Raw genomic sequence first — 72,089 nt, 5'->3', positions numbered from 1 at the left:
TTGCGTTCTTTATTTAGTCAAATCGCCTTAACTATATAAACAATTTTTTTAAAAACGATTTTTGTATACGACAGAATAAGAAGAAAATACGATCGTCGTATACTCTCCCTACATGGAGATCGACAAACGTTCGAAGTGTTACTAAACATGCGGCCAGCAAAAGATTTTTCATGCTGCTCCCAAAGCCAGATAGCTGGCTGGCTGTCACCACTACACATGCAGGCGAGCATGATGTTTGTTGCACACTGCCATAGAGATGATTTGCCACGGCACGATCTCCAACGCCACGAAATGCAAATGAGAAACGAGTGCACTCACACAGAGATAAGTACCCATACATTCTCATCATCTGGGCATTTTGTGAGCGCAACTGATAATGCTGCTTTGGGTGTGTTGGTGCGCCTTAGAGGTTTTGTATTGGATGTGACTGATTTCCCGGCCCCGTTGTTTTAAACGTAGCTCTTCACAATATACTTTTTTTTGATTCCTTCGTTTTGTTGTTACTGCTGATATTCAGTTTTTTTTTTTTCAATTTTATTTTAGAATGATGATGAAGTCAGTGAATGAATGGATGGATGTGAGGATCTAGATTTGATGAAAGAATAGAATAATAGAAATTGTGATGGGATGGGATGAAAGGAGATACAATTTTAGTAGGCTTGTGGAAGGAAGGGTCCTGAACTCAATGATGCCGTTAAAAATAGAATGTGTTTAATAAAATAATACAAAAACAAAAATGTGTGAAACTTGAACTCAATGCTATTGTCGATCTAAGCAAGACATACATACTTATGGGTTATGCCACAAGGACAATGCTTAACGTATTTAATATCCAAATATCCGATTCGGTTTCTATATGACAGCAAAAGTTTTGAAACTTGTTTCTAATTACGTGATATATAAATACATGTATCCTTGTTGGAAATAATTGTTGTGTTCTCACACATAAAAACTAATACAATTTTTTTTTTATAAAATTAAAAAAAAAAATCGGAAATAGTTGATTTTTGCCATTTCTAGAACAGACCCATAATTTTATAGAAAAAAAAATAAATAAAAATAAAGTTTATAAATTACATATTTTAATAACAGGGACGGGTAGGTAGTATCGTATATAACATTATCATAATCAGAAATCTAATAATCAGAAATAATTGTTTTAGACCCCACATATGTTAAGACGAAATTTATTTCAGAACTAGCAGACCACGGTCCGCGTTGCTGACCCGTCGTAATGAGTTTTAATGAAAACTTTTTATGGACTTTATGCTTGACAATTAACAAATAGATATTTTCTACTTCACTTCTTCGGTCCATTGTCAAACCGAGGAGAATTTTAAATACCTATACAGATCTGTAACCTTTCTTTTTTCTTACGGATTTTGTCGGACTTTTCGCCCATTGATGTTGTTTATTATCGTCCATGCCTCCTGTCTTTATCCTAAAGCGATCGAATTATAAAAGTTAACAAGTAAGAACGGCGTTAAGTTCGGCCGGGCCGAACTTGTTATACCCTCCACCACAAGTTGTATTGAAGTAAAATGGAATAATTAGTTTCCTTTCGTGTATGAAGAAGACTTAATACTAAATTTCAGCAATTTCGGTAAAACAATGTGAGGCACCATTCTATGGGGGCTACTTCAAAACGTCGATCTATACCGACAAATTTCTGACGAAAAGTTTTTATGCTCAAAGAAGACTAAATACCAAATTTCCTATATTTCGGTAAGAGAATGTGGCTAAAACTAAAAAAATACCGAAAATCAAGAAGTAAGCTTCTATGGGGATATAGGAAGACGTGGACCTATACTGATAATACTCTTCTGGAATATTTTATAACTCTTGAAAGACGAAATAACGAATTTCAGCCTTTTCGGTTGGATATTGACGTCACAATCTTCAGTATTACGAAAATCGGGAGGTATCGTTCTAAGGGGGCTATATCGAAACGTGGACCTATACCGACGAATTTTAGTCAGAAATGGGGCAATATGAAAGCGTGGACCTGTACATACATATTTCTGGCGAACAGTTTTATGTCACATTGAAGACTAAATACCAAATTTCAGCCATTTTGGTGAAATTTTGAAGACACAACCTTCAAAATACGAAAAATCGGGAGGTACTTTTCCATGGGGGCTATATGAAGGCGTGCACCAATACCGACAAATTTAAAGGGGAAGTTTGAGTACCCCCAACGAAGTCTAAATACCAAATTTCAGCCATTTCGTCCACAACGTTTAAAATACCGAAAATCGGGAGGTACCGTTCTATGGGGGCTATATGAAGGTGTGGACCGATACCGACAAAATTCTGGGGGAAAGTTTTGTACCCCTAAAGAAGACTGCGTACCAAATGTCAGCTATTTTGGTAGGATAATCAAGCTAAAACCTTAAATATACCGAAAATCGGGAGGTACCGTTCTATGGGGGCTATATGAAGGTGTGGACCGATACCGACAAAATTCTAGGGGAAAGTTTCATACCCCTAAAGAAGACTACGTACCAAATTTCAGCCATTTTGGTAGGATAATGAAGCTAAAACCTTAAAAATACCGAAAATCGGGAGGTACCGTTCTATGGGGGCTATATGAAGGTGTGGACCGATACCGAAAAAATTCTGGGGGAAAGTTTTATACCCCTAAAGAAGACTACGTACCAAATTTCAGCCATTTTGGTAGGATAATGAAGCTAAAACCTTAAAAATACCGAAAATCGGGAGGTACCGTTCTATGGGGGCTATATGAAGGTGTGGACCGATACCGACAAAATTCTGGGGGAAAGTTTTATACCCGTAAGGAAGACTACGTACCAAATTTCAGCCATTTTGGTAAGATAATGAAGCTAAAACCTTAAAAATACCGAAAATCGGGAGGTATCGTTCTATGGGGGCTATATGAAGGTGTGGACCGATACCGACAAAATTCTGGGGGAAAGTTTTATACCCCTAAGGAAGACTACCTACCAAATTGTAGCCTTTTTGGTAGGATAATGAAGCTAAAACCTTAAAAATACCGAAAATCGGGAGGTACCGTTGCGAGCTATATCTTGATTTCAACAGACAGACGGACGGACGGACATGGTCAAATCGACATAGAATTTTATGCTGATCAATAATATATATACTTTATAGGGTATCCGACGAATATTTCGATGTGTTACAAACGGAATGACAAATTTAATTATACCCTCCATATGGTGGAGGGTATAAAAAAACATATCTGCCGTATCGCACCCCTACACAGCTACCATATTTTTTATTTCGGATTTCCAAAACTACGACCTCATATCACAGACATACACCAACAGCGACTCGTATTGCAAATTTCAGACTTGACTTCTGGTTTTACTCCTTCACTTACACAGCATTCCCTCCCAATACGAATTTCCAAACACTAAACTTTATCTCACCGGGTGCCACCGTGGTACAATGGTATGCATGCCCGCCTTGCACGCAGAAGGTCGGGGGTTCGATTCCCCGGTCAGGCAACATCAAACATTTTTCAACGGTGGCAAAACACCCCTCAGTAATGTTGGCGACATTTCCTGAGTATTTCAGCCTTGAAAAACTTCTCCACAAGTGATGTCTTAAGACACGCCGTTCGGACTCGGCGATAAACAGTAGGTCCCATATCATTGAGCTAAATATGAATCGGGGTGTACTCATTGATATGAGAGAAGTCTCGCTTGTCCCGTACGGGATGTTGTGGAACAATTTTTTTTTTTTTTTGATTGCTTGAGTGGAGTATTCCCCCATTGGCTCAACTTCATTTATTATCCTCTATTACAGAGAGTAATGTTTTTCAAAACGAACTGACAGTGTTGCAAAATTTTTATTGATCGCTACCAATATCATGATTTCATCCCGGCGAAGGGAATTATCAATTGGCTTCTCAGTTTTTGAAATTATGCCTTTTTAGTGAAAAAACCGAACTCTTTAAGTGTCTAGTATTCCCAAATGAATGAGAATCACACTCACTTTTCGGCTTTTCCAAAGAAACACCAAAATCAAAATATTTTTGTTTTTTTGTTTAAACTTTATCTCATCCCTTCACAACAACAATAACGCACATTCACAATTCAAGGTTCTAGCTTCAGTGGTTTCGCCAAGAACCCGAATAGGTTCGTAAAATTTTCGTAATATTATGGGGATACCCCACGACTTAGTGTATTTAAAAATTAGAACAAATCTATACTTTCCAATTTTCTTTACATTTGGACCTTGAATACTCAGAGGATATAAAATCTTAATTTAAAAAATTTCTACTTCAATCCACTTTTATTAGAAGAGGTATTTTGAAGACTTAGAGTATTTTGAAGATTTTATGCACATTTTCCATCCGAACTCCAAACTTTATCTTAAAGTTCAGAGTCATCTTCATAACAAATAATTTTCCATTTCGTATTTTTTGTCCAAATATAATCCAAGCTTTGTTCCTACACCCACCAACAAATTTGGTACCATTTATTTTCGTTCCCTATATATTTTTCACTTTAACCGTTTACACAATACCAAAATGGTTTTGGTACCAACATGTCACCAAAATTTTGGTACACATAATTAAACGTTTTAAAACTTACTTTCTTATATTCAACATATATCCCAACCGCAATTCACGTTTTCAGCTTTATGTTCCCCTGAAACCAACTATAGTACTATTTAGAACATTTTGTATAAATAAGTACGAATTTTCAAAACCTCCTCCCTACCTCCACTCTAAACAACAAATGCTAATCTAATACCGAATCAAATTTAAAATTTCCAGTTCTGCCCCTTTACAAAATCACAAATTGTACAAAATTCGTACACTTTTAGTTCGAATTTCCAAAAACCTCTCCACCAGTGACCCTAATTTAAAATTCTAGGATTCTAGCTCCATCCGTTCACCCAAATCCAAATTGTACTAAATTTAGTATCATTTAGTACTTTTCGTACCCTTAAAGTTCGATTTTCCAAAAACCTTTCATTGTTACTCTTCATCAGTGACCCTCATTTCAAATGTCTGTATTCCAGCTCAATCCGTTCACCCAAATCAAAATTGTACTAAATTTAGTACCATTTAGTACTTTTCGTAGCCTTGTAATTCGAATTTCCAAAAATCTTTCTTTTTTACTCTTCATCAGTGACCTTCATTCCAAATTTCAGGATTCCAGCTCTATTCGTTCACCCAAACCCAAATTGTACTAAATTTAGTACCATTTATTACTTTTCGTATACTTATAGTTCGAATTCCAAAAACCTTCCATTTTTACTCTTCATCAGTGATCCTCATTCCAAAGTTCAGGATTCCAGCTCTATTTGTTCACCCAAATCCGAATTGTACTAAAATTTAGTACCATTTAATACTTTGCGTGCACTTACGGTTCGAATTTCCAAAAACCTTTCTCTTTTACTCTCCATCAGTGACCTTCATTCCAAATTTCAGGATTCCAGCTCTATTCGTTCACCCAAACCCAAATTGTACTTAATTTAGTACCATTTAGTACTTTTCGTACCTTTATAGTTCGAATTTACAAAAACCTTTCATTGTTACTCTTCATCAGTGACCCGCATTCCAAATGTCTGTATTACAGCTCAATCCGTTCACCCAAATCAAAATTGTACTAAATTTAGTACCATTTAGTACTTTTCGTACCCTTACAGTTCGAATTTCCAAAAACCTTTCATTATTACTCTTCATCAGTGACCCTCATTCCAAATGCCTGTATTCCACCTCTATCCGTTCACACAAATCCAAATTGTGCTAAATTTAGTACCATTTAGTACTTTTCGTACCCTTGTAGTTCGAATTTCCAAAAACCCGTTGGTACATCTTTCTAGCTCTCCATCAGTTACCCTCATTCCAAATTTCAAAATTCTAGCTATTACCGTTTGCCAAATACAAAGGGTACCATATTTAGTACCTTTTAGTACTTTTCGTACACTTCTAGGTCGAATTTCCAAAAACGCAGCCTTATCTCACGCCTACACACCAAAAGCAACCTACAACTTTCTAGCTTCAGCGGTTTCGTCTGGGCGCTGATGAATCAGTCAGTCAGTCAGTCACTCACCTCACTACTCTTTTATATATAAGAAGATAATGAAAAAGGTCCCGCACAAACCAAGTTCAATTGATATGATATAAGAAATAAAATTATATTATGATAAATTTTGTGAGAAACAAAAGTAATGCCATATTGGCTCCATCTTCTGGGATTGGATCTGTGGTATCTTCGACGACTTCGCTACTATTGGATACCAACAGTTTCGAAAAAAGCTCTTTCCGTATTCTTAGCACACTATCTGTATCAGTTACCAAATAACTTTGCTGGTATCTACATTAGGATTTGCCTGTACCAAAGCCGTCAGTTTGATGTTACACTCTTTGGTAGAACTTTCGAACTTCATTCTGGCTACTGTACATCTCGATTTTTTCACGCTCCCGTCTTTCCATTTCTCTCTTTTTCCTGCGGAAAGACGTTTCTCCTCTCTCCTTTTCTCCCGATAAATCTCTCGTGCGCTACGCGTTTCTACTGATTGTAGAGTAGCCCTATATGCCGCATTTTTCTCTTCGGTAGCAGCACGACACCCCTGGTCATACCATGGATTCCTTGGTGGAGGTCTCTGATATCCAAGTATGGATTTTGCAGCTTTTTGCATGGGGTGGGCAATATTTTGCCATTGTGCTGATATGTTATCGGGACGAGAAGTGCTTTCATTAAAGCAATTGGGCTAATTGAGTGGAATATGCTGTGGCTATCTGTTGTGCCAGGTGCCCTTATGGATATCGAGATGCTGCTAACTACCATATTTTTTGCCGCTGCAAAGTCTATCAGCCTCATACCATTGTCAGATGTTTCACTGTGGATACTGAATTTCTCGACTGTTGGGCCAAAGATATCTTCCTTTCCGATTTTGGTATTAAAATCGCCTAGAATAATTTTAATGTCATGGGCAGAGCAACGGTCACAAGTTTCTTCCTTGTTTTCAGTGGGAGCATGAGCGCAAATAAAGCTGATGTTGAATAATTTTGCTTTTAATCGAATTGCAGTGAGTCTTTCATTCACTGGAGTGAAGCTGGAGACCCGATGTTCTAACCTCCGACCAACTACAAATCCGCAACCAAACTCATGCTTTGTGTCATGGCAGCTATAATACAGTGCGTCACCTTTAGGTCTTGTTGTGACGCCTTTCCCAATCCATCGTATTCCTGTATGGCAGTAATGTCGGCCTTGTTCTTTTCAAGTACATCTGCCAATGCGTAAACTGAACCTTCTCATCATGGTCCTTAAAACACATGTTACCTCACTACCTTTAACGGGTGTTAAAGGCCGCTCCCCAGGTGACACCACGGGGAGGTCAGTGTCCACTTGAGATGAAAGAAGGCTTTGCCGGGTCGGGACCGTTCCTTGGTATCTTCCATCCCCTACGTCACCCACCTTAAACTTAAACATACATATCTAAAAATGGTACAACCGAGAAAAAATTACAAAAGTCAATCTTGTATAGAATTTTTACAGCTATAAGATATTCTCTAGTCCCATTTCGATAAGACTTACCGTTTTCAAGCAACTCGTTAAAACCTAACAAAAAAACTAAAAATGTGACCTGAACTTCTATACTTCAAAAATGGCTAAACCTATGAAAATATCATAAAGGTCAATCTTGTATAGAATTTTCACAGCTACAATATTTTTTCAAATCCCATTTCGATAGGACTTGGGGTTTCAATTAAAATCGTGAAGACCTAAAATAAACCCTAAAATGTGAACTTTGACCGCGATTTATTTAAAAATCCCTCCAGCGATTTTTTGCTGTTTTTGGTTTTTTTTCATCTATGAACATTGCTGTTTCAAAATCCGCAAAAACTTTCCAGGTGTAAGCGGTAGAGTTGGGTAATCTAGTTCCTTGTACTAGTTCCAAAACATATGAGTAACATCATGAAATGTAACGTGTAATATTAAGTATACGCAATTTGTTCAAAGAAAAAATATGGGCCATTGGAACTGCGAAGTGAACTAGATAGTTCCATATAATTCCTTTGGCACAACTCTTAGTAAGCGGTTTTCATTTAAGGTAGGTTGGGGTAGTGCGCACCGTGCACGACATTGTTTTATAAGGAAGCGATACAGCCAGTGCATTGTCCCAATTTGAACTTCTAGTATATCTCAAAAATGGTGAAACCGTCGAAAATATCAAAAATGTCAATCTTATAGAGAATTTTCACAGCTACAATATTTTCTCTAATTCCATTTCGATAGGACTTGCGGTTTCCAAACAAAATTGTAAAAACCTAAAAAACCCTAAAAATGTGAAATTTTGATCGCACTTTATTTAAAAAGCGCTCATCTTTGAACATTGTAGTTTCCGAATCCGCAAAAACTTCCCAGGTGTAAGAACCTTTCATTTAAAATTGGTTCAAGAACACCGTGACTAATATTCATATTATGAAATATGTAGGTAGGGGGTGCGTCGCCTACGACATGATAGGGGTGTGCTAGGTCAATGTGAGAAATTTGTCAGGTATAACTTGATTTTTTTTGTTTTATACCATATACCACACTATGAACGTAAGTTAAAATAAAATATTATGCTAAACGTATCGTATTTTATTAATATTATTTTTTACCTAAATTCAAGGTACCTACTTTAGTTAAGTGCTAGAAAACTGTTTTTATACCCTACACCACACTGTGGTAAGGGGTATTATGTCTTTGTGCATTTGTATGTAACATACAAAAGGAAACGAAATAGTCCCATATTTCCTTTTGGGGATATGCATAGAATCACTTTCTGAGTTATGCATGTCCGTCCAGTTTTTTACAGTTTTTTAGCCATAGGAAGAACGTTATTGCTTTTGGTGAAAATCGGTTCAGATTTGGATATAGCTCCCATATATATTTTCGCCCGATTTCACGTATTTGCCGCACCAAACACGCTATATACGTCCGATTTTGATGAAATGTGGAATGTGTGACTGAATTCGGTCTAGAAATAAATATGCCAAATTATATCGAAATCGGTTCAGATCTGGATATAGCTCCCATATATATTTTCGGATATATTTTTTGGAATGTTTAACTGAATTCGGTCTAAAAGTAAGTGTGCCAAATTATATCAAAATCGGTTCAAAGTTAGATATAGCTCCCATATATATTTTCGGCCGATTTCGCGTATTTGCTGCACCAAACACGCTATATAAGTCGGATTTCAATGATATTTGGAATGTGTGACTGAATTCGGTCTGGAAATAAATGTGCCAAATTATATCGAAATCGGTTAAGATCTGGATATAGCTCCGATTTATATTTTACATATTCACAGTGGTGTAGGGTATCATATAGTCGGCGCCGTCCGACTTTGATCCTGTCCTTACTGTTTTTTTTTTTTTTTTTTGCAAATTTTAGAATCATTTTTGATTATTCAATAGAAAACATGTTCCTTTCATTTCCATTTCTTAGACATTCCATAAATTCTAAAATAATATTTAACAAGTAAAAAAGTGTCAGTCGGCTTTGTCGACAGAGGTATACCCTCAGCCAATGTGAATTGAAACTTTCATCCACGGACAGATAGAATGTATTTAGCGTCTCTTCAGAATTTTGTGGCCCTTTTTCAACATTTGAACTTGCCGACAAAAATGTGGATTAGGAATTAACAGAAATGTTGAATTTTTGTGGGGGAGGTACCCTTAGGGAGGAGCGATATGGGTCATTTTAGAAGTTAAACTAAATTTTGACAAAATATTAGGAGATCCAAAGTTTGGAGCAAATTGGTTGCACCATTCAAGTGATATCGTCCTAAAATTTTAGTGAAATTTTTTAAATATTGGGGAGAAGTACCGGATGTTGGGGACCGGTATTGCCCCATGAAACTAAGTTTGGATAAAATATGATGAAGATCAAATGTTGCACCAAACCGGTAGAACAGTTCGAGAGACACATATGGTGACATAGCGTTTTTTACACCTTTCGGGATGTTTTTCCAAGAAATATGGACCTGCCCCTGAAAAAACTTTTACCATCGTAATGGAGGTAGCGAATGCAAATCGCTTCAACAAAAATCAAAGTGATTCGAGAGCAGGTCTTAAAGTGAACTTATCTGAAATTTTGTGTGGGAGGTACCCGAAGGAGTGGACAAATATAGTCGATATTCAAACCTGATGTATATCCCGTAAATAAATTAAGATGTGTAAAGTATGGACCAAATCGGTCACTCCCTTCAAGATTTATCGTGGCCACAATTTTTCCGAACATTTTGTGGGGGAGGTACCTGAAGGAGTGAACCGATATGGCTTATCTTCGAACTTAAACTTATTTTTGAACAAAATATTACGAAGGCCAAATTTCTGACCGAATCGGCAAAACCGTTTGCGCTCCAACCCTACACACGGTGTCACAGGGGCTTTTTGCACCTTTCAGGCTATTTTCTCAGGAAGTATGGACTTGTCCCTGATGAAACTTGTACCTTCGTATGGGGGACAGTGAATACAAGCTTCCACAACAAAAATCAAAGCGATTTGGGAGCTGGTCCTAAACTGAACTTTTCCGAAATTTTGTGTGGGAGGTACCCGAAGGAGTGGTCCCATTGAGTCCATAGTAGAACCTCATCTAAGTCTGGTAGAAGTTTCACGATGTGCACGATCGTCATACGCGATTCAAACATACTTGGGGTCTAAAACCATTATTTCGATGAGACACATTTTGCCCGTATGAAAGTGTGTATACCCTCGTTAGCATAAATGCTGAGGGTATAAAAAGGTGAATAGAAGATGTTCTTCTGCCTGTAGAAGACTTTAAGATGGTCTTCTTTCTATAGATGACTTAAAGAAGGTGTTCTAAAGAAAATCTTAAGATAGTTCTATAAACGACCTTAAGATGGTTTTCTGAAGACCTAAAGAAGGTCTTCTGTATATAGAATCCCTGAAGATAGTCTATAGAAGACTTGGCTTAAAATAATAATTCCTTAAAATAATATTCTATGGAAGACCCTAATCAGATATTTTGTCTTTAGTAGATTTTTGATGTAAGACCCAAAGAAGGTATATAGAAGACCTAAAGAAGGTCTTCTGTCTATTGAAGATGATCTATAGAAGACTTTAAGATGGTGTTCTGTCTATACAAGACCTTAAATGACATTATGCCCATAGAAGACCTTGAATGGTATTCTGTCTATAAAAGACCTTAAAATGGTTATTTTTTCTTTGGAAGACCTTAAAAAGATATTTTGTCTTTAGAGGATTTTAAAAGGGTCTCCTCTCTACAGAGGACCTTAACATGGTATTCTGTCTATAGAAGACCTTAGGAGAATCTGCTGCCTATAGATGATCTTAAGATGGTATTCTGCCTATAAACGACCCAAAGTAGTCTTAAGATGGTATATAGAAGACCTTCAGAAGGTCTTCATGCTATTGGAGACCTTAAGATGGCCTTCTGTATATAGAAGACCTTGAAATGGTCTTCTGTCTATGGAAGACCTTAAGAAAATATCTTGTCTTTAAAAGGTTTTAAAAGAATCTGCTGTCTATACAGGACAACTAAAAGAGGGATTAGTCATAAAGTTACCCAAAAAAGGCGATCTTCAAAACGTTAGCAACTGGAGAGGAATAACGTTGCTAAATATGTTAAATAAAATCATTGCACTTATTCTTCATAAGCGCATATCAACAATTATTGAACCCCAACTAAGACTAGAGCAAGCAGGTTTCAGACCAAACAAGTCATGTGTAGACCACATTAACAGCATCCGAGTGATCGTGGAGTAGTCTGCTGAATGGCGTTCTCCACTGTATCTAATATTTGTGGACTTTAAACGAGCGTTCGACACAATCCACCACAATGCTATTTGGAATGCATTGGAATGTAAAGGTGTACCCCGTAAAATAATTAACCTGATCAAAGAGCTATATAAAGATGCACATTGCCGTATATCTCACGAAGGCCTTGTAAGTGAAGAAATAAAGGTTAATGTTGGAGTGAGACAAGGTTGCGTCCTATCGCCGCTTCTATTTAACATTGTTCTTGATTTTATTATGAGAAGAGCTATGGCAGAACAATGTGGAGTGACAATAGGCCTACATGGAAATTTAGATGATCTTGAATACGCAGATGACATTTGCCTCCTGTCACACCGTTTCTCCGACATGTCTTCAAAACTTACAAATCTTACGGACAGAGCTGTTAGAGCTGGACTTCACATCAATATAGCAAAAACCAAATCAATGAGAATACATAGCGGAAACACCAACCACTTCCAAGTGATGAACCAGCCAATTGAAGATGTATCCTCATTCAATTATCTCGGCAGCATTATAACTACAAATGGCGGTAGCGACAAAGACATACAATGTAGACTCAACAAAGCTAAAACTGCATTTGGAATGCTTAATAAACTATGGAGAGATAGGACTATATCCTCGGGAACCAAACTAAAAGTATTTAACAGCAATGTAAAATCTGTTATGTTATATGGATGTGAAACCTGGATGATTCCAAAGAACCTAATGCGCTCCATGCAAGCATTCACGAATAGGTGCCTGCGTCGCATATATGGTATTTACTGGCCCAACACCATAACCAACAATGCTCTGTGGAATATGTCGAATCAACAACCACTGGAAGATGAAATTAAAGGAAAGAAATACAGATGGCTTGGTCATACCATGAGGAAAGCGTCGACTGACGTAACCAAACAACTAATCGAGTACAATCCCCAAGGTTCGAGACGTATTGGTCGACCGAAAAACACCTGGAGGCGCCAAGTAGAATCTGAATTAAAAGAGAGCCGAATAACATGGAGTGAAATGAAAAACCTTGCCATGGATAGAGATAGATGGAAAACATTTGTGACGGCCCTATGTTCCAGTCGGAATTAAAAGGACTATATATATACAGGACATTAATATGGCTTTTTGTCTGTAGAAAACTCTAGGATGGTCTTCTTACCTTAAGATGGTCTTCTGTTCATAGAAAACCTTTAGATGGTCTTCTGTCTATAGAAGACCTTAAGATTGTCCCCTGTCTTTAGAAGACTTTAATATATTCTCCTGTCTATAGAAGACCTTTAGATGGTTATCCGTCCACAGAAAATTTTAAGATTGTCTTTCTTCCATCTACAGAAGACCTTAAGATGGTCTTCTGTCTATAAAAAATAAAAACAAGGTTTTCTGTGTAAAGAAGGCCTAAAGGAAGTACTCAGTCTATAGGAAACCTTAAGATAGCACTGTGCAACACGAAAATTATTAACCATATTCTGACACCGCAGTGTGATAGAACACCAAAAATGAGAAGACACGTGTCTCGCCGTTTTTCCCTATCTCATCAACTTTCGCGGTAATAGGCCTCCAAAGGCTTTAGGCTTTGATGTAGAAAGGGTAATTTAGTCAGGAATATATCTTCCAAACCGTTAGGAAATTTGAATTTATCTCAGAGGCAAAGTTGTAGCTCTTGTCCTAAAGAACAGAAATTGTGAACACATATAACCCATCAGACTTCATCTGCAAGATCAAAATCGCCATGGTCAAGTTTCTTTTAAAATGTTTTCTCAAATTTTGTTATACAGCTTTCAAACCGATTAAAATTGAAGCAAACAACCAACTAAAAAAATTACCTCAGATCTTAGTAAACAACTTTCTAGAACATACGAACTCTGTAGAAACGGATCTTAATGGTCAAAATAGCAAAACAATTGCGATTTTTTTCCTCTTTTCTAGTACTCTGCTCGATAGATATTAAACCGTTCAAAATTCAAGAAAACAATCAACCACAATAGTGTAGCAAAGGCATCAATAAACAACTTTCTGGAACATGCGAAATGTCTATGAAGGGTTCTTAATTGTAAAAACAGCAAACATGTTTTGAAAATATCCAATTTTTATACTTCTTTCTCCGACTCTGGTCCAAACCGCCCAAAAATTAAGGATACCGTCAACCACAAAAATGTACCTAAGATTTCAATAAACAACTTTTTAGAATATATGAAGATTCTAGGAATGATTCTTAGGGCTGAAATTTACGAACAACTAAATTTTTTTAACATTCCCCCTGCTCAGGTTTGGAAATAACAAACTGTTAAAAACTCAAGGAAATTTGAAAGGTTTGTTATTTACGGACCTAAACAGGAAAGAATGATCTAATATAATCTAATTTTGAGCTTGAAGAATCTTTCCTAGAATCTTCATTTGTTCTAGAAACTTGTTTGTTGAAAACTAAGGTACATTTTTGTAGTTGACTGTATACTTAATTTTTGGGCGGTTGCGTATCTTTGGACCAGAGTCGGAGAAAAAAGTATAAAAATTGGATATTTTAAAAAGATTTTTGCTATCTTTACCATTAAGAACCCTTCATAGACATTTCGCATGTTCCAGAAAGTTGTTTATTGATGCCTTTGCTACACTATTGTGGTTGATTGTTTTCTTGATTTTTGAACGGTTTAATACCTGCGGAGCAGAATCCTAGAAAAGACGATAAAAATCGCAATTGTTTTGCTATTTTGACCAATAAGATCCGTTTTTACAGAGTTCGTATGTTCTAAAAAGTTGTTTACTAAGATCTGAGGTAAATTTTTCTAATTGGTTGTTTGCTTCAATTTTGATCGGTTTGAAAGCTGTATAACAAAACTTGAGAAAGAAATGTAAAAGAAACTTGACCATGGCGATTTTGATCTTGCAGATGAAGTTTGATGGGTTATATGTGTTCACAATTTTTGTTCTTTAGGACAAGAGCTACAACTTTGCCTCCGAGATAAATTCAAATTTCCTAATGGTTTGGAAGATATAGTCCTGACTAAATTACCCTTTCTACATCAAAGCCTAAAGCCTTTGGAGGCCTATAACCGCGAAAGTTGATGAGATAGGGAAAAACGGCGAGACACGTGTCTTCTTTTTTATCGGTCCTCTTTAATAATCTGGCCAGGTTATCTTGTAATTATTTTTTGTGTTGTACAGTATAATCATTTATATATCAAAACTCCCCTTGCCCCTTCAAGAGTCTTCGTTGAAAATATGTAATATCCTCCATGTACATATCTGCAATTTTGTTCTAAATATGTCCATAGGTATTTCTAAACGATATAACACTGTTAGCAGCAGCAAAATTAGAACATTGCCTTGATGTGAGGAAATAACATAGTCGGGGAAAAAGAGATTTTACATTTTCTTGTTTCATCGTCGTGAGTTCCGTTTACGACTGCCACAGAAACAAAGAACACGATGAAGAAATAACGGCAACAGAATGTTTGAACAATTGTCAAAACATTGTCGACGGCATTATCATATTTCTTTTCTAGCTTGGCATCCTAGCTACTAGACTGAGTAGAGAAATCCAAGCCCGTGCTTATGATGACGATGATGCTGATAATTATTAATAATAATATTCGGTTCACAAAGATTAGTTGAAGGTTCTTTTGGAAAATATTGAAATCCATTATTATTGTTGTGGTTGTTGTATTGAAATTAAAAAAATGATTCGAAATAGAATGAAAAACACATTAAGCTTACACACTTGCGACAGTCTATGAAACTGATAAGAGGGACACTGTTGCGTATTTCCGTTTAATTAATTTCAAATACGCATATGTGTCTGTGTGCACACACACACACATGCACACATTGAAGTGCTATAAATTATGTTTTGTTTCGTTTTTTTTTTTAATTGATTAGAGCCTCAACGACGAAAAGCTAAGAAGTCATTGAAAAATACTAAGGAAAATAAAGATCATTCACCAGCTAACCAAACGATTAGATGATTGGTTTTAAAGTTAGAATCAAAGCAAAGCTAAGCTTAAAACATTAGATAGAGGTTGATGCCATTTTAGGTCAATTTTGAAATGAATGTTCCATTAATGTCAGCCAACGCTTGCTGTTGTTGTTGTGACCATGTCGATCTTCCGCAACAAAACCTTGATGTCATGTTGCGGATGGGTGTATTGGTTTTTTAACCCAGATTTCTATTTTCCTTCGGATGAGAATCGACGGACCCTGTTGTCGTTATCAGTAGTAGCCTCTTTCGATTCATAGTTTTGAAATACACATTTCATAATATGCTACGAAGACTCGGAAATTCTGAGAAATGATAATTGAAATGAAGGGAAGGGCTTGGAATGGAGGGAAATTGTAAGTGTAAAAAAGATGAGTTCATTGTTTATTTTCTCTCCTCCGCGTTCCCCCATTTTAACCACAAACCGGCTAATTGGGGGGTAGAAGATTTTTCTTTTAGTATTTTTTTATTTGCACATGGAACCAAGTGCATATTTACATACATGTTTACATATATGCATTTTTTGCAAAGAAGTATCAGGCAGAGAGGAACCAAAATACCGAATTAATACACAACCACTTGAGTAACATTTTAAAAATATTTCCAAACGTACTATACAACAGTACCAATAGGCGTTCTACAAAACGTAACCCCTCTGAGAACCAATTCGGAAGGAAATTTCCGAAATTCTAATAACTGTCCATTCAGGGGGAAATATTTGAAATCTGCAGATATCTTTATAATATTTTATATGTATATAGAGTCCTTTCTGTCGAACAGAATCTAAAATATCGAACTCCTTCAGATGCACTGCGAGTGCATTTCCTTCAACATATCATGCCCAATCACTGAAATTTTCCCATATACACTATACATATATTCTAAATATATGTACTTTGTACTGAAATGTACAAACCTACATACATACCTATATCACAAGTGCACTTGTCCATACTCAGTGTGTTTTAATTTTTAATTTAGAATACAAAAAACACACATCTGAAACGACGAATAGACAAAAAAATATGTCGCCTCTCTTGAATGATAACCTTTGACTGAAGACATAATTTTTATTTGTGACTGTTCAAGTAATGTGACACAAAAAAACAACCTCTCATTAGATTAGAAATAATTTTAGATTTGCTGCGGCTATGATAAATCTATGATTATATTCCTATATTAATCCCTTGAGATGTGACCAAGAAGTTATCACTACTTTTTCCGGTTTTGTTGATCAAGAATAGAACACTGAGTGACCATGGAGACTTGTTTGTTGTTTCAGATGATGATAATGCAGTTTTATGAAGCATTTGAAAGAGATATCTCAAATTGTTTAATATTCATTATTAAAAGCTCTACTAGAACTTCAGCATAAAAATTCACGTTTTTAGCATTGATAAACCCTACTGGAAAAAATCGTATCCTTTAGACAAAATTTGTAAAAATCCAAGATTAAATATATTAAGGCCACCAGAAAAATCTATAGCTATCCTGCTTTTATTGGCTATAACAGCGACTCAGAAAAAAAAAACAAAATTTTAAGGATAATTGGATTAAACATTACAATTTTTTTTAAATCCGCCCTTTTACCCACAGAAAAAGTTTAGAAATCTTGCGAAAAAGTCCTTAATGTTCTTAGAAAAATATTTAAAATTTCACGATTATTGGTTCCGAATGTCCATCAGAAAAATCTTCGAAAATCCACGATTATTGGCTCTGAAAGTGCATCAGAAAAAATATTAAATAATGCTTATTTTTTTTGAAAATTTTTCCACCAGAAGAAAAAAATTTAAAATCCTGAGGAAAGTGCCTTTAAAACTCTTAGAAAAAATTATATTCCTGAGGAAAGTGCCATAAAAATGCTTAGAAAAAATTTAAAATCCTGAGGAAAGTGTCCTAAAATGATCAAAAATTGCACGATTATTGGCTACAATAGTCCATCAGAATAAAAAAATCATTGAAACCCCATTTTTTCCTACAGAAGAAAAATCTACAAAAACCTTAGAAAAAATCTTTAAATATCCTTAGAAAAAAAAAAATAAAAAATCCTTTAAAAAATTAAAACATCATCCCACCAAAAAAATTTTAAATTTTGAACTCAAAAAGTCATACTAATTCATAGTTTTTCCCACACAAAATAAAGATTTCCTCAAAAAAAAATCTTCGATAACCCACGAAAACCCATTTTTCCTACAGAAGAAAAAATTTAAAAATCCTTAGAAAAAATCTTTAAAAATCCTCAGGAAAAAAATTAAAATATCATCCCACCAACAAATTTTTAAATTTTGAAAATTCCTTAAAAAATTGTTTAGAATTTTTTTTATCCAAGATTATTTACTCAAATAGTTCTACTAATTCATAATTCTTCCCAAAGAAAATAAAGATTTCTTCGAAAACCCACGATTACTGACTGGCTCAAACAATCCTTCTGAAGAAAATCATTTGAAATACATTTTTCCCACAAAAGAAAAATTTAAAAACTCCTAAGAAAATATATTTAGAAATTCTCAGAAAAAATCTTCAAAAGCCCACGATTATTGACTTCAACAGTCCATCAGAACAAATCCTATAAATATTAAATTCACCATTATTTCCAAAAAAAAAAAACAATTTTAAAAATCCTAAGAAAAGGCCTTTAAAAATTGTTTAAAAATCCACGATTATTGGAATATTTATTAGAAAAAAGTTTTAAAAAAAATCATGGAAAAATCTTCAAAAAAATTCATTAAAAATAAAACTCCACGGTTTTTGGCTCCAAAAGTCCTTCAGAAAAAATATTTAAAAATCCTTAGAAAAACAAGTAAAAAAAGTATCAGTCGGCTTTGCCGACAGAGATATACCCTCAGCCTGTGAAAATTGAAACACTTTTTTCACAAAAAACCTATGTATTTAGGGGGTTTCAAAATTTTAGTCGCATGAACCGACAAAAATGTTGATTAGGATTAAAGTTCAAAAATTTTGCGGAAAAGGTACTTAAAGGAATGGACCGACATGGAACATGTGGATGCCATAGGGGGTTTTTACACCCTTCGGGCTGTTTTCTCAAGAAGTATGGACTTGCCCCTGAAACAACTTTTACCATCGTAATTGAGGCAGCGAATGTAAGTTGCTTCAACAAAAATCAAAGTGATTTAATAGCAGGTCTTAAAGTGAACTTATCCAAAATTTTGTGTGGGAGGTACGGGATGGAGTGGACAAATATAGTCCATATTCGAACCTGATCTATATCTGGTAGATATTATAAGAATGTGTAAAGTATGGCCCAAATCGGCCACTCCCATCAAGAGTTATCGTGCGCACAAATTTTCCGAATATTTGTGAACTTTTATGGGGTAGGTACCTGAAGGAGTGGACCGATGTAGCTTATCTACGAACTTAAACTAAGTTTGGAAACAATATTACGAAGGCCAAATTTTAGCCGGAATCGGCATATCCGTTCGAGAATTATCTTGCGCTTCCACCCATACATGGTGTCATAGGGTTTGCTTTTCAAATTGCCGGCTATTTTTTCAGGAAGTAGGGACTGGCCCCTAAGGAAACTTGTTCCTTCGTATAGGGGACAGTGAATACAAGATGTTACAACAAAAACCAAGGCGATTCGTGAGCAGATCCTAAACTGAACTTTTCCGAAATTTTGTGTGGGAGGTACTCGAAGGAGTTTACCGATTGAGTCCATATTGGAACCTCATCTAGGTCTGGTAGAAATTTCATAATGTGCAAAGTATGGACCAAATCGGTTACTCCCTTCAAGAGTTATCGTACGCACAAATTTTCCGAACATTTTCGAACTTTTGTGGGGGAGGTACCGGAAGGAGTCGACCGATATAATCCATCTTTGAACTTGAATTAAGTTTTGTCAAAATATTACGAAAGCCAAATTTAGGACCGAATCGGCAGATCCGTTCGAGAGTTATCTTGCGCTCCAACCACTGCACACAGTGTCATAGGGTTTTTTTGTAACTTTCAGGCTATTTTCGCAGGAAGTATGGACTTGACCCTAATGAAACTTACAGCGTCGTATAGAGGACAGCGAACACAACTTGCGTAAACAAAAATCAAAGCGATTCGAGACCAGGTCCTAAACTGAACTTTTCCGAAATTTCGTGTGGGAGGTACCCGGAGGAGTGGACCGATTGAGTCCATATTGGAGCCTCATCTAAGTTTGGTAGAAATTACACGATGTGCAAAGTATGGACCAAATCGGTTATTCCCTACAAGAGTTATCGTGCGCACAAGTTTTGCGACAATTTTTGAACATTTGTGGGGGAGTTACCTGAAGGAGTGGACCTATATGGCCCATCTTCGAACTTAAATCGAATCTGGACAAAATATTTCGATACGCAAAATTTGAACGGAATCGATTGATACGTTCGAGAGTTATCGTGCGCACCAGCCAGCCAGACAGACGGACAGACAGACAGACAGACGGACGGACATTGCTAGATCTACTCAAAATTGTCTGAAACGGATATCGTACAAACATACTTGGGGTCTAAAACCATTATTTCGATGAGGCACATTTTTGGTCGTATCAAAGTGTAAACACCCTCTTTAGCCTAAAGGCTGAGGGTATAAAAAACCCACCATTTTTTCCACAGAAGAAAATATTAAAAATCCTGGGGAGAGTTCCTTAAAAATGTTTAGAAACAAATTTTAAAATCCTGAGAAAATGCCTTTAAAATACTTAGAAAAAATGTATAATTCTGAGGAAAGTCTCTTAAAAATGCTTACAAATTCACGATTAATTTCTACAACAGTCCATCAGAATGAAAAAAATCATTGAAATCTCATTTTTTCCTCAGAAGAAAAATCTTAAAACCCCCTAGAAAAAATCTTTAAAAATCCTAAGAAAAAAATTGAAAAATATACCAAAAAATTTTTAAATTTTTAAAATGTCTTTAAAGTTTTTTTTAATCCAAGATGTTTTACTCAAATAGTCCTACAAATTCATAGTTTTTTCCCACAGAAAATAAAGATTTCCTTCAGAAAAATCTTCGAAAACCCACGATTACTGACTGGCTCAAACAGTACTTCAGAAAAAAATCTTTTGAAATACAATTTTTCCCACAAAAGAAAAATTTTAAAAATACTAAGAAAAGACCTTTAAAAGTTCTCAGAAAAAAATCTTCAAAAACCCACGATTATTGACTTCAACATTCCATCAGAACAAATATTAAATTCACCATTTTAAAAATTAAAAATTCTAAGAAAAGGTCTTTAACAATTGTATAAAAATCCAAGATTATTGGAATATTTATTAGAAAAAAGTTTTAAAAAAATTCATGGAAAAATCTTCAAAAAAATTCGTTAAAAATAAAACTTCACGATTTTTGGCTCCAAAGGTCCTTCAAAAAAATAATAAAAAATCCTGAGGAAAGTGTCTTAAAAATGCTTACAAAAAATTCACGATTATTGGCTACAACAGTCCATCAGAATAAAAAATTCATTGAAACCCCATTTTTTCCCACAGAAGAAAACTCTTAAAAATCCTCAGAAAAAAACTTAAAAAATCCTTTAAAAAATTAAAATATCATCCCACCAAAAAATTTTTAAATTTTGAAAATGCCTTTAAAAATTGTTTAGAAGTTTTTTAATCCAAGATTATTTACTCAAAAAGTCCTACTAATTCATCCTTTTTTTTTACAAAAATAAAGATTTCCTCGAAAAATATCTTCGAAAACCCATTTATTCCTATAGAAGAAAAATTTTAAAAATCCTTAGAAAAAATCTTTAAAAATACAAAAATTGCTATAAAAAATTAAAAAAATCATCCCACCAACAAATTTTTAAATTTTGATTGTTGTTTAGAAGTTTTTTTTTTTTAATACAAGATTATTTACTCAAATAGTCCTACTAATTCATAATTTTTCCCACAGAAAATAAAGATTTCCTCGAAAAAAAATCTTCGAAAACTGACGATTACTGACTGGCTCAAACAGTCCTTCAGAGAAAAAGCAATTTGAAATACATTTTTCCCACAAAAGAAAAATGTTAAAAATCCTAAAAAAGATCTTTAAAAATTCCCAGAAAAAATCTTCAAAAGCTCACGATTATAGAATTCAACAGACCATCAGAACAAATCCTATAAATATAAAATTCACCATTTTTCCACAGAAAAAATTTTAAAAATCGCAATAAATGTTCTTTAAAAATTTTTTAAAAATCCACGATTTATTAGAAAAAAGTTTTAAAAAATTTCATGGAAAACCTTCAAAAAATCGATAAAAAATAAAACTCCACGGGTTTTGACTCCAAAGGTCCTTTAGAAAAAATATTTAAATCCTAAGGAAAGTGCCTTAAAAATGCTTAGAAAAAATTTAAAATCCTGAGAAAAGTGTCTTAAGAATGCTTACAAAAAATACACGCTTATTGGCTACAATAGTCCATCAGAATAAAAAAATCATTCAAAACCCATTTTTCCCCACAGAAGAAAAATCTTAAAAATCCTTAGAAAAAATCTTTAAAAATCCTCAGAAAAAAAATTAAAAAAATCCTTTAAAAAATTAAAACATCATCCCACCAACAAATTTTTAAATTTTTAAAATGTCTTTAAAAATTGTTTAGATGTTTTTTTAATCCAAGATTATTTACTCAAATAGTCCGACAAATTCATAATTTTTTTCCCACAGAAAAAAAAAATTTCTTCGAAAAAAAATCTTCGAAAACCCACAATTACTGACTGGCTCAAACAGTTCTTCAGAAAAAAATCATTTGAAATACATTTTATCCCACAAAAGAAACATTAATTAACATTAAACTACAAATCCTAAGAAAAGATTTTTAAAAATTCTCAAAAAAAATCTTTAAAAGCCCACGATTATTGACTTAAACAGTCCATCAGAACAAATATTAAATTCACCATTATTTCCACAGAAAAAAAAATTTAAAAATCCTAAGAAAAGGTCTTTAAAAATTGTTTAAAAATCCATGATTGTTGGAATATTTATTAGAAAACAGTTTTAAAAAAATCCACGGTTTTTGGCTACAAACGTCCTTCAGAAAAATATTTAAAAATCCTTAGAAAAAAATTAAAAATCCTAAAAATTTTAGAAATCCAAACATTTTTCCAAATAAAAAAATTTAAAAATTATGAGAAAAGTTCGTTAAAAGTTCGTAGAAAAAAAAATCAAAAAATCCGTGATTTTGGCTTCAACAGAAAAAAATCATAAATATATTAAAAAAAACGCAATTTTCGCACACAAAATGTGTTAAATGTCCTGAGAAAAGGACTTCAAATCTTTAAACCTTAACGATTATTGCCTCTAACATTCTCTCAGAAAAAATTGTAATAATTCTACATTATTTCTAAATTTCCACTTTTTTTCTAAATCATGTGTTGATTTTAGAAAAAATTAATAATCCACAGTTATTTGCAATATCGGCCTCTCAGAAAAAAATTTTAATAATTCTTAAATTTTTTTTCTATTTAGAAACATTTTGAAGAAAACTTTGGCAACGGTTGCTCAACTTAATAAGTTCCAAATCTAAAAATGTATGGTTTTTAACCTAACCTTTGGTACCTACAATATGTTTTTTGGGTCTCTGCACACTGGTCCAAAACTGATCTAGCGGCACGAAAGTCAAAAAATCAAAGTATAAAATTGCGAAATGTTTTCCATTGTATCGATTACAGCCACTCTGCTGACTAATTTTTTTTTTACTTTTTTTGTTGTTGTAAATATTCACTCAGTTATTCACTGTCAAGTGCAAGAAATTTTGATGCATCAGATTTTAACAAAATTGTTACTAAAAACCTGCTGTCACATTTGTTTAATTGTTAAATAAATTCGTAATAAAACTAAACAAAGTTTATTTTTTATTGATAGAGGAGGGTGTAAGTTAAATTTAAAAAAAATGTTTGTGGCCTGAAGTTACATAGTTTTATAGAAATAAATTTTCAAAAATTATTATTTTTTTATGTTTTTAGAGCAATATACTTTTGTTGAATGGAGCGTAACTACAAAGTCCAGTCCAATTTTGGTTTTACTAATTAATTTGGACTTTCTAGATTCCGAATGACCCCAATTTAGCTGCAAATAGCTGCAAATCTTGCTGATAAATGGTCTTGAAAAATAGCCTAAATCCTCAAAATAGCCTAAATCTGTCGGTACAGTTATATGGGGACTATATCAAAATGTAGACCTATGCTCACAATTTTTGGTGGAGAAGATGTATAACCAACGAGGACCTCCTATGTCAAAATTCAGCTTATTTGGTCTGAAAATGTAGAAAAGATCCTAACAATACCGAATATTGGGAGGTACCGTTATATGGGGACAATATCAAAAAGTAGACCTATGTCCGCAATTTTTGCTGGAGAATGTTTGTGTCCACTGGGAACCCCAAATACCAAATTACACCTAATTTAGTCGGAAAATGTAGCTTTAAACCCCCAAAATACTGAAAATCGGAGGTACCTTAAAAGGGGCCTATATTCAAACGTGGACTTATGTCTACAATTTTTAGGTGAAAGGTTTAGTGATCACTAGAAACTCTAAGTACCAAATTACAACTAATTTGGAAGGAAAGGGTGGCTTAAATCCTCAAAATACTGAATATCAAGAGGTACCGTTATATGGAGGCTATACCAAAATATTAGCCGATGTTGTTCATATTTAGTATATTATTACCCACGGACACAGACTGAGTTTGTGCAAAATTTCAGAAAGATATCTCCATACGTTTCCAAGTTATTAATTTCGCGCCGCTTGATCAGTGATTTCGACCACTGTGCGCTGGTTTCATTTTTCATTTGATTTAACCCTCTTATGCGGGCTATTAAAGGGGTCTTTTGGTCCCTTCTCCTATAAAATTTTATCGTGTCAGATCAAAATATTCTACAAATGTATATGCCATAAAATTTTACTATAATCTTAAAAATTCTTAGACAATTTTAATTTTAAGACTTTTCAAAAACATTGAATTTGTTAGGTGGAAAAATCGTGGAATCTCGTGGATTTCTGTTGGAGAAATTATGGATTAAAACAAATTCTAAAGATTTTTAATGATATTTTCTGATGGTCTTTCAATAATCTTTAAAACTACTTTCTCAGAATTTTTATTTTTTTCCTGTGGGGAAAGAGTCCTCATATATTTTTAAATCCAATATTTTTCTCACAGAAAAAACTTTAAAAATCCTGTGAAAAAATCTTTAAGAAAACTTCAAAAATCCAAGATTTGTGGCTCGGAAAGTCCCTCAGGAAAAAGGTTCGAAAATCCAACTGTGCTTCGAAAAACAAATTCTATAAAAAACCTTAGAAAGATTTTTTTAAATCCACTATTCCTCCCAAAGACAAAAAATCCAGAGGAAAAGGCTTATACCAATTCTTAGAAAATATCCTCAAAAAACTCGAATACTGGTTCCGAAAGTCTCTCAGAAAAATCTTCAGTCCTCAACAGTCTTTCAGAAAATAAGACTTTTAAAACCCTTAGAAACAATTTTAATAATACTAAATTTTTCCCACGAATATAAAATTTTAATACCCCCAAAAATCCGTTAAAAAAAACTTTAAAAAAAATCTTCAGTAATACCCAATTATTGGCTTCAAAATACCTTACAAAAATTGTTTTCGAATATCTCTGATTCTTCCACCTAAAAAATCCTTAGAAAATATCTTTTAAAATTCTAAATTTTACCGACAGAAAAGATTTCTAAAAATCCTGAGAAATGGTCGTTTAAAAATCCTTTAAAAACATTTTTTAAAATTCACGATTTTTGACCAAGAACAGAATTTTAATAATCCTGAGAAAAGGCCTTTAAAATTGTAAGAAAAAATCAATTGATAATTCCCTTCGCCGGGATGAAATCATGATATTGGTAGCGATCAGTAAATTTTGCAAGCTGTCAGTGCGTTTTGTAAACATTTTTCTCTGCAAAGAGGAAAGTGATGAAGTTAAGCCAATGGGGGAAACTCCAGACTTAGACAATCATATGATTGAATCTTCAACTAAAACAAAACAAACAAAAAAAAAAAAGAAAAAATCTTCGAAATCGGTTATTGGCTCTCTCAGAAAAAATCTTCGAGAATCCACGATAATAGGCTTCGCCAGTCTCCCAAAACACAATTTTTTCACAGAAAAAAAATATAAAAATTATTTCAAAATCCAGGGTTATTGACAGCAAAAGTCCCTCAGAAAAAATAAACACTGATTTTTAAAAATTTTTCTATTTTTAAGAATAATAAAATTTGTATTCAAGTTTTCAAAGCCATTTTCCTAGGACTTTGTAGTCTAAAAAATAAATTTCTAAGGCTTTTTAAAGATTTTTAAGGCACCTTTGGAGCCAGTAAGTAAGAATTTTAAAAAACTGGATTTTTAAATTTTTATATTTTTTTCTGTGAAAAAATTTTGTGTTTTGGGAGACTGGTGAAAGCAATTATCGTGGATTCTCGAAGATTTTTTCTGAGAGAGCCAATAACCGATTTTGAAAATTTTTTCTTACAATTTTAAAGACCTTTTTTTCTCAGGATTGTTAAAATTCTGTTCTTGGTCAAAAATGGTGCAGTTTTTTCTAATCGTGGATTTAAAAACAAAAATGTTTTCTATGAATTTTTAACGATCATTTCTCAGGATTTTCAGAAACTTTTTCTGTGGGTAAAATGGTGATTTTTTAAGATATATTCTAAGGATTTGTTAGCTGGAAGAATCAGGGATATTCGAATATTTCCCTTCGCCGGGATGAAATCATGATATTGGTAGCGATCAGTAAAATTTTGCAACACTGTCAGTTCGTTTTGAAAAACATTACTCTCTGTAATAGAGGGTAATAAATGAAGTTGAGCCAATGGGGGTATACTCCACTCAAGCAATCAAATGATATTCGAAAATAATTTTTCTGATGTATTTTGGAGCCAATAATTGGGAATTATTGACCTTTTTTTTTTGAAGATATTAAAATTTTATATTCGTGGGAAAAATTTAGTATTTTTAAAATTGTTTTTTCTGAGAGACTTTCGGAGCTGGTATTTGAGATTTTTGAGGATATTTTCTAATAATTTGTATAAGCCATTTTCTCTCGATTTTTTTTTTTCAAGAATAGTGGATTTTATAGAATTTTTTCGATACACAATTGGATTTTCGAACCTTTTTCCCGAGGGACTTTCGGAGCCACATCACGGGATTTTTAACGTTTTTTTTCTGTGATATTGGATTTAAAAAAATAATATATATATTTTATTTCTCATGATGAAATCTCAAATAAAACGCTTGCATTTAAATTATAAATGGTGGCAAAATTAAACGGCAAGCGTTTTATTTGAGAGATTCCATCATGAGAAAGAATATATTTATTGAGGCTAAGCGACAAATTATTTTCTAGTTTTAAGTGCATTTCTAAATAAAACACTGAAACTTGTTTTTTTTAATAATTGTTTATTTTTAACTTTTTAGTAAATCAATTTTTTTGACCACTGAGAACAAAATTATAGTCAATTTAGGCCGAAATAATCTAGCGAAAATTTAGATAAAAACTTTAAAATGCCTGAAATAGTACCGTTATATAAAGGCTATACCAACACCTGGACTTATGTCCATAATTTTTGGTGGGGAAGTTTCTGTACCATTGGGAACTCCAAATGCCATGTTACAACCAATTTTGGCTAAAAATGAAAATAAAATCCTTAAAACACTTGGCTATGCCAAAACCTGGACCTGCGTCAACAATTTTTGATGGAGAAGTTTCTGTACCATTGGGGACTCCAAATGTCAAGTTACAGCCAATTCGGCCTATTATCATTCATGTATTGTCATCCAAATCTGAAAAGTGTGCAAAGTTTCAGTTCGATTGGTCAACTGCAACTGTGTTAAAAATGAACGAAACGGACACCAAAGCAAGTTAAATAAAACACTGTAAAAGTTAAAAATTCCGAGAATATTTATTTTAAAATTCATAAAAAAATCTTTAAATTTTCTTAAATCCCGTGAAAATTTTTAGATTTTTGGCTCTAAAAGACCCTCAGAAAATATTCGTTAAAATCCACGAATATTTGTTCTTTAATCGATTCGATTCTACAGAAACATCCTTAAAATTGGCTCTTCAAAAAATTCTTAGAAAATTAAAACTTGAACATCTTTCATTCATATTCAGGCTATACATATGTATGTATGTATATTCATCCTGTCAAATAGATGACCACATGTTACAAACAATGTATGAACATGTGATGATAACAAATGTTACTACAACAACAGCAACTAACAAATAACAACGAGCCAGTGAGACTTGACTTACGAAATGTACAATAATTACAACAACAAGAAAAATTATTTTAAAAATATGCTACGGTTTTTGTTGTTGGATTTCAAAGTGATGTGATCAGCAGCAGCAATGGCACAATTTAAAGATAATCGCAACTAAAAACAGCAAAAAAACTACACAACAATGTAACAGTGTAAATTACAGTAAAAAATATTAAAAACACAAAATCTGACTGAAAACGGCAATCACGGCATTGGGATATGCTCTACATCTTCACCATAAACTGAAATCAATTCACTCGACAAATTGATTGCAATAAACCCTTGCATTTCAGATGAGAGAAGTCTCCCATGTCCCTTCTGGAATGTTTGTGGGAACAATTATCATTATTATGCACTTCAGAAGATCTTTTGCGGTAGAATCGTGAATGGAAAAATAAGCCGTTTTAATATTATTGTATCTTTTCAGATGTCTTTATAAAGTGACATAATTGTATGACCACAAGGGTAGATCACAGGATTCAAATCTTGTCAAAATCCTCGTTTGGTATAGAAACGTTCGGATAGCTTTGTTTTTCCTAATTTTGCAAAACCGCATAAGCTTCTTGGGGACATAAGATTTAGTTATGACTTGAACAGTATACATATGAAGATAGGGTCCATGGTGGATTTTCCAGGTCTAAGCAAGGTCGCATTGATGTGAATCAATTACTTTATTAACCTTAGAAGTTTTACACTGTACTTTGGATTTAATAATATATCTTACGTGAAGAGACTTATGTTTCTAGAGACTTGTATCAAATTTTGATGAAACTGCATTTTTTATTGAAGCATTTTATTGAAGCCTTTTTTTACAGAAACCACATTTATTAGCGGTAATTATTTAAGGCCATATTTAAAGCTTAAATCCCTATGGAGCAAGCCATTTGTGCAAAACTAACAAAACTTCTGAAGGAGTACAAGCTGTGCGAAAAGTTGATTCATTGAAGGATCTGTTTGACATCACCAAGGTAAAAGGATGGATACCAAAGAGAAACAGAACCTCTACAAACTGCAAATAGAGATCACCACCTGCTGGTGCCAATACCATCCACTGATCCAAGCAAAAGACGACAATGGAACCAACTTTTTCACACTTACGAGCTCGCGATACCTAATTGTTTCGAAAGTAGCACGTACTCATCCGACAGCAGTACAGATAGTCTTTGGGAGGATGACAATACAGCATCAGCGGGCAAAATTAAGAATAACCCTGCAGATATCGAAAGACCTTTTCTGATAAGCTTACAGCTGGCGCCCCACGTTGCAGCAACGGTGTTTCATCAGAGTAAATCGTGAATGTTAAAAAAAAAATATTTTTTTTTATTAAATCGTGGATTTTTAAAAAAATATTTTATATTAAATCGTGGATTTAAAAAAAATTATAAATCGAGGATTTAAAAAAAAATATTTTTTTATTAAATCGTGGATTTAAAAAAAAAAAAATTATAAATCGTGGATTTAAAAAAAAAATATTTTTTATTAAATCGTGGATTTAAAAAAATATATATTATTTAATTGTGTCCCAGCAAAATGTTCGATGCCAAAGATGACATTCAATCATGGGTGCAAGTGATCTAGCTTGTCATCTTTTTAGCATCTTCATCGATGAATTTTATATGAGCGTGGACCCCAAAAGATGACGTTCTTTTCTGGATCCTAAGCATGTCATTTTAACCAATGCGTTGACATGTCATTTCCACCAATGCTTTGGCATGTCATTTCCACCAATGATTTGACATGTCATTTTCACCAATGCTTTGACACGTCATTTTCACCCATGCTTTGACATGTCATTTTAACCAATGCTTTGGCATGTCATTTTCACCAACCCCTTGGCATGAAATTTTCATGTATTGTTTGGAAAATGGAAATGCTGTATTGAAATATGCTTTTCATGAAAAACAAAACTCTTTATTAATTAAAACGAATTCATGAAATAACTACAATTAATTTATCAGTTTAGCTTTTCAAAAGTTTACATCCAAAATTGCAATGTAATCACCACCGCTGCAACGAAAATAATTACTTCCTCCGTTCTCCGCAACTGATATTCTTTCATCTTACAAAAGGTTTTTTCAATTATCTTCCCATCACCAGTTCAGATTTCGACATGGACTCCAAATGCACTCCTTTAAGTATTTTTATTTCGTAAATTAGTTTTATTTTATAATTTTGTTATTTTATAACAACATTTTGGTAATTTATACTCTTTTGTTTAGTGACGGAAATATGTAGAGATCTACAACCCGGCTTGCTTTAGGGATCTCTAAGAACAAAATGTAACGAACGGGGAGGAGAGACTTTTTATGGAAAATACCATTTATGCTTAATTAATTTATTTTTAATTGTTTCTTTCCAAAAGTAGTTTCTTCTTTATTTTCAGTTTCTAGTTCCTTTTCGTTTCGGACTTTTTTTTCAAATTCCAAGAAGCGAGATTTGATTGATTTCATTCTATGTCAGATTTAGAACAGACAAGGGAACTTTTAAAATAGCAATGTGTGCAGTCCGATTCTATTTTTAGCTCGATGGTTGGGACTTCATATAATACCAATTGTTTAGAAGTTTTAGTTGTTTGATATACAGGAAATGTAAGACAACATCACGACGACAGTTCTAACAACTTTGGTCTGTTCCAGAAACTGCAAGAATCTACTTATTTTTACTACGATAACAATTTTTCCTTTATGTTATCGGAAAAAATAGTAAAAATTAGTAGATTTTTGCAGTACTGGAACATATCAAAATGAAAATAAACAGGTGTGTAAATAAAAACACAAACATCATCTCTATTGGATCGATGGAATGGGTACAAATGCTGATGAAAAGATCGGATCTTTCACGACTTCCTTTGCATTGGTTCAAATCCTAATGAAAAGATCGGATCTTCCACGACTTCCTTTGAACCAATGCAAAAGATGACATGAAATCACGTCATCGCAAAGAACCCCTTCCGTCAAATTTTGCTGGGGTATTAAAAAAAAATTATATAATATTCACGGTGCGCCTTAACTAATTTTAAATGAATGGTACTTACACCTGGGAATTTTTGAGGATTCTGAAACTACAATGTTAATAGATGATAAAAATCAAAAAACGAAAAAAATCGCCGGAGGGATTTTCAAATAAATCTAGGTCAAAGTTCAAATTTTTAGGGCTTTATTATGTTTTAACGATTTTGCTTGAACATTTTAATTTGCAGACAAAAATTTGGATTAGGATTAAAGTTTAAAAGTAGTCCATTATGAAAGTGGATCTTATTTTGGGAGTCATATCTTTTCGATATATCGCACCCACTTATTCATTTCATTGGGTCATCGTATAACATTTGGACCAGTATGCCAGGATGCATGAACTTGTCCACGGAAAACATAATATGGCTGTAAACAGAACCACAACGAATAGCATCGGTATACATTTTCAAAGCATCTTCGAACAGATCCTAAACTGCACTTAAACCAAAATTTTGAACTTTTGCAAGGAAGGTACCTTAAGGAGAGGACCAATATGGGTCATTTTTGGAAGTTAAACTAACTTTGGACAACATATTTGAAGATCCAAAGTTTGGATCACAATTGGTTACCCCGTTCAAGTAAGTGTATCGTGCATACCATTTTATTGACATTTTTTTAAAAATTTTGTGGGGAAGTACAGTAGTTGTGGACCGCTATTGCCCATCTTCGAACTGAAACTAAGTTTGGACAAAATATGTCGAAGGCCAAATTACCGACCAAATCGGTTGACCAGTTCGAGTGCTATAGTGCGCTCCAACCACTACACATGGTGCCATAGGGATTTTTACAACATTCGGGTTATTTTCTCAGGAAGTATTTAATTGCCCCTGAAAAAACTTGTACCATTGTAAAGGGGGTCAGTGAATGCAAGTTGCTTCAACAAAAATCAAATCTTAAAGTGGACTTATCCGAAATTTTGTGTGGGAGGTACCCGAAGGAGTGGACAAATATAGTCTATATTCACACCTGATCTACCAGGTATAGGGTCTAAAACCATTATTTCGATGATGTACATATTGCCCGTATGAAAGTGTATATACCCACCCTCGTTAGCATAAATGCCGAGGGCATAAAAATATTTATTTTATTAAATCGTGGATTTAAAAAAAAAATCTTTTATTAAACCGTTTATTTAAAAAAATCTTTTATTAAATCGTTGATTTAAAAAAATATTAAATCGTGGATTAAAAAATATTTTTTTTTAAATCGTGTATTTTTAAAACTGTATTTTTATTAAATATTTTTTTATTTAAAATAATATTTTGTATTTAATCGTGGATTAAAAAAAATATTTTTATTAATTCGTGGATTTTTAAAAAATATTGTTTTATTAAATCGGAATTAAAAAAAAATATTTTTTTTATTTAATTGTGGAAAAAAAAAATATTTTATTAAATCGTGGATTTAAAAAGAAATATTTTTTACTAAATAGTGTAGTTTTAAGCAAATATGTATGTTTTATTAAATTGTGAATTAAAAACAGAATATTAAATCTTGAATTAAAACACATTTCTTTTATTAAATCGTGGACTTAAAAAAAATCTTTTATTAATCGTTGATTTAAAAAAATATTAAATCGGATTTAAAAAAATATTAAATCGGATTTAAAAAAAATATTTTTTATTAAATCCTGAATTTAAAAAAAAAACATTTTTATTAATACGTGGATTTTTAAAAACATTTTTTTTTTAAATCGTGGATTTAAAAAGAAATATCTTTTTTTTTTAAATCGTGTATTTATAAACAAATATTTTGTACATTTGAACTTGCCGACAAAAATGTGGATTGGGATTAAAATTCAAAAGTGTTGCGGAGGAGGTACTTAAAGGAATGGACCCACATAGTCCATTACGAAATTTGATCTAATAGTCTTTTCAGTGGGTCATCGCATAAATTTTGGACCAGAAAATCGATATCGGTCATTTTGGAAGTTAAGCTAAATTTGGACAACATATAAGAAAATTCAAAGTTTTGAACAAATTGGTTGCCCCGTTCAAGAGACACCGTGCATTCCATTTTGCATTTTTAGTGAATTTCTTTTAAATATTGAGGGGAAGTACCGGAAGTTGTTGCCCATCTTCGTACTGAGACTAAGTTTGGACAAAATATGACGAAAGGCAAATTTTGGACCAAATCTGTTGATCAATTCGCAAATTATAGTGATCTCCAGCAACTACATATGGTGCTATGCGGTTTTTAAACCTTTCAGGTTTTATCAAGAAGAATGGACTTGCCCCTAAAAAAACTTTTACCATCGTAATTGAGGCAGCGATGCAAGTTGTTTCAACAAAAATCAAAGTGATTCGATATCAGGTCTTAAAGTGAACTTATCTGAAATTTTGTGTGGGAGGTACCGGATGGAGTGGACAAATATAGTCCACATTTGAATCTGATATATATCTGGTAGATATATTAGGAAGTGTAAAGTATAGACCAATTCGGCCACTCCCTTGAAGAATTACCGTACGAACAATTTTTCCGAACATTTTTGAACTTTTGTGGGGGAGGTACCTGAAGGAGTGGACCGATATGGCTTATCTTCAAACTTAAACTATGTTTGGACAAAATATTACTAAGGCCAAATTATGGACCCAATCGGCAGATCCGTTCGAGAGTTATCTTGCGCTCCAAGCACCTCACACGGTGTCATAGGGGTTTTTTGCAACTTTCGGGCTATTTTCTCAAGAAGTATGGACTTGCCCCTGATGCAACTTGTACCGTCGTGGAGGGCAGTGAATACAAGTTGCTAAAACAAAAATCAAAGCGATTCGAGAGATGGCCCAAAACTACCCGAAGGAGTGGGCCGATTGAGTCTATATTGAAACATTATCTAAGTCTGGTACACATTTTACGATGGGCAAAGTATGGAATAAATGGGTTACTCCCTTCAAGAGTTATAGTGCGCACAAATTTTCCGAACATTTTCGAACTTTTGTGGGGGAGGTACCGGAAGTAGTGGACCGATATAGCCCATCTTCGAACTTAAACTAAGTTTGGACAAAATTTTACGAATGCCAAAATTTGAACCGAATCGGTTCATCCGTTCGAGAGTTATCGTGCGCTCCAGCCAGCCAGACGGACAGACAGACGGACGGACATTGCTCAATTGACTCTAAATTGTCTGAAACACATTTCGTCCAAACATACTTGGGGTCTAAAACCATTATTTCGATGAGGCACATTTTGCCCGTATGAAGTGTATGAAAGTGACATTTTGAAGTTTTGATTTCAGTGTTTTTCGAATTTTTCTTATAATTAGTGGGTGCAACTAGATAATAATCGAAACTAGTTTATAGGATTGTAAAACTCGCGATTCCACGTCGTTCGATGTATATCTCATGAGTGTGCTCCGTACAGCTTCGTAGTAATAGGAGTCCAAAGGCGAAAATTTGGTGCGTAAATTTTCTGAAAAAACCTATTTTTTGGCTTTAAAATTTACAACTGTCGTACAGGTACCCCTGAACCCCGCGTGATTTTAGTTTTTTTACGTGCCGGATCTAATAAGCCCTTCCGCGTTCGAATCCATCCACTAAAACGCCGGATATAGATGCCTTGAAAGTAGGAAAATCTGCAAAAATATATTTTGACAATTCCGCGAATTGAACCGCGATTTTCTTTGATTATTTTTACATAAATGTAATCCTTTATACGCGATTATAATATTTGCCTAAAAGGTGTGTCACAAATTATAAAGATTCGGGAGTAATATCCCTATTTATCCCAAAATAGAATGTGGTGGCACATCCGCAGTTCCTGACGAATCTGTCTAAAATAATTTATATTGACGTATTTTTAATAGGCGGCCATTGAAATCGGATGCACCTTATAATCATATGCACATCGCGTAACTTTTGCCCACTAGAAGGTTTTTTGAATAGTAAGATGCAACTGATGGCACACTTTGGCCGCTGAATGAAACATGGGAAAATCCATACACATTGATAGACATGGACTCCCTGTATCCGAAATGCACATGCACCTCAACTGATTTAAACGGATTCGCGAATTATACGGTTTTTAATATCTATGTGTTTTCTTTGATTGTAATTTCAATTTTATTCTCTACTTCTTATTTCTATTGCTTATCACAGAAAGCAAATATACTTCCCCGATGACTAATTACATTTCTTGTAGAAGTTTAAGCAAAATACTTCAGGTTTTGTATGGAAATTTAGCGAAATAATAGAATAACTCCCAACATTTTTTTTTTAATTTTTCGTATTTAACCAAAAAATATGTTTTTGAAATAATTTCCAACAGTAAGTTTCCGTTCTGTGTTGTTGCTGTAATATGCAAGTTTTAAACGCGATCTTTATAATTTTGGTCTCACATTTTTCTAAGCGTTCTCTAGATTCTGTACGTATTTCTAAATTATTTTTTTAGAGATTTTTATGGACTCTAAGTTAGAATAAATAAAAGTTACTCCAAGATTTCTACAATTTTTGGATTTTCCGCGAAAATAAAAATAAATTTTAGCAACTATTTTAGCATCTACGGATAGATATCATTTTATTACAACACAATAGGAATTTTTAAATATTTTTTCTTTATAAGACAGTAAAACCCCCCATAACTTTTGAGTGCAGCATCCAATTTTGTGAACGCGAACAGATTTGAAACCACAATTTTTTTCGTAACCCATGTACCAAAAATGGCGGATGTGCTCGCCAAAAAAATTTTTAATTTTTTTTTCTATGGAATTATAAAGGAAATTTGAAATTTACCATATACCCTCGTTAGCATAAATGCTGAGGGTATAAAAAGGTGAGTAGAAGACTCTAAGATGGTCTTCTGCCTTTAGAATACAATTAGATGGTCTTCTTTCTATAGTGGACTTAAAGAAAGTCTTTAGAAGACCTAAGTCTATAGTAGACCTTGACACAATCTTTTGTCTATGGAAGACCTTAAGAAGATATTTTGCCTTAATATAGCCTTCGGCCTATATAAGGCCCAATGCAGGTCTATAGAAGACCTTATGATAGTCTCCTGCATATAGAAGACCCAAAGTAGTTCTGTAAACTAACTTAAGTTGGTCTTCTGTCGGTAGAAGGCCCAAAAAAGTGCTATAGAAGCCCTGAAAATGGTCTACAGTAAACCATAAGATAGTCTTCTGTCTGTAGAAGGCCCACAAAAGGTCTATAGAAGACCTAAAGAAGGTCTTCTGTATACAGAAGCCCTGAAAATGGTCTATAGAAAACCTCAAGATGGTCTTCTGTTTATATAAGTCCCCAAAAAAGTATATAGAAGACCTAAAGAAGGTTTTCTGTCCATTGGAGACCTTAAGATGGCCTTCTGTCTACAGAAGACCTTGAACAGGTCTCCTGTTTATAGAAGACCTTAAGATGGTCTTCTTTCTATAGAGGGCTTATGGAAGGTGTATAGAAGACCTAAATATGGTCTATAGAAGACCTTAATGTGGCCTAAAGAAAGCCTTAAGATGGTCCTTTGTCTATAGAAGTAGTTCTATAAACGACCTTAAGATGGTCTTCTGCCTATAGCAGGCCCAAAAAAGGTCTATAAAAGACCTAAAGTAGGTCTTCTGAATATAAAAGCCCTGAAGATGGTCTATAGAAGACCTAAGTAGCAAGGTTACACTAAAGCTTTTTGTCAGGTTAACCCACTTTATGAGGTTTTATTTGACATTTGCGCTATGGAATTGATATTTTAAACCCAAGCCCACTGGGTTAATCCGGTTAAGTGTTACCGGGGTATATGATGGTCTTCTGTCTATAGAAGACCTAAAAATGGCATTCTGCCTACAGAAGACCTAGAAATTGTCTCCTGTCTATAAAACACCTTAAAATGTTCTTTTGTCTATGGAAGACCTTAAGAAGATATTTTGTATTTAGTAAAGGGTCTCCTCTCTATAGAGGACCTTAATATGGTCTTCTGTCTATAGAAGACCTTAACAAAATCTGCTGCCCATAGATGACATTAAGATGGTCTTCTGCCTATAAAAGACTCAAAGTAGTTCTATAAAAGACCTTAAGATTGTATTCTGTCTATATAAGACCCTAAAAAGGTTGTATATAGAAGACCTAACTAAGGTTTTCTGTATATAAAAGAACCTTGAGATGATCTATAGAAGACGTTCAGAAGGTATTCATGCTATTAGAAAATTAGAAAATTAATTAAGAAAATTTTTTGTCTTTAGAAGGTTTTAAAAGGATTGCCTGTCTTTACAGGACATTAATATGGTTACGCAGGTCTTCTGTTTATAGCAGACCTTTTAGAATTGACTTCTATCTATAGAAGATCTTAAGATGGTCTTCTGTTTATAGAAAACCTTAATATTGTCTCCTGCCTTCTCTTGGTTATACACGATTTTAATATATTCTCCTATCTACAGAAGACCTTTAGATGGTCATCTGTCCATAAAAAACTTTAAGATTGTCTTCCTTCCATCTATGGAAGACCTTTAGATGGGCTTCTGTCTATAAAAAAACAAAACAAGGTTTTCTGTGTAAAGAAGGCCTAAAGGAAGTATTCAGTCCATAGGAGACCTTAAGATGGTCTTCTGTCTATGGAAGACCTAAAGAAGGACTTCTGTCTTAGGAGACCTTAAAATGCTCTTCTGATGGTCTCCTGTCAATAAAAGATTTTATGTAGATCTAAAGATCGACTGTAGGGTAAAATATAATATAAGTATGTAAATACTAAAAGGCAATGGAATACTTTTATGAATTAAACAAAAATATTAATGTATATTTTAATAAGCACATAATTGTAAAATATTCATCAACAGTGGAACCCTCTCTTGACAAACACACAAACAAAACAAAATGAAATCAATTTTATATTAACACTTTGGGATCAGCTCCTCAGAAGCGAATACTATTTATAAAGGTAGAAACGAAGGCTCTACTGTTATATTCATGGCATGAAATATAAGAACGTGTACATGTATGTGTGCATAAGTGTGATCAACACGAGTAGCGATGATATTACATTTTAGAAACGATGAAGTAAAAGTAACAACAACAAAATCCATGGTGAAGTAAAAGGAAACCCTAGAAACCAAGGTTCCGAAATTAAGCTCCCCCAAAAAAATATTTGAAAAGCAACAAAAAACCTCTAGAAGTCAAAAAAGTTATCATTTGAAAAAAAAACGAACACACACACACATGATAATATAAACATAAGTAAATCACATATTCTATGGAAAAACTATATTCTGTATGCAAACGTCAAATAAATGTGTGTGTGTGTTTATCAGTAATATGTGTGATAGTCACATATAGTGTATGACACCATGTGTGTCGAATAGAAGATGTGTGATAATTTCATCATCATCGTCATACACGGATAGAGTCTGTGTGTACAAAGGAGCAGCAGTATGTCGTCTATACATATATTCACCAATACCACCGCAACTTGCATGTGAACATAGAAGAATTATTTTATTGATTCAAACGATCGATCGTTCGGCTGTTTGCTCGTTGTTTCGTTTTTCATTCGTTTGCTTTGCTCACACAATATACTTCTCTTACACAATTTCACACACATACACTCAGGTCTCTCTTAGAGCATTATATCATAGGCGAATGTACACACGATCAACCATCATATGGTATCTGCTAAAGCATTGCCTCATCCACAAGCTGTATACATATACGCCAAGAGAGTGTGTGTGTGTGTGCGTGTAGCCTATGTTGAATATTGAATTTTACTGTGAGATGATGCTTTACTGTTGACTGCAATTTATACTATAATTAGTCGTGTTCTGCCTTCGCAAGTAAGTAGTAGGTTCAGTTTAGAACATTGTCCAAGAAAAAAAGTAACGCCGAAGGAGACAAACAAATTTACATATAACAAGAAAAAAACCAGCCAGCAAAGAAAGCAGTCACCAAACATCACATCATCGACGAAACGAAAACACGAAGAGTTCGAAACACGAACTTAAGTAAAAAACCACAACACTGCTAATGTTTGTGCATTTTCTCTAAATTCTCCAGTCATCAGTACGCTCCAGTCGATCTCCACAAACGGATCGACGCGCTGTTTGCACGAACCAAAGAAAAAGAAAAACTGAAATCGAAAAAACATACCTTTTTCCCACTTCCGTCCGTTCTCCCTTTTTGAGTCCAAAGCCAAGAACCAAAGAAAGAAAAAAAGGGAGCAAATGGATGGGGTTCACCGTTAACTTGGATTAGAAAAAATTAAAAAAAAAACAACTAAACTTTAAAAAAAGAAAAGTTCAAATGAATTTGTAGTTCTTTTTATAAAACATTAGTTTAGTTTACAAAAAAAAAAATTGAAAAAAATAAAGCAGCGAATAACTTCCAGTAATCAAAGTAATTTCAAACAAATGAACATGTGTTTAAATTTTAATTATATTTTATATAAATTTTAATATTGAAAAAATTTGAAATTAAGTGTTAAAAGTGTTGTTGTGTTTTTGTTTCGTCTTCTTGTGTGTTTGTGTGTTTTCTTCATCGGCAAAAATTACTTTTTTTTAAACAAAGGAAGTGTCCCGTGTTTTAAACGTTTATTCTTCTTCTTCTCTTTTTTGTTTTCTCCTTCATCATCATTAGGAGGTTATCGCGAAAAACCATAGAAATTTCTTCTCAATTATCGATTTTTATTTTTTAATTACTAAACTCCGTGGTGGATCGTTAAGGAAACGGAAATACACGCATACAAAATTGGGGTATAATGGAGCCCCTGTGGAAGCGGTAAGTAAAAAGAGAAAGACATACATATATACACACCTATTAAATATAAAACAAATAATTATATAAATATTTAATATAAAAATAATATTTATTTAATATTTATTTTAATAAAATGAAAAAAAAAATATTTTAAATCTTTGAACAAAAATCAAATAATTAAATACATTTATGGCCTGTTTCTCTAAGGCGATTCGAATACAAATTCGTCCGAAATACTAGCAAACTTCTTTTTCTGAAAATTAATTGTTAATTGTTTTTATTGACAACAACAACAGGAGTTTGATATAATTCGAAAGAATTTGAATTCCAATCGTCTTTGAGAAACAGGCCATTACTAAAATTAAAAAAGCTTTTTTATTTTAAAAAATGTAAACTTAAAATAGAAAAAGCAAAGCCAATAAAGCTTCGTGGGGTATAATATGTAATTATATGTAAAACTTTTATGAAATAAAAAATAAATAAAAAATAAATAAATAGTTCTGTATGACTTGAAAAAAATTATAAATATTTAATAAAAAACATATAAAGATTTTTAAGCTTTAAAAATCGCATAGTTATTTGTAAAATAAAATTAAAAAGTTTCTTTTTTTTAGTAAAATATAATAATTAAAAATTAACAATTAATAAATAAATTAATTAAAAATTTCATTTTTTTCTCAACTTGTTTATTTATTTTTTACTATTAAATAACTTAAATTAAAAACATTTGTTTATACACACCTTTTAAATATAAAACAGATTGATATATAAGTAAAACGAATAATTAAATATTAATCATTAAATAACAATAATAGTTCCACAAACATCCCAGAAGGGACAAGGGAGACTTCATCATTAATATTAATCAGTAATCAATCATTAAAAAATAATAATTAAACATTAACGATTAAAATTTAATAATTAAAAATTAATATTTAATATTTAATAACAAAATAAATAAAAAATATTTTATGTTTAACAAAAAGTAAGTAAATTGTAAAGTAAATTGAAAAAGAAAAATTATTATTTAATATTTTTTTTCAAGACTTTTTTAATTATTTTTATTTGTTATTTTTTTAATAGTTATTTTTTAATTACTAATTAAAAATAATTACTCAATATTTTTTCAAAACTTTTTTAATTCCTTTTAAATGTTAATTTTTTTTAATAGTTAATTTTTAATTACTAATTCAAATTATTATTATTATAATTATTTTTATTTGTTATTTATACCCTATACCACAATGTGGAAAAGGGTATAATAAGTTTGTTTTCCCAAAAATTCATGTAACGCCGCGAAATATTCGTCGTAGACCCCTCATGTGGTATACCAAACTTCATATCTCGACGAGATAAAGCGATTTAGCGATGTGTGTCCGTCCGTCCGTCCGTCCGTCTGTCCGTCCATTAAAAATTGTAATCAAGCTAGAGGCCGCAATTATGGACCGATTGTCACGAAATTTAGTATGGAGGTCGGGTTTGGACCAGAATAGAACTGATTAGTTTTTGGCGATGATCGTGAAATGTTAAAGGGATGAAATGGACCAAAAACAAAATTTTTGCTCGATTTTGTAGCCGCTCTGTAGGTCGCAATAATAGTCCGATCGGCGCGAAATTTTAAACGTAGTTTTGGTTTGAGATGAAGAAGTAGCGTGCAAGTCAACGGTATGATCGGATAATATTTAGCGGGTTAAATTGATCAAAACTTTTGTGTGAAAATTGGTAAAATTTCTAATGCACATCTTATAACTTTATCCCAAGAAGACGCGTTTAGTGGTATAGGGTATCACATGGTCGGCCCCGTCCGACTATAGTCTGTTCTTACTTGTTTTTTTAATAGTTAATTTTTAATTACTAATTAAAAATAATTATTTGATATTTTTTTAAAACTTTTTTAATTATTTTTAATTGTTAATTTTTTAATAGTTAATTTTTCATTAGTAATTAAAAATAATTATTTGATAATTTTTAATAAGTAATTAAAAATAAACTATTAAAAAAATAAACAATTAAAAATAATTAAAAAAACTTTAAAAAAAATTTCAAATAATTATTTTTAATTAGTAATTAGTAATTAAATTAAAAAAGTTTTGAAAAAATATTAAATAATTATAAAAATATTAAAAAAAATAAAAATAATTATTTAATATTTTTTCAAAACTTTTTTAATTATTTTCAATTGTTTATGTTTTTAGTTAATATTTAATTACTAATTAATTACAAATTAAAAATTAATAATTAAACAAGTTTTGAAAAAATATTAAATAATTATTTTTATTTTTTTAATATTTTTATAATTATTTAATATTTTTTCAAAACTTTTTTAATAACTTTTAATTGTTAATTTTTTTTAATAGTTAATTTTTAATTACTAATTCAAATTATTATTATTATTATTATTATTATTATTATTATTATTATTATTATTATTATTATTATTATTATTATTATTTTTATTTTTATTTGTTAATTTTTTTTTTAATAGTTAATTTTTAATAACTAATTAAAAATAAATATTTGATATTTTTTAAAACATTTTTAATTATTTTTAATTGTTAATTTTTTAATAGTTTATTTTTAATTAGTAATTAAAAATTAACTATTAAAAAAATTAACAATTTAAAATAATTAAAAAAGTTTTGAAAAAATATTAAATAATTATTTTTCTTCAAAACTTTTTTTAATTTATTTCATTAAATTTTAATGGTTAATTTTTAATTGTTACATTTAAACATTAAAAACTTTTTAATTATTATATCCTACACCACACTGGTAAGGGGTATTATGTCTTCGTGCATTCGTATGTAACATACACAAGTAAAAAAGTGTCAGTCGGGTTTTCCGACAGATATATACCCTCAGCCAATGTGAAGCGAAACTTTTACCTCCGGACAGATCGAATGTATTTAAGGTCTCTTCAGAATTTTGTGGCCCTTTTTTGGACATTTGAACTTGCCGACAAAAATCTGGATTAGAAATTAACTGCACTAAAACACAAATGTTGAACTTTTGTGGGTGAGGTACCCTTAGGGAGGACCGATATGTGCCATTTTAGAAGTTAAACTAAATTTTGAAAAAAAAATATAAAGAGATCAAAAGTTTGGACCAAATTGGTTGCCCCATTCAAGTAATATCGTTCTAGCATTTTAGTGAAATTTTTTAAATATTGGGGAGAAGTACCGAATGTTGTGGACCGGTATTGCCCATGAAACTAAGTTTGGATATAATATGACGAAGACCAAATGTTGGACCAAATCGGTTGAACAGTTCGAGAGTTATCGTGTTCTTAAACCGCCACATACTTATGTTGACTTAGGGTTTTTTTACACCTTTCGGGCTGTTTTCGCAAGAAATATGGACTTGCCCTTTAAAAAAACGTTTACCGTCGAAGTGGAGGTAGCGAATGCAAATAGCTTCAACAAAAATCAAAGTGATTCGAGAGCAGGTCTTAAAGTGAAATTATTTGAAATTTTGTGTGAGAGGTACCAGAAGGAGTAGACAAATATAGTCCATATTCGAACCTGATCTATATCTGGTAGATATATTAGGATGTGCAAAGTATAGATTACATCGGTCACTCCCTTCAAGAGTTATCGCGCCCAAAATTTTTCCGAACATTTTTGATGTTTTGTGGGGAGGTACCTGAAGGGGTGAACCCATACAGCCCATCTTCTAATTTAAACTATGTTTTGATAAAATATTACGAAGGCCAAATTTTGGACCGAATCGACAGATCCCTTCGAGAGTTATCATGCGCTCCAACCACTACACTAGTTGTCATAGGGGATTTTTGCACCTTTCCGGGCATTTTCTCAGGTAGTATGGACTTGCCCCTGATGAAACTTGTGCCGACTTATGGGGGGCAGGGAATACAAGTTGCCAAAACAAAAATCGAAGCGATTCGAAACTGAACTTTTCCGAAATTTAGTGTGGGAGGTACCCGAAGGAGTGGACCGATTGAGTCTATATTGAAACATTATCTAAGTCTGATACACATTTTACCATGGGCAAAGTATGGACCAAATCGGTTACTCCCTTCAAGAGATATCGTGCGCACAAATTTTCCGAACATTTTCGAAGTTTTGTGGGGGAGGTACCTGAAGGAGTGGACCGATATAGCCCATCATCGAACTTAAACTAAGTTTGGACAAAAGATTACGAAAGCCAAATTTTGGACCGAATCGGTTCATCCCTTCGAGAGTTATCGTGCGCTCCAGCCAGCCAGACAGACGGACTGACATTGCTCAATCGACTCCAAATTGTCTGAAACACATTTCGTCCAAACATACTTGGGTCTAAAGCCATTATTTCGATGAGGCACATTTTGCCTGTTAGCATATATGCTGAGGGTATAAAAAGCTAATATCTTTGTTTTATTTAAAAATATACATATGTACATAAATATATAACAAAAAATCAGTTTAAGGTTGAAATTAAAAGAGTTAAAATGTAATTAAAAATCATTTTATGTTAAAATATACAAATTAACAATAAAAAATAATTAAAAAAAGTTTTGATGAAAATTATTTTTTTATTTATTTATTTTGTTATTAAATTTGAATAGTTTATTTTTATTTGTTACATTTTAACATTTAACGCTTTTTAATCATATTTTAACAATAACTATGCGATTTTATACGTTTAAAAAATAATTCATTGTTTTAATTTCAACTTTAAAATGTTTTTTTATTAAATATTTATAATATTTTTCAAGTTAAACAAATGTATTAGCTCTTTTATTTTTAGTTTAAACTTTTAATTTCAAATTAAAAACAAAGCTTTTATTAAATGCACTTTTATAATTTAAATTAAAAAAGCTTTCTATATTAAAAGTTTAAACTAAAAAATAAACAAAAACTTGAAAAAAATTATAAGAATTTATTAAAAAAAATATTATATAATTAAATTAGTAATTAAAAATTAATCATTTAAATTTATTAATTAAAAATTAATAATTAATATTTAATGATAAAATATTTTTTAGTTTTGAAAAAGAATAAATAATTAATAATTATTTAAACACACTTTTTTAATTAAATTAAAAAAAGCTTTTTTAAGTTCAAAAATTAAACTGAAAATAGAAAAAGCTAATATTTTTGTTTAATTTAAAAATATATACATATGTACATAAATATATAACAAAAAATCAGTTTAAGGTTGAAATTAAAAGAGTTAAAATATAATTAAAAAGCTTTTTATGTTAAAATATAAAAATTAACAAAAAATACCAATTAAAAAATTAACAATTTAAAAAATTAAAAAAAGTTTTGAAGACTATTATTTTTTATATATTTATTTTGTTACTAAATTTTAATAGTTTATTTTTATTTGTTACATTTTAACATTAAAAGCTTTTTAATTATATTTTAACAATAACTATGCGACTTTATACTTTTAAAAAATAATGCTTTGTGTTAATTTAAACTTTAAATTTTTTTATTAAATATGTATTTATAATTTTTTTTCAAGTTAAACAAATGTATTGGTTCTTTTATTTTTAGTTTAAACTTTTAATTTAAAATTAAAGAAAGCTTTTATTTAATTTATTATTTTTAATATAAATTAAAAAATCTTTCTATTTTAAAAGTTTAAACTAAAAAATAAACAAAAACTTGAAAAAAAATTACAAAAATTTATTAAAAAAATATTTAAAAAAAAAGAAATAATGTTTTTATACCCTCCGCCATAATATTATATTCGTCATACCGTTTGTATTTCTTTTTAATATTTTTCTAAAAAATGTTTACAATTTTTTTAAAAAAAAATTTACTATTTTTTTTAATTTTTATAATTTTTTTTCAAGTTTTTGTTTATTTTTTAGTTTAAACTTTTAAAATAGAAAGCTTTTTGATTTAAATTAAAATATATATATATACATATTCTTGATCAGCATACAAATTTAAGTCGATATTACCGCGTCCGTCCGTACGTTTGTCTTTTAAAATCAAGATACAGCTCGCTCGTATTGAAAATGGGGTATATCGGTCCATGTTTTGATATAGCCACCATTGAAAAGTACCTCCCGATTTTCTTTATTTTGAAGTTTGTGGCCTCATATCGCACCGAAATGGCTGAAATTTGGTATTTTGTCTTCGTTGAGGGTATAAAACATTGCAACTGTCGGTATAGGTTCACGTCTTTATATGGCCCCCCATAGAACGGTACCTTTCGATTTTCGTTATTTTGAACGTTTGCGGTTCAGGTCATAGTAGAGACTTGCAGTTACTGTCGGCTTTCTCGTCTTCGCTCAATACCGCGCCAAGGTAGCAAAAATGTTCAACTTGTTTAAGGGATTCAGTACCGATGTATAGTTGGTCTACACATTTATTTCGGCTGATAACCATTGCATCCGCATTAGGTCTACGCACGTCTTATCATTTTGTTTACGAACATATTTTTATTTTGTTGTACGTTTTCTTGTTTGTGGGCTATTATAGCCACATCGTCTGCATAGGTTAAAATTGATATTTTAACTGGTTGCATTATTCTCCACTTTTCCGATATTAAATGCTTGAAATGATTTCTTACACGTCGTGAATCGTGAATTAGAATTATAAATAAATATAGACTCAATTTGTGTGCAACAGTATATTAAAGGGTTTTTTTCTGATATTTGCCTCATTGTGAATAACAAGTCTGAAATCACCGATCTAATTACGACTGTTCTTCTTCGAGTTGGTCTTCGATTTTACACCTAAATATGTTCGTTAGGATTCTTGAGTACATTTTTTCTTCGACTGATAGAAGTGATACTTCTCGATGTTTTTGAAATTCTTGGTTATCGCCCTTTTTGAATATGGGGTTGATGATGGCTATCTGCTGGTCACTGGGTATCGTGGCCGTGGTCTATGGTACATTTATCATTTCGAGTAGCATTTCTTCTCCTGTTTCACCCATGTATTTCAGTAGTGCGATTCTCTAACTAATTTTTTGAGTTACCGACAAATGTCGGTAAAATGAAAATGCTTATAATTTCGGTAATTAACGTTATTATTCGGTAAGTTAGCGACCAATGAAAAGTGGTCGAAAAGTTGTACCAATATCAACAGTGTTGTCACCTTTTATTTCAACTTTTCATTCATAGTTTTGCGTTTTAATGTTACCGATTTTTGTCGGAACTCAAAAAATGAGTTACAGAATCGCACTACAGAAGTTCTGAGGCTATATCATCGCGACGTACTGCTTTCCCCAATTTCATTTCTGTAGAGATTGAACATGCTCTTGCTTTGTCATTATATTTGCTCCATTTTTATCTTTATTGGTATTCGTTCCGCGACGGGCTTTCTGTCACCATTTATCCATTACCATGCCATTACCTGTTAATCGTCCCTCCTTCTTTACTATGAATGAATTTGATGCGGCACTCTTCTGGTTCTGATTGTAGTTTTCTTCCATACATTTTACAAATTTCTCCCACGAATCCCATTTCGATTGGAGAACAATTTTCTTGACTTATTTATTCGTTGTTCTTTCACGAAGGAAAAAAGGCCTCTCTAACATATGTCCCAAACATATTTTGCAGTAAACATATATTTGTTTGCAATCAGTCCCAAACATAACATGTTTGGATCCTGCAAACAAATTTATGTTTGGGTGCAAACAAACATTTGTTTAGATGTAATATAAATACAAAACCAAAAGCTACAAAAACAAGCATATGCAGAGGACGCTTACTGAGTACAAAGGAGCGTAGATATCAATGTAAAACACATTGAAGTGTATGCTCACTTGCGCTCAGTAAGCGCTCATTAGCTATCTCAAACATATACACACATTTATAAATGGTGGTGTTTTTTATTGAAGGGCATAGAAAAAAGGCAAAAGCAACAACAGACACATAGGTACATTAAAATTCCAAAGAAATACATACAAGACTTTAAAAAAAGAAAAACGTAATGAAATTATTTATAAAAAGTCATACTTTTAAAAAGAAAACATATATAGAAACATCGTTGAACGCTTCTCCTTAGTTGTTAAATAAAACACATTTTCCTCAAAGTTGAAGTCATCAGTGGGAAATCGGTATCTGGAAATAAATATAATGTAATAAATAGGTACATCGATATTTCAAATATACATATGTATGTATTTATATGAAAAATGTATTGATGTAATTACCAGTATTAAATGCGATTTCTTCCTTGTCCAATAAAATATTTCCATTCACCTTTTTGATTCAATTATAAAATGTATTGGGCATTTAATTTACTAAAAAGCACCATTTCTTAATGAAAACACAAAACACCGATTTATTCATTCACTTTACCGTCTTTACTCAACGATTGTATTTAGAAAATTGAAGAAAAAAGAACAAAATTTTTTTTCTTTTCTTTTCTTTCTTGGTTAACAACAACAAAGCACGAAACACACGTGTTTGGCCGCATACACACCACCATTTATTATAAAACAGCATTCCGCAGCCGCGAGAGCCCTGCTGTTACTCTCCTTGACAAAAATCCTCTCTCTACCCATAAAAAATATGGGAAATATGGAAAATATGTTGGTATCCAAACAAAATAAATTGAGATATGTTACATAATGTTGCAAACCGATATATTTGTTTGGACACAAACAAATCATGTCCCAAACAAATATTTGTTTGGATCCAAACATATGTATTTCTAACATATATTTTTCTGCGTGTTGTAATGGTTATAGTTTGTTGATGTATGCCTTCCATTTTGTTTTCTTTTCTCAGACTTCGTTTTCATAGTGTTATCAATAGGATTTTAAAATTAGTCCACAAGGTGTCTACACTCCCATTTAGATGTGATGATCTAAGTTCATTTGACTTTTCGGTTACTTTTGGAGGAAATTTTTCTTGGGTCGCAATGGATTTTTATTTTTTTTTTTTTTTTTAAAGTCCTTTGCATTAATTTGCTTCTCCGGGTTTGGTTTCTTAGGTTCGCAAAAGCTAGGCAATGACGGATGTAATGCATGATCTGCATTCACTATTTTCTGCACATCTTATTTAGTGAAGGTGTGCTTGTAGCCCGAGGTGTCATATAATGATACCTGTCAGTCTACTAATATCTACCTTACTCATTAAAAGTAAATCCATTGTCTTAAGGGATAGGAATGGAAAGCAATAATCGATTTTTCGAATTTTCTATTTTGGTCTAAAAGTAAAAATGCGATTTTTCGGTCTTGCGATTCTTTCAGTTGTCTTAAAACTCTTTTTCATAACCGCAGAAAATCGATTATAATCGACTATTCGTCGATTTTCGAGTTTTCTTTTGAAACTGTAAAACCGGCAAAAGTGTTTTGACTGTCGACTGTTCGGAAATATCGATAAATGTCAAACTGTCCAGCACCCACAAAATATTTTGTGGTTGCCTGATGACTGACAAAAATGAACGGCCACACTGGCAAGCAAACGATTATTTGAGCAAAAGTGACAGTCAAAACTGATCGTGTGTACCCCACTTAAAACCGCCAAGTCCACAATCTATGGGCAAAGTCGAAAATCGATCACAAGATAATCGATTATGCGATTTTCTCTCCAGACAAAAGTCGACTACGATTTTTAGATTTTTGACTGCAAAAAGTCGATTAATCGGTTAACGAAAAGTCGACTTACCTATCCCTAGTTGGTCTTGGGTTATCAATCAACCAGTTCAGACACTCTGTTGTGATCCCTCAAGTTGTAAACACATCCAACGTTTGAGTAAACTTTCGTGTCATTTCTGGTAGATTTTTAAAAGACAAAGTGCTGTCAAGTTTCCTTTTTTCTTTATTCTTCTACATGAAATGACTCAAAACTTTACCCAAACGTTGGATGTGTTTAGGGCTTCAGACTTCTGGCTGAAGAATCGTGTTCTTCAATATAAAGTCTCAGTTCCGTTCTCCAACCCCCCTAGCACTGAATCATCTGTTTATCCGACTGATACTATATAATCTACTGAATCATCTGTAGTGACCCTTAATATGCGTTGGTGGTATGTTTGGTGGTATCTTTCCCTATGGTTTTTTAGCTGCAATGACCGCTTCATACCTTATCCGGATGGAGTGAACGAATAAAATTGTTTCTAAAACTCTGGTTTACTTTCTCCTCTTTCTCATACATTCTTTGGACTTTTTGTAGTATTTCCATGTTACATTTTTCGCCCATAGATGTCCAACATATTACAGCGATGTACAATAGAACCGATCTAATTACGACTTTTTCAAACATTGTGTCATCCATGAATCTATATCCCAATTTTGAATCTTCTACATGTTGACCAACATCTGTAGGCTTTATTAGCCCTCTCGGGGATATGATTTTTTTCATTTATGTTATCCATCCAAATTTATTTGAAATGTTTATTGTTCTATTCAAGAAAACGGATTCTTTGAAATCTCCCATTTTCGTTCGTCATTCTGGTTAACATTCAGACCTCTTAGTCTAGCCCAGTTGTAAGCTGTTTTTGGAGCCGAAGTAAGGATTTTTGGACCAAATCCGTTTCAGGCGATTTTGAGTCGATTTAGTCTGTCCGTATATCTGCCTGGCTGGTTGGTACGCCTGATAACTCTCAAATGGACCAATCGATTTGGCTCAAACTTTGCCACTCGTTATATTTTCGCCAAACCTTGATCAAGGTCGAATGTGGGCCCACTCTTTCGGATAAGGAAGTATGTAGCCAAATTTGCACATCTTTCAGAGATAGATCAGTAGGGCCTTTCTCTAACTCATTTTTAGAGTTACCGACAATTGTCGGTAAACTTAAAATGCCTATAATTTCGTTAATTACCGATGTTTTTTCGTTAAGTTAGCGACGAATAAAAAGCAGTCGTAATGTTCTACCGATAGCAAGAGTGTTGTCAACTTTTATTTGAACTTTTCATTCATAATTTTGCTTTTAAATTTTTACCGATTTTTGTCGGTAACTCAAAATATTGAATATTGTGTGGCCACCATTATGACGCCAAATTTTTTTTCGATTACAAGTCCATACTTCCTAAAATAATGGCCGCAAAAGCTCTAAGAAACACTGTCGACATCAACTCGAATGACCGATGAGCACTATAACTTATGAATTGTATCGGATTTGACCGTAAAATCTGTTCCAACAACAACATCTTCGGGTACAACCTAGGGATAGGTAAGTCAACTTTCGATTAATCGCCTTTTTGCAGTCAAAAGTCTAAAATTCGTAGTCGAACTTTGTCTGGAGGGAAAATCGTATAATCCATTATCTTGTGATCGATTTTCGAGTTTGTCCATAGATTAGGTCTGTGCGATAACTCAGCAAGTTCCAGCAACCTCTCTCAGTGAATTTTACTCTCTCAAGCTAGAAAAATTGCAGAAAGTTATCGAACAGCATTTTGCAAAAACTTGCAAGAAAGTCAGCTGTTTCCGAAAATGTATGAAATTTGTTTTTGTTTCTTTTGATATTATATACCAAACGGAACAAAAACATAAATTTTAAAATTGCAGTTTACTTATTTAATGCTTTAATCCTATCCACAATGCTTTAGAATCTATAAAAATGTGAAATTGTGAAATTTTCTTGGTCAAAAATGTTAACATTTCATGTTGTTTACATTGAACAGCTGATTAAAAGTCAGCTGGCCGAACTTAAAAATTTTTACGGGACAAATTTTCCCAACAAAAATTTGCAAGTTCTCAGTCACAAAACTCTCCAAACTCGCTCTCTTTTGCGGACAATTTTGTTATCGAACAGCATTCAGTAAAAATTTGTACGAATTTGTAAAAGTTGTTGGGTTATCGTACAGACTTGAGCCGCTCAGTGCACACTTCGACTAACTCCACTTTTTGAAAAATTTGAGATTTTTGTGTCAAAGCCTTTGATATCGCCATATGTATTTATGATTATAATATCTTTCCTGAATAATAAAGATGAGCACCTTTAAATAACAAGTTTTTATTGACCACTGAATAATATGCACTTTTTTTCAGTGCACACTTCGATTAACTCCACATTCAAATGTAGCTCTGCTCGCAACGTGTACATGCAATACTCTTTCGGCTTTTGTTGAAACCATAGATGGCCTTTAGAAAATTATGACGTATATAACATACATTTTTGACGTATATTACATACGTCGAAAACGTCGTAAACCTAGCCATGAAGAATGACGCTAACATAAAGCTAACATGAATTAATTACAAATATTGTTTTATAACCGAACTGCCAACATTAATTTTTATGTGAAACCTGTAATATATGTGTATAAAACTAAGTTTTTCGTTAATAAAAAAATTCAAAACCTAACTTTATTACTTTTTTCAGTGCACACTTCGATTAACTCCACCATTACCACAACATTACTAACGATTGTTTGTTGACTATTGTTTTTATTTTATTTTATATACCGTTAGATGAAAGCTATACCTGCTATTATGCATTCTACATTATATATTTGAATCCATATTATCAGGGGAATTTTAAAAAACAATATACATTTCATCATTGCTTTTCTCAACTTTTTGTTTTATGGAGTTAGTCGAAGTGTGCTCTGAACGCTTCACTTATTGCTGAATGAAAAAGTCGAAAGTCGAGTTTTAAATCGCATTTTTAGTTTTAGACCAAACTGGAAAAGTCGAAAATTCAATTATTGCTTTCCATTACCTATCTTTAGGACATCCCTTACAAAACTTTAATGTTTTCTTTTAAATTATATTTAAGGGCTGGTACTCTTAGTGTTTTCTGTTTACAGCGATATACTGGCGAGTCCTCGTATGCTTCCTGGCAAAACAATCAAAAGCTCTAAAAACTCACATCAATGGCTGTGGCCACAATAATCTAAAGGAGTGACAGACATATCCTTCCAACCTTTGAACATCGTAATATTTCTCCTGGACGAACAACAAGTTCCAGGAAGGTGTACATCGGACAACATTTTCAGACAAGACCTTCGGGTACCTCCCTCCCTCTCAATAGCTTTAAAATTTCGCTTAATTGCTCCTCCTTTCTTGTGGATGGGATATAGAATGTTAAAGCTTATGAGCGTTTTTGCATCCAGCTCGGCTGTTAAACCGTCGGCCTTAGCATTCTTTAACTGTCTTTACCTCATCCTGGCCAGGCTCAATACCATCTTCTAAGAATGGATCTGTGTCTTCTCTACTACTGAATACCAATAGTTTGGAAAAATGTTCTTTCCATAAGCTGAGCAAGCTATCGGTACATGTTACATTGCTCGTCTCTACAGGAGGAGATGCCAGTACCAAAACTATCAGTTTGATGTTCCACTCGTTGGTCGGATTTTTTCATCTTGACTCGATTTTCTCACACTCACCCGTGCGTTAGGCGTTACTTGTAGCAATGGACCGACGTAGTCCATTTTGGAAGTATAGCTTATTTTCGGAGTCATTCCTTTCCTTTAGGTAGATATCGCGCCCAACAGAAATTTTAGTTGGTCGCCCTATAATTTAGAGCTTTCGACCATTATTTCAGGAATCATGAACATGCCCACTTAAAACATAATATTGCTGTAAACAGGACCACAAAAAGTGCCCTCGGTAAACATTCCCAAATGATACGCGAACAGGCCTTAAACTGCACTTTTTTAAGGGAGCTACCCTAAGGATTGGATCGATATGCCCATTTTTTAATCTATGTTTAGACAAAATATTACGAGACCCTATGTTTGAGTCAAATCGTTTGCTCCGTTTATGAGATATCGCGATAACCATGTTAGCGAATATTTTTGAACTTTAGTGGGGGAGGTACCGACAGAAGTCGACCAATAAATACCACATGCGAACTTTGTCTCAGTTTTCCGGTAATATTACTATATGCAAAGTTTGGAACAACTAAGTATCCAGTTCGGAAGTTGTCGTGCCACTACATATGGTGGTCGTGGGAGGTTTTAAAGCTTTCGGGATGTATGGACTTGCCCCTTAAAAAAAACTGGGGGCATCGAATATAGTGATAAGTAATGGAAAGCAATAATCGATTTTTCAACTTTTCGATTTTGGTCTAAAACTAAAAATTCGATTTTTCGGTCTTTCGATTATTTCAGTTGTCTTAAAACTCGACTTTTTCATAACTATTCGTCGGTTTTCGAGTTTTCTTTTGAAAATGTAAAACCGCCAAAAGTGTTAAGCGGGGTACACACGATCAGTTTTGACTCTCGACTTTTCGGAAATATCGATAAATATCAAACTGTCCAGCAACCACAAAATATTTTGTGGTTGCCTGATGACTGACAAAAATGAACGGCCACACTGGCATGCAAACGATTATTTAAGCAAAACTGACAGTCAAAACTGATCGTGTGTACCCCCCAGGTCCACAATCTATGGGCAAACTCGAAAATCGATCACAAGATAATCGATTATGCAATTTTCTTCCCACACAAAAGTCGACTACGATTTTTAGATTTTTGACTGCAAAAAGTCGATTAATCGATTAACCGAAAGTCTACTTACCTATCCCTAATCGAATACAAGTTGTTGCAATAATAACTAAAGCTATTCGAGGCCAATTCTTAAGCTGCACTTTTCCAACATTTTGTGTGGAAGATACCCGAAGGAGTGAACTGATATAGTCCATATTCCAATCTGATCTATATCTGATAGGAATATTACAATGTGCAAAGTATGTACCAGGTAATCGGGTACTACCTTCGAGACTTATTGCTCGCACCATTTTAGCGAAAAAGTTTTGTGGGGGAAGTACTCAAAGGATTGGACCGATAATTTACGAAAGATTGCGAAGTCCGAATCGTCTGATCAGTTCGAGAATTATCGTGCCCTCCAGCCAGTACACATGGCACCATAGGGTTTTTTACAACTTTCAAACTATTTCCTCTGGAAGTATGGACCTGCCCCCTGAAAAAAATTCTACCGTCGTAATGTTACAACAAATATCAAGGCGATTCGAGAGCAAGTCATAAACTGAACTTTTCCGAAAATTTGTGTGGGAGCTACCCGAAGGAGTGGACCAATAGAGTCCATATTGGAACCTCATCTATATGTGGTAGAAATTTCACGATGTCCAAAGTAAGGATCAATCAATCACAATGTTTGCGAACATATTTCAACTTGTGTGGCGGGTACCTGAAGTATTGGACCGATATGGCTAATTTTCGAATTTAAACTAAGTTTGGCTTAAAATATTACGAAGGCCAAATTTTGGAGCAAATTGGTTTATTCATCCGTTCGAGAGTTATCATGCGCTCCAGCCAGCCAGACAGACAAACGGACGGACGGACATTGCCATATCGAATCCAAATTGTCTAAAACGGATTTCGACCAAATATTCTTGGGCTCTAAAACCATAACCTCAGCTAAAACGATTCTCGAAGAGCCCTCAAGCTGATAGTATCAAAGTGGATATACCCACGGTAGCCTAATAGTTTCAAATATGAAATCTTAAATTTCATTTGGGAAATTTTTAAGAGAAAATTTAAAACAATGATGTCTTCAATAAATAAATAAAAACATACAAAATGAATACAATGCTCTAATATTCTCTTAACAATTTCCACACTAAAACGAAGAGAATTTAATTTTTTTTAATTTTAAGAGATCTTTACTAAACATATTATTCTCTTGAAAAAAAATGATCAAATTTAAAACTTGCAACACTTTAATAAATAATTATGCTCTCTTTTTTTCTCTTTATAGGCTACTGTTTGCCGCTGTATTTGCTGGAGCGTTTTTAGGAATAAATGCTGTAAGTATTTCTCTTCGGTTCTTCATTCATCAAATAACACCAATGTACACACACCCACACACACACATCCATACGTACCCCACTAAATGATGCAAGAAACTGGCATAAAAATGATAAGGAAAAATTGATTACAACAACAGCAGCAAAACGAAACAATGAAATTCAAAACAATTACAAATTGTTAGTTTTCTTTTTTTTTCCATCCATTTTCAATATCGAAATACATATTCGAATGTAACAAAACAAAAGGAAAAAAAATGTTGTAAATCTTGTTTTGAAATGATGATGTTGAGTAACGGAAATACCTACATATGTATGTATTGTGATTTGAAATGGTTAGAGATTATTTTTTAAAATAATCTTTTTTCAAAATGAATATTTGAAAATTTCAAAATTATGCCACAGCAGTTAAAAGCATCATTACACATTATATATTCGCATCAATTGGTATTAGGGAGAAACAAAAAGGCACAATAGGTAGACTAAATTACAAAAATTGCCTATATTTGTTGTACCGGATATCCGTATACATTTTGATTTGGTACACTTTAGATACGGTATACACTTTATCCGAACATCGTGGATATTTTCCATGTAGTCTAAGTTCTGTGGATAATTTAAATAACTTATTCGGAAACTTTGGACAGTTAAATCACGTTGCTGAGGTACTGCGGATACTTCAAAACCTGATCCAGATACTAAGGATTAAGTATGCCTGTTACAGAAACAGCGACTAAGTACTATGAATACAATATGCCTTCATCAACTGCAGTGAACACAAAATTCAGCTTATCATGATGCTGCGGATAATACATCCACTTTATTTAGGTGCAGTCCATTCAAACTAAACCTTCACCGGATACTGGGCATACTTTATCCACATTCTTTAGGTGCAGTGAGTACCAAATAAACCTTATCCGGATACTGCGGATAATTTATCCACTTTGTCTAGGTACTGTAAATACAAAATTCTGCTTATCCGGAGACAGCGGATACTTTACACACTTTCTGTATGTGTAGTGTATACAAAATAACCTTATTCGAATACAGCGGATAATTTATCGTCGTTTTGTAACTAATTATCTTATCCAGATACTTTACACACTTTCTTTAGATGCAGTGAACCCAAAATGCACCTTATCCAGATACTGCGGATACTTTATCTACATTCTTCAGGTGCACTGAATCCAAACTTAACTTTATACGAATACTGGGGATAATTTTTCAACATTTTCTACGTACTTCCGAAACAATATATTCTTATCTGGATACTGCGGATACTTTATCCACTTTCTTTAGGTGCAGTGAATAAAAAATAAACCTCAACTGGATACTGCGAATAATTTATCCACTTTATCTAGATACTGTGAATACAAAATTCACCTTATCCGGATACTGCGGAGACTTCATCCACTTTCTTTAGGTGCAGTGAATCCAACCTAAACCTTGTCTGAATATACCGGATAATTTATCCACGTTTTCTACGTACTGTGAATACCATATATCATTATCCGGATACTGCGGATACTTTTAAAATTTCCTTTAGGCGCAGTGAATACAAAATTTACCTTATCCGGATACTGTATCCACTTTCTTAAGGCGCAGTCTATCCGAACTAAACCTTATCCGATTACTGCGGATAATTTATCCACGCTTTCTACGTAATTTGGAGAGATTTGAATACAATATACCCTTATCCGGACAACGCTATCCGCATTTTTATCCACTTTTTAAGGTGCACTAAATCCAAACTAAATCTTGTACTGCGGATAATTATCTAACTTTTCTACTTACTATGGATAAAATATGTTCTTACCCGGTTACTGCGGCTAATTTATCGACGTTTTCTACGTACTTTGAATACAATATATCCTTATCATGATAGTGCGGATACTTTATCCACTTTCATTAGTTACCGTTCGATACAAACTTCATCTTATCCGAATACTTCATCTCACCCGGATACTCTCCGTATACTTTATCCCCTTTGTGAATACAAAATTCGTCTAATCCGGATACTGCGGATAATTTATCCACGTTTACTACGAACTTCAGATACGATATATCCTTATCCAGATACTGGTGATAATTTATCCTTTCTTTAGTTGCAGTGAATACAAAATTCACCTTATCAACTTTGAATACAAAAATCAGCTTATCCGGATACTGCGGATACTTGACCCACTTTCGTTAGGTGTGATGAATACAAAATAAAATTATCCGGATACTGCGGATAATTTATCTACTTTGCATAGGTAGTGTTAATAAAAAAATCGGCATATCCGGATACTGCGGATACTTTACCTACATTCCTTAGGTGTGGTGAATAGAAAATTACCTTATCCGAATTCTAAGAATAATTTATCCACGTTTTCTCCCGAGGTACGTGTGCGATATATCCTTATCCGGATACTGCGGATACTTTATCCACTTTGCCGAGGTACTGTCAATACAAAATTCGCCTTATCATGATACTGCGGATACTTAATCTCCTTTATCTAGGTGCTGTTAGGGCAAAATTCACCTTATCCGGATACTTCGGGTAAATTATACAAGTTTTTTCCGTTTTGTGCATTTAAAATTCATCTTATCCGCATACTGCCAATTTATCCACTTTCTTTATATACAGTGAATACAAAATAAACCTTATACGGATACTGCGGATAATTTATCCACTTTGCATAGGTACTGTTAATACAAAAATCAGCTTATCCGGATATGCGGACACTTTACCTACATTCCTTAGGTGCGGTGAATAGAAAATAACTTTATCCGAACACTACGGATAATTTATCCACGTTTTCTACGTACTTCGGGTGCGATATATCCTTGTCCGGACAATGCGGATACTTTATCCACTTTGCCGAGGTACTGTCAATACAAAATTCACCTTATCCTGATACTGCGGATACTTAATCTCCTTTGTCTAGGCGCTGTGAGGGCAAAATTCACCTTATCCGGATACTGCAGACACTTTATCCACTTTCTTTATGTACAGTGAATACAATATAAACCTTATCCGGATACTGCGGATATTTTATCCACTTTTAATACAAAAATCAGCTTATTCGGATATTGCGGATACTTTACCTACATTCCTTAGGTGCGTTGAATAGAAAATAACCTTATTCGAATGCTATGGATAATTTATCCATGTTTTTAACGTACTTCGGATGCGATATATCCTTATCCGGACACTGCGGATACTTTATCCACTTTGGCGAGGTACTGTGAATACAAAATTCACCTTATCCTGATACTGCGGATACTTTATCTTCATTGTCTGGTGCTGTGAGGGCAAAGTTCACCTTATCCGGATACTTCGGATACATTGTCAACGTTTTCTCCGTACTGTGCATTTAAAATTCCCTTATCCTCATACTGCATATACTTTATCCACTTTCTTTGGGCGCAATGGGTACAAAATAAACCTTATCCGGATACTGCGGATAATTTATCCCCTTTGCATAGGTGCTGTTAATACAAAAATCAGCTTATCCGGATACTGCGTACACTTTACCTATATTCCTTAGGTGCGGTGAATAAAAAATAACCTTATCCGAACACTACGAATAATTTATCCACGTTTTCCACGTACTTCGGATGCTATATATACTTATCCGGACACTGCGGATACTTTATCCACTTAGCCGAGGTACTGTGAATACAAAATTCACCTTATCCTGATACTGTGGATACTTTATATCCTTTATTTAGGTGCTGTGAACGAAAATTTCACCTTATCCTACACTGCGGATACTTTATCCACTTTGGCGAGGTACTGTGAATACAAAATTCACCTTATCCTGATACTGCGGATACTTTATCTTCATTGTCTGGTGCTGTGAGGGCAAAGTTCACCTTATCCGGATACTTCGGATACATTGTCAACGTTTTCTCCGTACTGTGCATTTAAAATTCCCTTATCCTCATACTGCATATACTTTATCCACTTTCTTTGGGCGCAATGGGTACAAAATAAACCTTATCCGGATACTGCGGATAATTTATCCCCTTTGCATAGGTGCTGTTAATACAAAAATCAGCTTATCCGGATACTGCGTACACTTTACCTATATTCCTTAGGTGCGGTGAATAAAAAATAACCTTATCCGAACACTACGAATAATTTATCCACGTTTTCCACGTACTTCGGATGCTATATATACTTATCCGGACACTGCGGATACTTTATCCACTTAGCCGAGGTACTGTGAATACAAAATTCACCTTATCCTGATACTGTGGATACTTTATATCCTTTATTTAGGTGCTGTGAACGAAAATTTCACCTTATCCGGGCACTGCGGATACTTTATCCACTTTGCCGAGGTACTGTCAATACAAAATTCACCTTATCCTGATACTGCGGATACTTAATCTCCTTTGTCTAGGTGCTGTGAGGGCAAAATTCACCTTATCCGGATACTTCGGGTAATTTATAAACGTTTTCTCCGTTTTGTGCATTTAAAATTCACCTTATCCGGATACTGCAGACACTTTATACACTTTCTTTATGTACATTGAATACAATATAAACCTTATCCGGATACTGCGGATAATTTATCCCCTTTGCATAGGTGCTGTTAATACAAACATCAGCTTATCCGGATACTGCGTACATTTTACCTACATTCCTTAGGTGTGTCGAATAGAAAATAACCTTATTCGAACACTACGGATAATTTATACACGTTTTCTTCGTACTTCGGATGCAATATTTCCTTATCCGGACACTGCGGATACTTTATCAACTTTGCCGAGGTACTGTGAATACAAAATTCAACTTATCCTGATACTGCGGATACTTTATATCCTTTATTTAGGTGCTGTGAGGGCAAAATTCACCTTATCCGGATACTTCGGATAATTTATCCACATTTTCTCCGTACTGTGCATACAAAACTCACCTTATCCAGATATTGCAGACACGTTTATCCACTTACTTTAGGTGCAGTGGATACAAAATAAACCCTATCCGGATACAGCGGATACTATATCCACTTTGTCCTTGTACTGTGAATACAAAATTACCTTATCCAAATACTGCGGATAATGTATACAAGTTTTCTACATACTTCGGATACAATATATCCTTATCCGGATACTGCGGATACTTTGTCGACATTACCGGATACTGCGGATAATTTATCCACGTTTTCTACGTACTGTTAATACAAAATTTACCTTATCCGGATATTGCGGATGCTTTGTATAGATACTGTGAATACGAAATTCACCTTATCCGGATACTTCGGATAATTTATCCACGTTTTCCACGTACTTCGGATGCTATATATACTTATCCGGACACTGCGGATACTTTATCCACTTAGCCGAGGTACTGTGAATACAAAATTCACCTTATCCTGATACTGCGGATACTTTATATCCTTTATTTAGGTGCTGTGAACGAAAATTTCACCTTATCCGGGCACTGCGGATACTTTATCCACTTTGCCGAGGTACTGTCAATACAAAATTCACCTTATCCTGATACTGCGGATACTTAATCTCCTATGTCTAGGTGCTGTGAGGGCAAAATTCACCTTATCCGGATACTTCGGGTAATTTATAAACGTTTTCTCCGTTTTGTGCATTTAAAATTCACCTTATCCGGATACTGCAGACACTTTATACACTTTCTTTATGTACAGTGAATACAATATAAACCTTATCCGGATACTGCGGATAATTTATCCCCTTTGCATAGGTGCTGTTAATACAAAAATCAGCTTATTCGGATATTGCGGACACTTTACCTACATTCCTCAGGTGCGGTGAATAGAAAATAACTTTATCCGAACACTACGGATAATTTATCCACGTTTTCTACGTACTTTGGATGCGATATATACTTATCCGTACACTGCATATACTTTATCCACTTTGCCGAGGTACTGTGAATACAAAATTCAACTTATCCTGATACTGCGGATACTTTATATCCTTTATTTAGGTGCTGTGAGTGAAAATTTCACCTTATCCGGATACTTCGGATATTTTATCCACGTTTTCTCTGTACTGTGCATACAAAACTCACTTTATCCGGATACTGCAGACACTTTATCCACTTTCTTTATATACAGCGAATACAAAAGAAACCTTATCCGGATACTGCGGATAATTTATCCCCGTTGCATAGGTACTGTTAATACAAAAATCAGCTTATCCGGATACTGCGTACACTTTACCTACATTATTTAAGTGCGGTGAATAGAAAATAAGCTTATCCGAACACTACGGATAATTTATCCACGTTTTCTACGTACTTTGGATGCGATATATACTTATCCGGACACTGCATATACTTTATCCACTTTGCCGAGGTACTGTGAATACAAAATTCAACTTATCCTGATACTGCGGATACTTTATATCCTTTATTTAGGTGCTGTGAGGGCAAAATTCACCTTATCCGGATACTTCGGATAATTTATCCACATTTTCTCCGTACTGTGCATACAAAACTCACCTTATCCAGATATTGCATATACGTTTATCCACTTACTTTAGGTGCAGTGGATACAAAATAAACCCTATCCGGATACAGCGGATACTATATCCACTTTGTCCTTGTACTGTGAATACAAAATTACCATATCCAAATACTGCGGATAATTTATACAAGTTTTCTACATACTTCGGATACAATATATCCTTATCCGGATACTGCGGATACTTTGTCGACATTACCGGATACTGCGGATAATTTATCCACGTTTTATACGTACTGTTAATACAAAAATTTACCTTATCCGGATATTGCGGATGCTTTGTATAGATACTGTGAATACGAAATTCACCTTATCCGGATACTTCGGATAATTTATCCACGTTTTCACCTTATCCGGATACTTCGGATAATTTATCCACGTTTTCTACGTACTGTGGATACAAAATTCACCTTATCCGGATACCGCAAATCCTTTATCCCCTTTGTATAGGTACTGTGTATTCAAAATTCACCTTATCAACATACTTCGGATAATTTGTCCACGTTTTCTATGTACTGTGAATACAAAATTCACCTCATCCGGATACTTCGGATAATTTATCCACGTTTTCTACGTACCGTGGATAATTTATCCCCTTTGTCTAGGTACTGTGAAAACAAAATTCACTTTATCCAAATACTGCGGATAATTTATCCAAATATTCTACGTACTTCGGATATGATAGATGCTTATCCGGATACTTTATCCCCTATGTCTGGGTACTGTGAATACAAAAAAACAGCTTATTCGGTATTGCTATTACTTTACCCCACTTTCTTTAGGTGCGATGAATACAAAATACACCTCGTCCGAATACTGCGAATACTTTAACCACTTTCCCCACCGTGCAGTGAATAGAAAATACACCTCATTTTGAAACATCAAAAACTTTCATACATTTTATGGTCCATATTTTTTTTTTTTTTTGTTAATCCATTCCACCTCATCCCATTGCTTGGTTTGTCATTTACAGCAATTTTGGAAAACAACCGATACCGGTGCCATTTACAACACAGCTAAACATTATCGTCCCGAAGTCGAACAACAACAACAACGCCAACAAATCGATAACAGCTATGCGATAATTGACAGTGCCAGCAACTGTACCGGCAGTACCCCCGGCTGTATACCGAAATGTTTTGCCGAAAAAGGTAACCGTGGTCTGCAGGGTCCAATTGGTAATCCCGGTCCCAAAGGTGTTCCCGGTTATCCCGGTACAGAAGGTCCACCTGGCGATAAAGGTCGCAAAGGTGAACCCGGTCCCATGGGCCCACGCGGCTTAAAGGGTGAACGTGGTACGTCGGGTATTCCCGGTATGTCTGGTGTTCCCGGTATTCAAGGTATCGCCGGTAATCCCGGTTCACCCGGTAGACCCGGTAAAGACGGTTGTGATGGTGAAAAGGGTATGACTGGTTTGCCCGGTCTTAACGGTATGACTGGTCCTCGCGGTTATCCCGGTCAACCTGGTGCCAAGGGTGAGAAAGGTGAACCAGCCAAGGAAAACGGAGATTATGCCAAGGGTGAAAAGGGTGAACCCGGCTTTGCTGGCCGTTCTGGTAATCCTGGTCCAGAAGGTCCAATCGGTCCAAAAGGTGAGCGTGGTGAAACTGGTCCACTTGGTGCGCCCGGTTTGAGAGGTGATCGCGGCTTGAAGGGTGAAAAGGGTGCTCCATGCTTCCCACGACCACAGCCCGGCAGAAAAGGTGAAAAGGGTGAGAAAGGCGAACCGGCCAGAGTATCGTCACTTCTACCAGGTCCCGTTGAAATTCTTGGTGAAAAGGGTGAACGAGGTGAGAAGGGTGATATGGGTCCAGCTGGTGAAAAGGGTGCAGTTGGTCCACAAGGCGATCAAGGTCCTGCGGGTCCTAAAGGTGAAAAAGGTCTTCCTGGTGGTCCCGGTGATAGAGTGAGTATTGCATCAGATTTGATGTCGTATATTTTTTTATGCTAATTTTGCAATGCGTTTGGGAATAGGGTCGTCAAGGTGCTTTCGGTCCTCCCGGTCCACCTGGTCAAAAGGGTGATCGTGGCGAAACTGGTTTGAATGGCTTGCCCGGTAAGCCTGGTCAAAAAGGTGAACCTGGTCGCCCCGGTAAACCTGGTGAACGCGGTCTTGTTGGTCCTCCCGGTCCCCCTGGTGGTGGTCGTGGTTCCCCTGGTGCTCCTGGTCCTAAGGGTCCTCGTGGTTACCCTGGTCCCCCAGGACCCAAGGGTTTGGATGGTTTTGATGGTCCTCCTGGTCCTCAAGGTTTGCCCGGTGCTAAGGGTGGTCCTGGTGTACCCGGTAACAATGGTGTTGAAGGTCCCCCCGGTGAAAAAGGTGAAAAGGGTAATGCTGGTCGTCCTGGTCCAATGGGTCCTCAAGGTCCCATCGGTCATACTGGTCCCCCAGGTCCTGAGGGTCAAAAGGGTGAAGCCGGTCTTCCTGGTTACGGTGAACGCGGTCCTAAAGGTGATGATGGTATTAATGGGTAAGTTTTAGTCATCTCTCATCGAATTTTCTCAAATGCTGAGCCTTTCTTCGTCCTCTATCATTTTAGCCAACCCGGCTTGAAGGGTGCCAAGGGTGAACGTGGTCTTACTGGTGCCCCTGGTGCTCCTGGTGACTCAAAACTAGGTCTTCCCGGTACCCCAGGTCCAGTTGGTGCTCCCGGTCCTCGTGGTGATCAAGGTCGTCCCGGTACTCCCGGTGCCAAGGGTGATATGGGTCCTAAAGGTGATGCTGGTGGAAAGTGCTCAGACTGTGCTCCCGGCCAAAAAGGTGACAAAGGTGATCGTGGTAGTGATGGCAGCCCTGGTCGTGACGGTCTTAGAGGTCCTCCCGGAGAACGTGGTTATCCTGGCGAACGCGGTAGCGATGGTATTCCTGGCCCTCCAGGTCCTCCCGGTGAAAAGGGTAGAGACGGCAATCCCGGTGCTCCTGGTCCTTATGGTTTACCCGGTAAAGACGCTATAGTCCCCTTGAACCTAATCAAAGGCGAAAGAGGTGACAAGGGTGAACGTGGTTATCCTGGTCCTGAAGGTCTTAAGGGTGATAAGGGTGAAGTTGGCGCTGCTGGTATTCCTGGCCAAAAGGGTGAGTTCGGTGATAAGGGCGATAAGGGCTATCCTGGTCCCCCTGGTGCCGATGGTGCTCCCGGTAATCCTGGCAGAGATGGTTTCGATGGCACTCCCGGCCGTAGCATTAAAGGTGAACCTGGCTTGGCTGGTCGCGATGGTGAAAAGGGTGACAAGGGTATGACCGGTCCTCGTGGTCACACTGGTGAACCAGGTTCTTGTGACGTCGATTATTTGAAGGTACCCGCTAAGGGCAACAAGGGTGAACGTGGTGCTCCGGGCAATCCCGGTGCATTGGGTCCAACTGGTCCAAAGGGCGACAAAGGCAATGCTGGTCTAAAGGGTGAGATGGGTCCACAAGGTCCACCTGGACCTGCTGGTCCTCGAGGTATGACTGGTCCTCGTGGTGAACCTGGTCCACAAGGTCCTCTTGGTGCTCCTGGTAATCCTGGTAGAGATGGTTTACGTGGTCCTCCTGGCAGAAATGGTCCTCCCGGTCAAAAGGGTGATCAAGGTATTGCAAGACCTGGTCCACCTGGCAGCGTTGGTCGTCCTGGTAAGCCTGGTCCTAAGGGTGATCAGGGCATAGAGGGTCCAATGGGTCCTCCTGGTTTGAATGGTGCTCCTGGCTACCCTGGTGAAAAGGGTGATACTGGCTTGCCTGGTGCCCCTGGTGCTCCTGGCTTAGATGGTCTTAAGGGTGATACTGGTCCACGTGGTCCAACTGGCCCCCCCGGTCCACCTGGTAAACCCGGTGTCGATGGTGTCCAAGGTCGTGATGGCGCTAAAGGTGAACCCGGTTATCCTGGTTTGGTTGGTATGCCTGGTATGAAGGGTGAAAGAGGTGCTCCTGGTGTTGATGGTCCTAAGGGTTTCACTGGTGTTGCCGGTCCTCCTGGTAAACGTGGTCCACCTGGACCTGCTGGTATTCCTGGTAAGTTGGAACGAGACAAAAAAGTTTGATAGACCCACCTCTGATGTGTGCGTGTGTGTTTTTCTTGGATTACAGGTGCCAAGGGTGATCGTGGTGAACGTGGTGTAACTGGCAAGGATGGTTTACCTGGTGTGCGTGGTCCTCCCGGTCCTCCTGGTCTCATGGGTATGAAGGGTGATATGGGTCCAATGGGTCCTCCCGGCGCTGATGGTGTTCCCGGTCTTGATGGTGCCAAGGGTGATCGCGGTTTGCCTGGTCTCGATGGTCCTCGTGGTGAACCTGGAGATGCTGCTGAAAAGGGACAAAAGGGTGAACCTGGTGCCTCTGGTTTACGTGGTGAACCTGGCATGACTGGTGCCCCTGGCATGCCTGGTGAGAAGGGTGTACCTGGAATTGCTTTGCATGGTCGTCCCGGAGCCCCTGGTGAGAAAGGTGATCGTGGTCGTGATGGTATTGATGGATTTAATGGCAGACCTGGTGAAAAGGGTGACCAAGGTCTTCCTGGTCTTACTGGTCCCAAGGGCATTAAGGGTGATATTGGTCTGCCCGGTGCTCCTGGTCTTCCCGGCATGGATGGCAAACCTGGTCAAATGGGTCCTCCTGGTCCAATTGGTCATACCGGTCCTAAAGGCGACAAGGGCGAACGTGGTTTCCCTGGTCTCAATGGTGTCAAGGGTGATAAGGGTGAACGTGGTGTTCCTGGTTTCAATGGCGCTCCCGGTGTTAAGGGCGAACGTGGTGTCCCTGGTCCAGCTGGTCTTAATGCTCAACCTATTACAATCAAGGGTGAACAAGGTGAAATGGGTGAACCTGGTTTGATTGGCTTGCCTGGTCCCATGGGTTTGAAGGGTAATCAAGGTCCACCTGGCTTCAGCGGTGCCAAGGGTGAACGCGGCTTGACCGGTCCTCCGGGTCCCAGCGGTATGAATGGCTTGCCTGGTGCAAAGGGTGAACGCGGTCCTCAGGGTGATGTTGGCGCTCCTGGTTTGACAATTAAGGGTGAAAAGGGTTTGCCTGGCCGTACTGGTAAAAATGGACGTGAAGGTGGGTGATGAATGTCACAGTGAACACTGTTCGGAATGGAGTTATTTAAGAAATGTTGTTGTTTTTGTTTTACAGGTGCTCCTGGTATGCCCGGTCTTAAGGGCGAAAAGGGTTTGGCTGGTCTTCCTGGTACTCCCGGTGCTCCAGGTGCCCCCGGTCCCATTGGTCCTCACGGTCCTAAGGGTGATCGTGGTCCAGTCGGTGCCCCAGGTAGAGATGGTGCTAACGGTATGCCTGGTGCTCCTGGCATCAAGGGTGATATGGGTTATCCCGGTCCTAAAGGTGAAATGGGTCTGCCTGGTATCCAAGGCGAAAAGGGCGACAAGGGTGAAACCGGCATGGTTGGTGCTCCTGGTATGCCTGGTTTGAGAGGTGAAAAGGGTGATCGTGGTTTGGATGGTATGGAAGGTTTGCCTGGTCCCGTTGGTGCTCCTGGTGAAAAGGGCTACCAAGGTCCCCCCGGCAAGAATGGACGTGACGGTTTACCTGGTCTCAAGGGTGACAAGGGTGAACCCGGCAAGATTCCACCTCCCGGACCCAAGGGTGAACCTGGTTATCCTGGCCGTAATGGTCAAAAGGGCGAACGTGGTCCTCAAGGTCCTCGTGGCATGGTTGGTCTTCAAGGTGAACGTGGTGAAAAGGGTGACATGGGCTTGGTCGGTTTGACCGGTGCTCCTGGTCGTCCCGGTCCCAAGGGTGACACCGGTGCCGTGGGTTTGGTGGGTCGTGATGGCGCCCCCGGTCCCATGGGTCCCAAAGGTGAACCTGGTGCACCTTGCACTCATGCTCCTGACTATCTTACCGGTATTCTGTTGGTCAGACACAGTCAATCGGCCCAAGTGCCACGTTGTGCTGCCGGACACCAAGAATTGTGGTCTGGTTACTCCCTGCTCTATGTGGATGGTAACGACTATGCTGCCAATCAAGATTTAGGCTCTCCCGGTTCCTGTGTTAGACGTTTCTCCACCATGCCTGTGATGTCCTGCGGCGGTAGCAACAGCATTTGCAATTACGCCTCCAGAAATGACAAATCCTTCTGGTTGACCACCAATTATCAAACAATGCCAATGATGCCTGTTCCGGCCCAAGAAGTTAGCCAATATATTTCACGTTGTGTGGTCTGTGAGGTGCCGGCCAATGTCATTGCTGTACACAGTCAATCGTTGGATGTACCCAATTGTCCAAATGGTTGGGAGGGTATGTGGATCGGTTACAGTTTTATGATGGTAAGTTCAGAGAGAGGAAGATGGGTAAATGAAGGAAAGTAGGGCAAGATATAATTCGTGTGTGTGTTTTGTTTTTTCTTTCTTTTAGCACACCGCCGTTGGTAATGGTGGTGGTGGCCAAGATATGTCTTCACCTGGTTCCTGTTTGGAAGAGTTCCGCCCCATACCATTCATTGAGTGTAATGGCGGCAAGGGCCATTGCTTCTTCTACGAGACCATGAACAGTTTCTGGTTGGTAACCTTGGAGGAATACCAACAATTCCAGAGACCTAATATGGAAACCCTCAAGGCGGGCAATTTGCAACAAAGAGTCTCCAGATGTCAAGTTTGTATTAAGAACTCATAAGAGGATAGCTAGATGATAAACAACAACAACAGCAATAACAAATAACAGCAACAACAAAAAGAAGAAGAAGAAGAAGAGGAAGATGAAATAGCCAAGCAACAAAAAAAAAATTCAAACAATTCAAACTTTCCGCCAATACCATTCCTCCCTTGACCCCAGAACATATTCCCAGTGCAACGAGTATCCTGCTCCTTCTGCTTGCCTTTTTGTTTTTGTTTTGGTTTTTCTTTCTTTCTTTATAAAATAATTATTATTATTTACTACTTTTATACTCTTATGATTACCTTAAGAATTCGAAACTGTTTCCTTAATTAATTACAACAACAACAACAAAACACTTTTTTATGCCTTAACATAAGTAAACGAATACCAAAAAACACAACAACAACAACAAGAAGATGAAAAAATACAAAAACTACTATAAAATAAAAGAAAATGTTTGTATGTTTGCTTCATTCGCAGCAACTGTCGCCAGTTGTCCTCCCCCACATCCTTACTCCATACTCCTCCAGTGCTCCAACATAGGAAAATCGATTTAAAGAAAAAAAAAAACAAATGCTAGCAAACAAAAACAGCAACAGCAACAAACATTCTAATCTGCCATTTAAACGAATTTAAGAAATTCAAAATATTTTTTAATATGTCGTTTTTTGTTTTTGTAATAAATGTAATATTTTTAGTTCTTTTTTTTTAAATATAAGTAACAAAATAATAAACCTTAAAAAAAATACAAATAAATTTCCCAAATGAAAATCCAAATTTCGAAAGAGAAAACAAAATTCCAAAGATAAACCAAAAAGAAATTTTAAGAGCTTCCCCATGTTTTGAGTGTTTCGGAATCTGAATCCAAACTGCCATACTAATTTTAATAACATTTTTTTTTAATTAATTAAATAATTAATTATGCATAAGAGAGATTCATTATGTATAACAAAACACATTGTATAAAACTACAACAACAAATAATAAACAAAAACAAATAAATATGTTACAAAAAAACAAAACAAAACATGTTCATGATTAAGGCATTGTTGTTTTTGGATTGGATTTTTTAAAGATTTTTAGGAGCAACCAAAGTCACAAGCAAGCGTGGATTTTTTAAAGATTTTTAGGAGCAACCAAAGTCACAAGCAAGCGTGGATTTTTTAAAGATTTTTAGGAGCAACCAAAGTCACAAGCAAGCGTGGATTTTTTAAAGATTTTTAGGAGCAACCAAAGTCACAAGCAAGCGTGGATTTTTTAAAGATTTTTAGGAGCAACCAAAGTCACAAGCAAGCGTGGATTTTTTAAAGATTTTTAGGAGCAACCAAAGTCACAAGCAAGCGTGGATTTTTTAAAGATTTTTAGGAGCAACCAAAGTCACAAGCAAGCGTGGATTTTTTAAAGATTTTTAGGAGCAACCAAAGTCACAAGCAAGCGTGGATTTTTTAAAGATTTTTGGGAGCAACCAAAGTCACAAGCAAGCGTGGATTTTTTAAAGATTTTTAGGAGCACAACAGTGACCAACAAGCTTGGATTTTTTAAAGATTTTTAGGAGCAACCAATGTGACCACCAAGCGTGGATTTTTTAAAGATTTTTAGGAGCAACCAAAGTGACCACCAAGCGTGGATTTTTTAAAGATTTTTAGGAGCAACCAAAGTCACAAGCAAGCGTGGATTTTTTAAAGATTTTTAGGAGCAACCAAAGTCACAAGCAAGCGTGGATTTTTTAAAGATTTTTAGGAGCAACCAAAGTCACAAGCAAGCGTGGATTTTTTAAAGATTTTTGGGAGCAACCAAAGTCACAAGCAAGCGTGGATTTTTTAAAGATTTTTAGGAGCACAACAGTGACCAACAAGCTTGGATTTTTTAAAGATTTTTAGGAGCAACCAAAGTGACCACCAAGCGTGGATTTTTTAAAGATTTTTAGGAGCAACCAAAGTGACCACCAAGCGTGGATTTTTTAAAGATTTTTAGGAGCAACCAAAGTCACAAGCAAGCGTGGATTTTTTAAAGATTTTTAGGAGCAACCAAAGTCACAAGCAAGCGTGGATTTTTTAAAGATTTTTAGGAGCAACCAAAGTCACAAGCAAGCGTGGATTTTTTAAAGATTTTTAGGAGCAACCAAAGTCACAAGCAAGCGTGGATTTTTTAAAGATTTTTAGGAGCACAACAGTGACCAACAAGCGTGGATTTTTAAAAGATTTTTAGGAGCAACCAAAGTCACAAGCAAGCGTGGATTTTTTAAAGATTTTTAGGAGCACAACAGTGACCAACAAGCTTGGATTTTTTAAAGATTTTTAGGAGCAACCAAAGTCACAAGCAAGCGTGGATTTTTTAAAGATTTTTAGGAGCAACAAAAGTCACAAGCAAGCGTGGATTTTTTAAAGATTTTTAGGAGCACAACAGTGACCAACAAGCTTGGATTTTTTAAAGATTTTTAGGAGCAACCAAAGTCACAAGCAAGCGTGGATTTTTTAAAGATTTTTAGGAGCAACCAAAGTCACAAGCAAACGTGGATTTTTTAAAAATTTTTAGGAGCACAACAGTGACCAACAAGCTTGGATTTTTTAAAGATTTTTAGGAGCACAACAGTGACCAACAAGCGTGGATTTTTTAAAGATTTTTAGGAGCAACCAAAGTCACAAGCAAGCGTGGATTTTTTAAAGATTTTTAGGAGCACAACAGTGACCAACAAGCGTGGATTTTTTAAAGATTTTTAGGAGCAACCAAAGTCACAAGCAAGCGTGGATTTTTTAAAGATTTTTAGGAGCACAACAGTGACCAACAAGCGTGGATTTTTTAAAGATTTTTAGGAGCAACCAAAGTCACAAGCAAGCGTGGATTTTTTAAAGATTTTTAGGAGCAACCAAAGTCACAAGCAAGCGTGGATTTTTTAAAGATTTTTAGGAGCAACCAAAGTCACAAGCAAGCGTGGATTTTTTAAAGATTTTTAGGAGCAACCAAAGTCACAAGCAAGCGTGGATTTTTTAAAGATTTTTAGGAGCAACCAAAGTCACAAGCAAGCGTGGATTTTTTAAAGATTTTTAGGAGCAACCAAAGTCACAAGCAAGCGTGGATTTTTTAAAGATTTTTAGGAGCACAACAGTGACCAACAAGCTTGGATTTTTTAAAGATTTTTAGGAGCACAACAGTGACCAACAAGCTTGGATTTTTTAAAGATTTTTAGGAGCAACCAAAGTCACAAGCAAGCGTGGATTTTTTAAAGATTTTTTGGAGCACAAAAAGTTGTCACAAGACGTGAATTTTTAAAGATTTTTAGGAGCAACCAAAGTCACAAGCAAGCGTGGACTTTTTAAAGATTTTTTGGAGCATCCAAAGTGACCACTAAACGTGGATTTTTTAAAGATTTTTAGGAGCAACCAGAGTGACAAGCAAGCGTGGATTTTTTAAAGATTTTTAGGAGCAACCAAAGTCACAAGCAAGCGTGGATTTTTTAAAGATTTTTAGGAGTAACCAAAGTCACAAGCAAGCTTGGATTTTTTAAAGATTTTTAGGAGCAACCAAAGTTACCACTAAACGTGGATTTTTTAAAGATTTTTAGGAGCAACCAAAGTTACCACTAAACGTGGATTTTTTAAAGATTTTTAGGAGCAACCAAAGTAACCACTAAACGTGGATTTTTTAAAGATTTTTAGGAGCAACCAAAGTAACCACTAAACGTGGATTTTTTAAAGATTTTTAGGAGCAACCAAAGTAACCACTAAACGTGGATTTTTTAAA

General features: G+C 34.9%; 3 protein-coding genes across 6 annotated transcripts in view; 2 read left to right on the top strand and 1 right to left on the bottom strand.

Annotated features, from left to right (window-relative positions):
- vkg (Collagen alpha-1(IV) chain viking) overlaps window positions 1-246 on the bottom strand; it is a 103,447-nt gene extending 103,201 nt beyond the window's left edge. Inside the window, exon 1 of one of the 3 annotated variants that reach the window (XM_073970586.1) lies at window positions 1-246. This exon is cut by the window's left edge and continues 5 nt beyond it. The gene's annotated coding sequence lies outside the window, so the exon portion shown is untranslated. The other 2 variants (XM_073970587.1, XM_073970588.1) reach the window with 2 other exon arrangements.
- A 12,235-nt stretch (window positions 247-12,481) lies between these two features.
- On the top strand, window positions 12,482-12,853 carry LOC141392489 (uncharacterized). Its single transcript, XM_073965427.1, has one exon. The coding sequence runs from the start codon at window positions 12,482-12,484 to the stop codon at window positions 12,851-12,853; it is 372 nt and encodes a 123-aa protein (XP_073821528.1).
- Window positions 12,854-38,655: 25,802 nt separating this feature from the next.
- Window positions 38,656-69,145, top strand: Col4a1 (Collagen type IV alpha 1). Of its 2 annotated transcripts, none has more exons than XM_073970566.1 (9): window positions 38,656-38,717; window positions 39,517-39,657; window positions 55,214-55,262; window positions 62,733-63,665; window positions 63,734-64,230; window positions 64,300-65,750; window positions 65,826-66,794; window positions 66,870-68,020; window positions 68,109-69,145. In XM_073970566.1, exons 2-9 carry the CDS (start codon window positions 39,638-39,640, stop codon window positions 68,364-68,366), a joined length of 5,328 nt encoding a protein of 1,775 aa, XP_073826667.1. In that variant the 5' UTR covers window positions 38,656-38,717; window positions 39,517-39,637; the 3' UTR covers window positions 68,367-69,145. The 2 variants fall into 2 exon arrangements, with proteins under 2 accessions (XP_073826667.1, XP_073826666.1); XM_073970565.1 differs by lacking the exon at window positions 38,656-38,717 and adding an exon at window positions 38,914-39,276.
- The last annotated feature ends 2,944 nt before the right edge of the window (window positions 69,146-72,089 follow it).

The sequence above is a fragment of the Musca autumnalis genome, unplaced genomic scaffold (genome assembly GCF_047663935.1).
Source record: "Musca autumnalis isolate F117 unplaced genomic scaffold, ASM4766393v1 scaffold_2, whole genome shotgun sequence".
Taxonomy (NCBI): Eukaryota; Metazoa; Arthropoda; class Insecta; order Diptera; family Muscidae; genus Musca; species Musca autumnalis.
This window is presented reverse-complemented; position numbering and strand designations above follow the sequence as displayed.

Excerpts from the sequence above, each read along its gene's own strand:
- LOC141392489 (XM_073965427.1), top strand. The coding sequence starts at position 12,482 with ATGCGCTCCATGCAAGCATTCACGAATAGGTGCCTGCGTCGCATATAT.
- Col4a1 (XM_073970566.1), top strand. The coding sequence starts at position 39,638 with ATGGAGCCCCTGTGGAAGCG. Across the intron at positions 39,658-55,213 it reads ATGGAGCCCCTGTGGAAGCG|GCTACTGTTTGCCGCTGTAT; the intron begins GTAAGTAAAAAG and ends TTCTCTTTATAG. Across the intron at positions 65,751-65,825 it reads TGGACCTGCTGGTATTCCTG|GTGCCAAGGGTGATCGTGGT; the intron begins GTAAGTTGGAAC and ends CTTGGATTACAG.